The sequence below is a fragment of the Perca fluviatilis genome, chromosome 1, assembly GCF_010015445.1.
Source record: "Perca fluviatilis chromosome 1, GENO_Pfluv_1.0, whole genome shotgun sequence".
Lineage (NCBI taxonomy): Eukaryota > Metazoa > Chordata > Actinopteri > Perciformes > Percidae > Perca > Perca fluviatilis.
Window position 1 is genome coordinate 46,341,316 of NC_053112.1, and position 72,089 is coordinate 46,413,404.

Here is a 72,089-nt window from a genome sequence, read left to right on the forward strand (position 1 = left end):
ATGTGTCACTCTGTAGCTAAAACCGAGAGCTTGTGTTGAGCTCTCGGTGAAAAGAGGAGCTGCAGCAATGTGCAGTACAACAAAAATATGGTGTTTTTTGAAAATTAAACCACGTAAACCTATTCTGGTACAACCTCTAAATACAATTATGAACCTGAAAATGAGCATAATAAAATAACACTGGATGCAGAGTCTGTATGGTGCATGTTTGATGCTGAGCTGTGTCACCACTGTGTGAATTGTACTTGGATACCTGGGTAACTCTTCACACTGCAGTTTGTTTCTGGAATGACATTGTAACTGCTAATACATGATTTGTAATGGAAGATAACAGGACACAGGGCTCGGTTTTCTTCTTTTTCTTTTTTTTGTCTCTTGCCACCCTCTTGTCATGAAGTTTACAGTTGGACAGCTGGGACAACTGTTACATTGTGTTCAGTTTTGTGTATTTATTTACATAATTAAGAATCGTTATAGAGTGATTTATATAGGGCTGTGAAAAGGATTCTAAACCTCAGGAGTTAATGGACATTCTTGTGATTTTTGCAGATTTTTTTTCTTTTGTTATGTTTTCCTTCTGCTAACTAATGAATGTGTTAAGAATAAAGAACCTTATTTGCTGAATTGTTGCTTGAGAATTTTATTTATGCAGGTTTCAGCACACCAATTTTGACCAATGGTTGAATATTTTCCCAGTTCCAAAGAAAATGAAGCCCATTATGATGTCTCCTAATCATGTTTTTATATCCCCTAAATGGACTGCTTAAGTGCATATTAAGCATGGAAAGGATGCATACTCAAATGTGTTTTTATTTTTTTATTAGAGGTTCATTAACACTAGAAGTGCCAGAATTCCATAACTACTAAAACTGCCGTGAGCAGTCATTTTGACCGCCAGATTCCAAACTCTATAATCTCTCATGATAAATACCAAATTGCGATATTGTATTATGTATTGTGTTAGGATATGTTTAGAAAAACATAATAACAGCGAAATGTACATTTTAACGAGTTTAATTATACATTTGAGTAGTAATGCGTGTTTCAATAATTCATATCATGGCATAGTAAACCGTCATTATTTCATACGTTCATATCCCGAAAAATATGGTGTGGAAATTCATTCAACTTAACTCATAACAGCCAAATAACAATTAAAAGTATCTTATTTGAACATTTAGCTATAACCTAACCTGGCACTGCCTCCGTTTTGGCGTCTGCTGTGGTGCGCTGCTCGGACCATGCGCCGCTGCCCTTTTTTCCTCTATAAACTCCACTCTCAGCTCCTCTGCCAAGACAATTTTACTGCTGGTGCACTTCTTGGAGAGGATGTGTGCAATGATTCCAGCCAGTTCGAGGATGTATAAAGTTATATGAACATGTAAACAGCCATCTACATGTACCGCGCCTTTCACAGAGCGATCGCCCGGTGTTTGCCTTCTGATTCAGAACCGAGTCCATCCACGCCGTAGTAGCCTACGTTACCGACTCTGGCTTTGCCTTCGGCCCATCGGTGAAGCCCACACTTGTTACTCAAGACCGCTAGTTACGTTTCTCTGACAGAGACTATGATTATTACTAAGCAACCAAGATGCATCTTCAACCGCGCGAAACATTAAAAATAATACCGCGGAAATCCGAGCGGTCAATAGTGTATGGCCGAAATAGGTAAAAGTGATTGTATTTTCTTTGCCTTTCGTATATATATATATATATATATATATATATATATGTGTGTATATATATATATTATTTATTTATTTATTTATTTTTTTCTTCATGGATAATGTCAATCAATGAAGCTATCCATATATCTGCAATATTCATACTCAATGGATCGCTTCATGGATTTTACATTGTCAAAATCAAGTTGTGGGACAGCAGATTAAAACTTTCAACCATATGTTGATGATGTTAAAGGTCCCATGACATGGTGCTCTTTGGATGCTTTTATATAGACCTTAGTGGTCCCCTAATACTGTATCTGAAGTCTCTTTTATATAGACCTTAGTGGTCCCCTAATACTGTATCTGAAGTCTCTTTTATATAGACCTTAGTGGTCCCCTAATACTGTATCTGAAGCCTCTTTTATATAGACCTTAGTGGTCCCCTAATACTGTATCTGAAGCCTCTTTTATATAGACCTTAGTGGTCCCCTAATACTGTATCTGAAGTCTCTTTTATATAGACCTTAGTGGTCCCCTAATACTGTATCTGAAGCCTCTTTTATATAGACCTTAGTGGTCTCCTAATACTGTATCTGAAGTCTCTTTTATATAGACCTTAGTGGTCCCCTAATACTGTATCTGAAGCCTCTTTTATATAGACCTTAGTGGTCCCCTAATACTGTATCTGAAGTCTCTTTTATATAGGCCTTAGTGGTCCCCTAATACTGTATCTGAAGTCTCTTTTATATAGACCTTCGTGGTTCCCTAATACTGTATCTGAAGTCTCTTTTATATAGACCTTCGTGGTTCCCTAATACTGTATCTGAAGTCTTTTTTATATAGACCTTAGTGGTCCCTAATACTGTATCTGAAGTCTCTTTTATATAGACCTTAGTGGTCCCCTAATACTGTATCTGAAGTCTCTTTTATATAGACCTTAGTGGTCCCCTAATACTGTATCTGAAGTCTCTTTTATATAGGCCTTAGTGGTCCCCTAATACTGTATCTGAAGTCTCTTTTATATAGACCTTAGTGGTCCCCTAATACTGTATCTGAAGTCTCTTTTATATAGACCTTAGTGGTCCCTAATACTGTATCTGAAGTCTCTTTTATATAGACCTTAGTGGTCCCCTAATACTGTATCTGAAGTCTCTTTTATATAGACCTTAGTGGTCCCCTAATACTGTATCTGAAGTCTCTTTTATATAGACCTTAGTGGTCCCCTAATACTGTATCTGAAGTCTCTTTTATATAGACCTTAGTGGTCCCCTAATACTGTATCTGAAGTCTCTTTTATATAGGCCTTAGTGGTCCCCTAATACTGTATCTGAAGTCTCTTTTATATAGACCTTAGTGGTCCCCTAATACTGTATCTGAAGTCTCTTTTATATAGACCTTAGTGGTCCCCTAATACTGTATCTGAAGTCTCTTTTATATAGACCTTAGTGGTCCCCTAATACTGTATCTGAAGTCTCTTTTATATAGACCTTAGTGGTCCCCTAATACTGTATCTGAAGTCTCTTTTATATAGACCTTAGTGGTCCCCTAATACTGTATCTGAAGTCTCTTTTATATAGACCTTAGTGGTCCCTAATACTGTATCTGAAGTCTCTTTTATATAGACCTTAGTGGTCCCCTAATACTGTATCTGAAGTCTCTTTTATATAGGCCTTAGTGGTCCCCTAATACTGTATCTGAAGTCTCTTTTATATAGGCCTTAGTGGTCCCCTAATACTGTATCTTAAGTCTTTTATATAGACCTTAGTGGTCCCCTAATACTGTATCTGAAGTCTCTTTCCCATAATTCAGCCTTGGTGCAGAATTACAGCCACTAGAGCCAGTCCCACAATGAGCTTTCCTTAGGATGTGCCATTTCTGTGTCTGTAGCTATTGAGGAGGAGAGGGGGGGGGGGCTTGACCAACTGCCACTTTGCTCCTTTGAAAGCCATGATGTCTCTCTCTCATGGGTGGGCCAAATTCTCTGGCTGGGCAAATCAGAGAAAGGGGAGGTAACCATAGGCAGGCTGGGGGAACGCATATTAATGTTAAAAAACCTCAAAGTGAAATTTTTAAGACTCATAAATTGCTATTTTATCTACATCAAATACAGCAAATACGGTAAATACTACCAGGTGCACCTTTAAGGATAAGTGGCCTGACTTCACTTGTGACCTTCACTAACTGATTAGCAGCCCATTTATTTTCATTTTATCTACATCAAATACAGCAAATACTACCAGGTGCACCTTCAAGGATAAGTGGCAGCCCATTTATTTAATTTCCCAGCAACCAAAGTCAGCCGGTGCTACTTTAGGTCAATGACTTGCGTCATTGGTGCTCAAATATTAATTGCTGCTCATATTCACAAAAATAGTGCACACCAAACTCAAATCCAAGGCACTGGAAACTACTTGAACAAACATTGATAGATTGAGATCTGAATGCAGACGTGCTGATTAGTTTATCACATGCATGTTAAGTACACAGCAGACTGAAATGTGCTAACATGATGTGGGACTATAAAGCCCTGGATCACCCTGTGAAAGACCATCTCTCATTCACAGGAACCAGGTAAGCCTTTTTGCTGCTGTCTTCGCCTCATCATAACTATAAAAAAAGGGTGAAAGTGAATTTTAAGAGCTGAGAGAATAACTTTTTCTTTAATGGCAGGAGCGCTCCATTCATCACCATGAAGTCGTCTCTTGTCATATCAGTTCTCCTTGGTGTTGTTTTCTCTGTCAGGGCTGCATCAGGTATGTAAACTGGAAATCGCTGGTCATAATAAACATTCATAGTGATCCTGTGGATGAAATGGTAGATGCCTTCAACAAGGAATCGGCTAACACACGTGATAAAATTACTCCTATGTAAAAAAGAAAGAAGCTCTCACGTTAAAGCTAGGCCTTGGATGAACAGGTGTTTGCACTCTGAGCAATCTATTTTCCTAAGGTCATAACTGAGAATAGTGGAAACTCTAGAGTTCTTTTCTCAACCATCGATAGGCTGTTAAATCAGGTTCCCTTTCACTCCGAACAGGCTACTGGTCAGAGATGTGAGGAGTTCACTAACGTTCTTAAATACAGACTTACCTTGATTAGGTCAGACATTCAGTGGTGTAGTCTAATGTATTTTAGCGGGTCGACTGTTCTACATAAATATATGGACCAGAGTGGACATATCAAAGTGGGGCGTCTGGGTCTGCTCCCCCAAGGAAATGTTGAGCGTCAGAGACTTAATTTTCAGCATTTTGATACACTTGAATGCACCAATTTACAGTGGAAATACATTGATTCAGCCAATGTGAAGGAAAACACCAATGACAATTCTATCAGAAATATAATAGAAAGTATGTTGTTGTTTTGTGCAATTGCACATTTTTAGGTGGTTATATGGAAATCCTGGAGCTTTCTTAGTGGGTATACTGCGTATACCTGCGTATCACGTAGAATACACCACTGCAGACATTAGTAGAACAGCCATTTAGCTTGGGGACACACCCTAAAGCAGCCCTGCGACTAGGGACTGTTATTTAACACAATTACTCATTGACTTTTGGAAAGATGTTGCATTTATCAACTTAAAACAGTGAAAACACCTTGACCTGTGAAATTTCTCTTAATACATTTCCTGTTTTACCCTTTTTTTTCATTACGAACACAAGACAAAATGATAGTTAATTGCAAAACCTATTGTCTCACAGAATCATGAAAAACAATAATTGTTTTTCATGATTCTGTGAGACAATAGGAATGAAATGAGAGTCCCAATTTAGTCCCCAGTCTAGTCTTTCTTAGAGTGTAGTACACTGTGCAGCCTCCGCTAAAGCTCTTATTATTCCCTCAGGTTAGCCTAATATTAGCTTCATACTAATATTAATTGCATTTATGTTTTAAAACTGGCAAGACATGTTGACGTGTGACAGATGTGACTGTAAACATCTTGTATGAAGGTTCGACATGATCTTTTTAAATGAATACAGGCTTTAATTCTTTTCTTCACAGTGTATCCTTCTGTAGAGGCTGTCAATGTTACAGCCCCAGTCACTTACAATGACACTACTGCAAACACTGCAGTAGGCCCTATACCATACCGTACAGAACCTTTTTGTTGTCCCCCTACTACACTTACCTCTCCATCACCAGCAACAACACCAGGACCACCATTAACAGCAATAACACCAACAACAACACCAACAACACCATACCGTACCGAAACATTAACTTTTTGTTGTCCCCCTACTACACTTACATCTCCATCACCAACAACAACAACTACACCAACACCACACCCTGACACACCGAGCCAGATGATGTGTCCTGATGGATGGGAGGTGTTCCTGGGACGTTGCTACTACTTTGTGACAGAGGGCAGGACCTGGCCTCAGGCTCTGGTAAACACTCAACAACACTCTCTACAGGAAAACCCAATGTTAATTATCTGTTTATTGGATTCTGAGCATTTATTTCTTCTATGGCAAATACTACATCTTTTACATTACAATGTTGTATTTCCTTTACTCTGGTGACTCTCTTAACAGCCATGTGATAGCAGCAGGTGTCTGTTCCATTCTGCATCTCCAATTGGAGCGATGTTGCGCACGGTCAAACCACAGTTACCTCACATTTTTCATTTCAATGCAGGTTAGACGTGTGTGTTACAGAGGGATGACAATTTAGAACCCAAGTGCAGACACAGAACACAAAGCCAGGAGTGTAAAAAAGTGTATTTACAAAAACGTACGTGCGGGGTAGAGTGGCAGAGTATGGGTTTTCATTTGGAGAAGTCCGAGGGAGAGCTGGACTCTGTCCAGTGCTCCAGAGAATGACTTTTTGTGCGGCTAAATTGAATCCTTCTAGATCTGCGGTCCATGTGAGACAGTAGAGAGTAGAGCGGTGACAGCAGTTGGTTCCAGGCAGCAGACTGTAACAGCACAAGAGAGACAGGGTTTAGAGAGCAATTCTCAACAAAGCAAACAGAAGTACTAAATGGCTAGAACGTGACTGACAGCAGAGTAGAGTCTACGATTTGGGCTCCTGACTGCTGCACACCTGGCTCCATTCATGCATTTAAATAAATAAATACATTTTATTTAAAGGTGCCTTTCTGGGCACTCATACACAAGAGAGAGAGGGGGAGGGAGAGAGAAACACAGCAGCTCCCTGCTACACAGAGACAGTGGGCCTGACAGTGTGGCTGTGATGAGCAGCATGATGTGATTGGTACATTTTATAGTAGTCACATAGACTGTATAATATTATTGGACAAAGCATGCGGTTCGGCGAACTGCCTTAACCCTGCATTCTATCTGAATTCCTGCAGGGGGAGACTCCTAAAGCCCGAGACACACCAAGCTGATAATCGGCCGTTGGACAGTCTGGCGAGGTCAGTGACTCAAATCTGTTCGGTGTGTCCCGTGCCGTCGTCAGTCTGAGGGGCTGTCACCGTTAATTTTGGCCGACCTGACAGGCGGCAGGGCAGTCAGGACTCACCCGGAAATGACGAGCAGGATGAGGTGACTAGAGTCTCTCAAAATCTGATGAAAATCTTTTAAACTGACCTTTGTTGATCTGAAATGAAGACAGATTCAGCAACTGCACGGCCTATTTCTCTCTTCAGATGTTTTCAGAAACATGTTTCAGTGAACTATTTTAGTACAATATGAGATCGTATTCTGAACGAGCCGCCATGACAGTCTGGCTCAGAATTTCCGGAGAAAACAAACCCATGTGATGCGTTCGTCCAATCAGCTGCCGGTTTTCATTTTTTGGGCAACAATACAGAGTAGCGCCGCCTGCTGCTATGGAGACATATTACGTTTCTCAAGTCGGTGTCGCCTCAGTGTGTTCCGAGGCAGTTTTTTGGACCTCAGGGACCCGACTGATCATTTCCACTGGGTTTTCTGCCGACGGTCGGCCGTCTGGTTGGTGTGTCTCGGCTATTAGACCAGTTCATTCTATCTGAATTCCAGCAGGGGGAGACACGTGCGGTTGCAAAATGAGGTCTGTTTCTGTAGAAGTCTATGAGAAAGTGATCCACTTCTCACTTGATTTATTACCTCAGTAAACATTTTCATAATGAGTTGATGGTCTCAGTCGCTAGTTTTAAAGGGAAATTTCACCGCTGGAAAGCTGAATATATCTTTAAATTGGGTCACTAATGTAGTAGAAATGTGAAAAGAAAATTGAAATTGAAGCCAGAAAATGTGTTTTTGGCTCATATGGATGAAAGACACCGAATCCCAGAATGCACTTGCTTTGCTGCTGTATGAGGCCACTCCCAAGCCACGCCTACCCTTTACAGACAGACAGTGAGACGATCAACTCAACAAGTGTGTTTTATTGTCATTTCAACCATATACACGAAAAAGTGGCTCAAGTGGTGTTACACATTTAAAACATGCTTTGTTCACAGCTGATACATTATCCGGACTTCTTTCAGCGGATTGATTGATAACTCCAGAGGGAACAGAACTGTGTCCATGGCAACATTCTGCTATGCATGGCAACGGTGTGTTATCCTTAGCAACGGTCTGTTATCAAGAAATAACAGACCGCATTCTACATTAGAATTCAACCAAGCCATGTGATAAAAGCAAGGGGGTAAGCTTCGCTTCAGAACTCGAACCTCCGATGGCGCCATTTTGTTGCTACAAAGGTATCACCTCCTGTTAGCATTCCACTGACCGCCATTTTTTTTTTACATCACTTGACTGCGAATAACTTTACATCTGAAGCGTTTAAAGACTCTATTTGTCCATTGTTTATTTTTCTAAAGAAACACGACAATGTATAAAAGGCTCCATTACCTTGTACCTCACGTTATGGCTCCGTAGCAGACGCTTTTATAAAAATAGGCTAACGATTGTGTCATAACCAAGTGACTTACTGTCGCACAGTAGAGGAATTACCGTATAGTACAGGAGAAGCTTGCAGGCAGTTTCGACTTACATTAGCTGTTTAAGTTTGATTACTAATGTTAACTATCATGTCAGTTAGCAATAATTAGCCTGTGCTTATGTTATCTCCTTACATATACCTACACTCTCCGTCTCTGTAAGATTGGGAATGATTGAGATTTCTCTTGGCACAGCTACCAGAAGACTTCACACTTTCAGATACGTTGCTCACGTCACATTTACGTTGTCTCTGTCAGTTGGAGGCTGGGCAGTAAAGCAAGGTATCACCGGAAAAGTGCTTCTAATAGCCTTCACTGGTCTCCGTCCAGAGCAACGGGGTCTATTGGTCCATTATATACTGTCTATGGATAAAAGAAGGCTAACACATAGCTACTCGCACTAGCTCTTGGTGGGCTGTGGTATAAACATCGAGTATAAACACAGCCGTACATTTGCGTGGGATGTAGCTAGAATTATCGGCATTTTACAGTCACAAACTCCACCAGCAGTTAGCAGTTAGTTGGATACAAATCACCCCATTTCTGCAACAGGCAGTCTGGGGTAACACAGCCCACCTCCACTAGTAGTCTTACCCGGTGACAGCAGGCTGGATTGTCCACAGCAATATTTCCACAACAACAAAAACACAGCACAGCAGTCTCTGAACTCACGTTGGGAGTTTCGTTGAAGTTGGATGTAGTCCAGTTTGTTTAATGAGCGGACACTTGCAAGCAGGATTGGTGAACAGGTGGCTGGCTAGCGTTAGCTTTCCACCGGCACACTCGTTCAACGCTCCCCGCTGATGAGGTCACTTTACCGGCCAGAGGAATCGAGCACCACGCTGGTCTCCGTGCAGGCAAAGCTCGCGTATTGTGTGAAGTATTGCGTCTGTAATAACTAGGGGTGGTACGGTTCATGAAAAAACACCCGAACCGCTCGGTTCGCTAGTCTCGGTTCGCTAGTCTCGGTTCGGAGCGTGTGTGTACCGCACGGTTCGTCAGTACACTGTTAAGCTGCACTAACCTCTTACTGCCGTAGTGCCCACTTTCGACACCTATGTTAAAACACTAACTGGAAATGACGAGCGGGATGGGGTCGACAAACGCAACCCATGGCAGCTGATTGGACGATCGGCGTCATGTGGTCTGGCTGGGCCCCTAATTTCAAAATAGACTGTCATGGCGGCTCGTTCAGAATACGATCTCATATTGTACTAAAATAGTTCACCGAAACGTGTTTCTGAAAACATTTTAAGCGAGAAATAGGCCGTGCAGTTGCTGAATCTGTCTTCATTTCAGATCGACAAAGGTCAGTTTAAAAGATTTTCGTCAGATTTTGAGAGACACCGAGCCGACCGCTCCTCAAGTGGAGTGGGGCGCCGCTGCACGTCACGTCACGTCACCTGCAGAAATGTGAAGTGGGAGAGAGGCTGCCCAGAGCTGGAGGATGCGCCAGCGTCGTTTATAGTCTGGTGTGTGGGAACATTTTGGATTTCATGGTACCTATGATGAAATAAAACAATATATAGAACTGCCACTGTGTGCATATTTTGTGCAACATGCATTCAATATGCTAATTTTAGCTATATATCATATGCTGAAGTATATTCTGGAGTGTTAAAGATTAAAAGAAAAAATAACAAGAACCGAAAACCGTGACCCTAAAACCGTGATACAAACCGAACCGTGGGTTTTGTGAACCGTACCACCCCTAGTAATAACGTGTCCTGCATATTCTCCAATCTGTACCAATGTATCCCGGTGGTACAAGTGTGTGGTAGTTTGAATGCACATAATTGTTGTTCTAAAATTTCCGTCGGGATGAACAGTTTCTGCTCCTGCTGAGAAGCTAAGCGAGGATTCAAGATGGCTGACACTCGTTTTTTCCTCGGCAATCTCCGGAAAAAGCCGACAGTCCAACCCCCTTTGGGCTATGCGGAAGTGGCTCCTAATACAGGCTGTAGTCTTTTGCCTCTGGGCAAAAAAACCTCAGATGACGCAAAAATCGTCATTTTGCGTCATCTGAGGCTTTTTTCCAGACCCACAATACAGAGATCTCCCCTCTGAGGGGGACATGAGGGAGGAAAGCATGGTCATTCAAAAATACTACCAGGTTTCTACTGATACAAAGCTTAATGCTAATCGGTGAAGTTTCCCTTTAAGTCTCCTGCAACACAGAATGATGTTCATTTTTTAAATGATGGTCTTGTTGATTTTAAAATCGGCGATGAAGCAGGGGGTGTTTTAGGGCGTGGCTATGATGTGATTGCCGGTGAAAGGGTGTAGCGTAACGTAGAGTGTAAGCAGCGTTGCCAACTCTCAGCTAATGTCACAGTCAGATAGCGCCCAACAGTCTATGGCTCCTCCCTCACTCCTCCCTCTCGTCTAAAATCGTCACATCCTCAACCAGGATGGCTGCGCCCGTAACGGCAAACTCGATGACTTATAGCAGATCTCCAAACCAATGGGTGACGTCACACATGCTCAATCCATTAATATTATCCAGTCTATGAGTAGTCATGGGCGTACATTTCATCTAATAGACGGGGGGGACAATAAACATAAAATTGAAATTATTGAAGGGGAGACAAATAATACAGCCACAATTGTACTTGTATTGTATATGTGTTGTTGTGGAAGTCAAGTAAGTAGGCTGGCAAGCAAGCTAACTAACTAACTAGCTAGTCAGCCAGCCCGCCCGCTACTAAATTAGTAGAGTTTAACAACTTAATGTCTCATTAACACACTTTGGTCACAGCGTAGAAAAGCACAGATGAGTGACAACTTTGTTAGGATCGTTTTTTTTGTAACTAGTGAGAGCATGTTGGGTGGAATTAGCAAGCTAACACTAGCTAATTAACTGTCCATCAAGCTACCAAACAAGCTAAGTAACTTTATAAATGCTAACATCGTGGACTCATGGAAAAATACATGGTGGGTCCTACCCCACAGCTGTGATATTATGTGTCTGTTACAGATAGAGTAAAAGTTAGAAAAAGAGAGAGACATTTTATTTGAGTTTCGGATAATTCCATACCAGTCCCTCCAGAAAAATGTGATTATGCAATTGCATAATTCAATGCATAATCAGCCAAAGTCCGCATAAATTGCCGATTTCCATGCAAAATATGCGGGGCTTGCATGATTTCATAATCCCTGCATTTTTGTTGCAAAAAAGTCCCATATATCTTAGCAGAAAGTTGAAAAATGTTGCGTTTACTTCACACAAAAGCAGCCAATTTCCCGTTGCCATGGGAACGTTATGAAGTGACGTAATTACGCGACATGAACATCATCGAAAAGCAGGGTGTTGGGGAAATCGCTTTTTTTTTCATTAAACCGCAGTTTTTGCAAGTTCCTGCAATTTTTGCAAGTTCCTGCAATTTCATTGCATAAAATTGCATAAATATCCTGCCTATTCCATCGCATTTCATAAAATTTTAGTTTCAATTAGGAAAATATCCTCATTGCCTGTTTTAACCTCATGTAATTTCTATGCAGGATGTTCTGTCTTAATAAAGCAGGACCTTTACCATGTGCACTTCAGGAAGTTCGACTTTACCATGTCTCTTTTTGTCCGTATGTCATCTTCTCCTCCACCAGACGAACTGTGCCATGCGAGAGTCCACGTTGGTCTCCGTCCACAGCGCTGAGGAGTACGCTTTCCTCCAACAACTCACTATTAATAATGGAGCTCAAAGCGCTTGGCTGGGCGGTTTCTACCTACAGGTACACACCATATCATGATGTCATATTATTAACTATGGTGGTAGTGCAGCACCACAAAGAAATAAAGGCATGAGAGACAAGAGAGGAAGCTGAATTGTTTAAGGAATTTGGAATCTGGAATATCATCATGTTTTGAGATGGGGGTTCCAGACTGAGGTAGTGACATTTGGTAAGAGAGGATTTTTTTTGTATGGTCTCTTGTGCAGGAATCTATGTTTCTGTCTTTGTGTGGACACTTAATTTATCACAGTAGTCTCGCATTGCCAGACCTATCTCCACAGCGCTGTAAGGTAATGTCTGGCTACACCACACATACAGTACATTCTGGGATAGGAGGAAAAAACGCTCTGGGTTGCATTTCACACAACCCATTTCAAAATAGTCTCGGGAAGGAACTTGTTTTGGTGGAACATTTGCACCCAGCAAGAAAACACCACATACAATATTAAATAAAGTGAACTGGTTACACAATACAATATAAGGTGAGCTATTTAAATTAGCTGATACATGGTTAAACACAATTTGCTCGTACCAGTGTATCTCCGTGTGTACTTCGTCCACAGCAATCCCACCCATCGGCCCCAGAACGTCCCAGTTAGAGAGGAAATGACCTAAACATATTCTTTGTAAATCTTTACAATCATTCACTGAAAGAACCAAGCAGGCCTGCCTTCTGCACAATCAAAACAATGCTAGTGAGCCACATGCCGTATCAGGCTTTATCCTGGAAATGTACTTCCGTTGATCCAGACTATGATCACAATAACTACGATCAATACATGATAGAAACTTTACACTTGACCACTCGTTTCTAAGATGATCGGAGAGTTTGGAACACCTTGCTGTATAAATATGCATCAACGAGGATAGACTGATTTATTTGAAAGTGATATAACTCGTATTTGCATATGCCTTTGTGTTTTTGCTCAAAACGCTGTTGCTTTAATGTAATTTTTTTTTTTCAACTGCTCGTTTTACACGTTGCTATTTGATTTTTATTCCTCCATATTTTAGATTGTTATTTTAAATTAAATCTCCACTGTGCAACAAAGCACTGGTGATGGTCTTGTGCTTTCCCTCCAGGAGCAGTGGTTATGGATCGATGGTTCCTGGTTCTACAACAACAGCTGGAGCAGCGAATCCCAGGACAGCAGCAACCCCTGTCTAATGCTCAACTCTTATGGTAAGAAAACACACACATGAAGGTCCAGGGACCCGAATAATACAGTGTATAAGTGGGTTTTGTAGACTACAGCAGTAGGGGCACTCTGTCAGAAGTCAATCACTTACTGACCTCAACCCTTTTATTTTGAACAAACATTTTCCTACAGTCCAGAGTGTGGTTTGTGTTTTTTTTTTATTATTAACCAGAATTACCAACCATTTACGACACAGAAAGTTGACCCATATTGGACACCCACCCCATCTAAAGTTACGAGGTACAATTGATGTGGAGTCTTTGCCTTGTTAACTAGCTCTAGTTGCCAAACATTATATTGTTCCCCCAGTGCCATCACATGTTAAACTATGCTTGGTCTATACACACTTGTGGCAGGTATGGGATGGTAGCTCAGTCCGTAGGGAGTTGGGCTGGGTACCGGAGGCTCGCCAGTTCAGCACCCAACCCCCAACTGCTCGGGGCGCTCATCTCTTCACGTGTGTGTATTTTAGGCCTGTGTGTAAAAACTGTACCAACCAGGCAAAATCTTTGCACTCACATCTTTCGTTACTGTATTAGAGCTACACTTATGTCAACCACCAGTTAAGAAACTAATATGTTAACAAGTCAAAAGTGACATTTCTACTCTGTTCCTTCTGTCTTATCCTTTAAGATAAAACAAAACCCTAGGCAAATTTCATGACTTTGAAATGCAAATTGGTCACATGAAACAACATCCACAATGTCCAAAAACTGACAAACAGAGGCCAGACAGCTAATAGGTTGGTAAAGTTAAACAATTATGGCAAATAGCAGTACAAGAAAAAGAAAAAAATAGGCGTCACTGCATACTTTATTCATGTAAGATATTAATACAGATCCTATTTAAAGTGGCTACTGTCTAAATACAATAACCTGATGGAGGAAGGAATAAAATATTTGGAGTAATGATTACTGTATATACTGTATTTACTGTATGTAGGATTGCTTTCATTTTATTTTCACATGTGTATCTGTGGGCATGTGCTCTTTAGCCTAGCCTACATTTAGGCAACATCTACATATTTATTTAATTTATCACAGCCAATGAATGAAGAAAGTTAATTGGTTAGAATATAGCTAGCATATATAATAAATATAATAATTTAGTTTAGGCTATGCATAGTGCCTAGGCCTGCCAACAAATGCTTATTGTTACAAAACCATCCTCAGACCTAGAGACCACTACTGACCTCAATCACACCGGCTCCCTCAGGATCAACTGCTCTGCCAATCTCCTGCTTCTCTTTCTCTCTGCTGAACTATCTTCCAATATCCATCTCATCTGCTCAATGAATTGAAGGATACACAACAGTATGTTTGTTTGCTTTCGAGGCTGAGATGACGCTAAACATTAGCAGTAGGCTAACTTACCTCAAGCGGTTAAACACTGACAAAAATAAACGCAAGTCCGACCCAAATCGTCCACGATCCGTCTAGTGGCTGCCGCTGGAGAATTGAGATGTGTAGAATCGACAGCGCATTCATTTTAAAATCCTCAGCGGAGGAGCATCAACAACTGCCCGAAAGCACGGTAGCGTTATATGGTGGAGTGAGATAGAGACTGGAGAGAGGGAGCGCCCAGTGGCAGGGTTCGAAATGAGGGGTGTCTGGGGGGGTCCCGGACCCCCCATAAGTCATTAGGGACCCCCTATAAGAATTTATTTTTAGATTTTGGGGGGTCCCCGACAAATATTTTTAACATTAAAAATGATTGTGAAAATTATAGGTCTTTAGTGACGTTTTATATTTATAACAATAATTTATTTATTTCCTAGCGCAATTGGGCAACAATCAGGGCAGCTAATAGCATCACAGATTGTTGTTGTGGTCCTCCGGCGCATACAGTACAGTCTATGGCGCGAACACGTATGTTATTGTTGAACGGCAAAAACGAAGCCTCACAAAGAGTGAAATCCCTAATGAAAATCCTGTAAGGTCCGCTCGATTATGTTTACATCTCCATAATAATTGCTTATTATAGTAAAATATTTGGAGTTGGTGTTCCTATATCAAAAGTTGCATTAACTAACTTAGATACCCAGTGTAACGTAATGATTAGAAGAGTGCGTTTGTCAACGTTTCTTGCTAGCTGTATGTGTGTGAAGCATAGGTATGAAGCCAAATAATCTGCCAGCTAACAGCAGACATATAGCAGTTATCCACTTTGTCATGTCAGGGATTTATATAAGGTGCTGTAACTTTGCTGCTCCAGAATTAGAGGGTTACCTGTTAGATTATAGCCAATCCACTTCTCCAGACACCACTACAATACTGGGACTAGCCCAAACCATGAAAAACATCCCAAGACCATTATCCCACCTTCAAAATATGTCAATATAATTTTGCCTGCAGTATATAGTGTAGCAAGGTAGTCTTCAGTATTTTTTATAATTACATTTTAGGGGACCCCCCAAGAGTCCTAAGTCATTTCGAACCCTGCCCAGCGGCGTTAGAAGAAAGCACGGTAGCGTTATATGGTGGAGCGAGATAGAGAGTGAGTGAAGAGAGGGAGCGCCCAGCGGCGTTAGAACAAAGCTGTGGCTCATTGAAATAAAAACGTGTTTTTGCCGATCCATCTCTAGAAATGCGACTGTAGCGAGCATGTCACTATCACTAATGTTATCCACATTTATATTTACACGCAACAAATGATATATCCAGCTTCAAAAAAGTCTAAAAGTCGGAAGTTAGAACGAATGCATTGTGCAAAGAGTGGTTGCTATGGAGACGATACACAGTGTTGAGTTCTGTTGACAGTTGAGTTGAGTTCCGTTGCTCTGATTGGTTGGAGGTCTATCCAATGAATGCAGAGGCATTTTTTTTCCTGGTTCGGTTGGAACCAAGGGGGTAAGCTTCGCTTCAGAACTCGAGCCATCTATGGCGCCATTTTGTTGCTACCTGGCCATCACCTCCTGTTAGCATTCCGCTGACCGCCATTTTTTTTTTACGTCACTTGACTGCGAATAACTTTACATCTGAAGCGTTTAAAGACTCTATTTGTCCGTTGTTTATTTCTAAAGAAACTCGACAATGTATAAAAGGCTCCATTACCTTGTACCTCACGTTATGGCTCCGTAGCAGACGCTTTTGTAAAAATAGGCTAACGATTGTGTCACATGGTAGAGGAATTACCGTATAGTACAGGATAAGCTTGCAGGCAGTTTGGCTTATATGAGCTGTTTAGGATTAATTACTAATGTTAACTAGCATTTTCGTTAGCAATAATTAGCCTGTGCCTATGTTATCTCCTTACATATACCTACACTCTCTGTCTCTGTAAGATTGGGAATGATTGAGATTTCTCTTGGCACAGCTACCAGAAGACTTCACACTTTCAGACAGGTTGCTCACGTCACATTCTCTCAGTTGGAGGCTGCGCAGTAAAGCTGGCCATCACCGGAAAAGTGCTTCTAATATCCTTCACTGGTCTCTGCAACGTGGGTCTGTTGGTCCATTATATACTGTCTATGGTTGGAACACGCCCCTTAATCACAGCCCAATGGAGCGGTTTCAGACTCCCATTCTGACTAGAATCTGAGTAGGACCACGTCAGGCTAGTTCTAAACCGTTCTACAGAGAAGAATGGCGTAACTGTTTTAAGATTTGGCATACATTTGGGCCTTTTTTGAAGAAATGTAAATAGTTTGTCCTTTATATGAATTATAATGCTCATTATGTTTATTTTTGCACTGGATGACTCCAAATATGTAGGAGAACTGTTTGATAGACAACACACATGCTTGTGTAGCATTGCTGTGGGTGTAATATAAATAAATATGACATTATTATTTTGATTATTGGCAAAAGTGTCTGGACTTTTTTTGAAAAAATGTATGTATTTTGTCAACTGTTTTATCCAGTATCAATTCTAAATACTATCGGTCGATTAACCTTGCTATCGGTATCGGTAAAATCCACTATCGGTCGACCTCTAATTATTTAGGGGGGCTTAGGAACATTTTGGGGTAGCTTCAGCCCCCCTAAAATAAATATTTTTGTTCACATTAGACAGAAAAATAATGTAATTAGCCTTTAAGTATTTATGTGTTGGACTGACCTACCCATATACTCAGAAGTCACCCCCAAGAAGTCAGCTGTTGCTCAACCTATTCATTACATTTGTTGCAAATTAAGATTTATGGATACACCTTATTCAGACCTGCCAACCTTGAAGAAATTTTATAAGTACAAGCCCCAGGGTTATTTTGAGCGTCAAAGACTCCATTTCCTGCATTCTGACACACTTCTATGCACCAATTTATGGTGGAAATACCTTTATTCATCCTATGAGAAGGAAAACACAGATGACATTCAAAACATATCAAACATATAATGGAATATAAAGCAGTAAGGGGGGTTTCACATCAGGGACCTGAGCCTGGATCACAAAAGTTGACCCCAAAGCAACGAGGGCAAAATAAAATAGACTACTTATATTTGTCTTAAATGTGTGGTGAAGGGAGGATGCTGGTGGTAGTGTAGGCGGAGCATTTGGGAGCGGTCGCTACGCGCACACTACGCACTGCGCTCAGCGAGGAGCGGGTCGATGAAAGATGAGAAAGGTCTCTCTGCATGTTCTGCAGTGTGAGTTTAGTTTGCTGTCACATTACTCGACCCTGTATTTGTGAATACAAACATCTGAAGTGAAAGTTCTGTCACAAAACTGTTGTTGCGTATCATTGCACGTTTTTAAAGCCCCAGTGTGTAACGTTTGTAGTTGTTCATTATCAAAATCTGTGTTGCCCGATCACAAACTTGTCCTTTTTCATGAATATTGACCTCCACCATCAATTCCAAGTATTCCTATCAGCTTGGAATTTTACATTTGCGCTCGCATGAACTGGGGTAGACGCTCCATAATGATGCGCCATCCTGAAATACGTTAGCCGGTAAGGGACATACAGGCTATACTGCTCCGCCTTTCGCGTTTTTGACTCACAGCTGCTGCTAATGGGTGTCGTCGCTTCCCGGCCCCAGCAAGTTTGAAGAAGGAAAAATGGAGGACTACAAATTTCAGGAACAGGAGTCTTCTTCTTCGCCCAGAAAAAGAAAAAGGATATTGAAAAGAGCAAGAAACCGGAAAAAGAGTGAATATTGGAGCTGCTTTGGAGGCCCACACCAAATCCCAACTAGTTAATTATCCCCCGGACCGCTGCAGTCTCCTTTTCTTTCTCACCTTTCCGTCGGGTGGCCGCTCGTGGTGTCCGCGCCGCTCTCCGCCATGACCTCATGGATGTATTAAGAATGTAGAACGTATGAACTCCAACAATGACGGCCAATAGACGGCCTTTTGTACACCTTCGCTTTTTGAAGCGTGAAGGCTACCGTAGCTGCAATACTGCGTGGCGAGAGAGAGTTGATTGCGATATATGATCTCAACGCTAGATGGGAGTAAATCTTACACAACGTAGCTTTAAGTGGGCATATGGAAAATCTTGGAGATTTCTTAGTGGGTATGCTGTGTCCTGGGGTGGGGAGTATTTGTGTGTGGGACTGTGTTCGTTACCTGTTGCCCCTTGGTGACTGATGTCTGTCTTGCACACGGTGCAGAACACGTGATGAGGTAGCGTGGACATGTGGAGGCAAGGCCGTCTCTCCCGATAGCTGTCAGAACAATCGCTGTGGTATCCGAACCTTTTTTTGAGGCGGTCCAGCCATGGCATGCAAGCCTGCGGTTATCCGTCCAGCCTGGCTTGCTTGAGGCACTGAATTGAATTAAACGCGCAAAGCATTTGGCTAGGAGGGGCAGGTGGGCGGAGGGTTAAAATGCAGCGCTCTGATTGGCCGAAAGCTTTTCACTCCACTTAAACGCTGTGGCTCAGCGGCAGAATCAACGTCATAGATTGCAAAGAAACTGAAACTGGCGAGATGCAGCAAAATGCGTACCTAGAGAGCAGTGAATCGTACACGCGTACTTAAGGGTCAAAATGCGTGCCGAGTACAAAAAATGCTTACATGTTGGCAGGTCTGCTAATTTGCACATTTATTTATTTTGGTCAAAACAGCAACAAAGAGCAGTTAAAACTATTTTAAACATCTGTTAAAGATAATAAACAGCTAAAATAGAATAAGACAGGTATGAAATACAAGAATAAATGTTACAGTGCAGTATAAGAAATTAAAAATGATTTGAAGAAAGGCAGCATCAAAAAGAAAGGTCTTCAACCTTGACGTAAAAGAACTGAGAGTTGCAGCGGACCTGCAATTTTCTGGGAGTTTGTTCCAGATATGTGGAGCATAAAAACTGAACGCTCCTTCTCCCTGTTTAGTTCTGACTCTGGGGACAACAAGCAGACCTGTCCCAGACCACCTGAGAGGTCTGGATGGGTGATAGTGTAGCAGCAGATCAGAAATGTATTTTGGCCCTAAACCATTCTGGGTTTTAAAAACCAACAGAAGTATTTTGAAATCAATTATTTGAGGCACTGGAAGCCAGTGTAAAGACTTCAGAACTGGAGTGATGTGATCCACTTTCTTGGTCTTAGTGAGGACTCGAGCAGCAGCGTTCTGAATCAGCTGCAGCTGTCTGATTGATTTTTTAGGGAGACCTGTAAAGACACCGTTACAGTAGTCAAGTCTACTGAAGATAAAAGCATGGACAAGCCCGTATAGATTAACATGTAGAAAAAAATGTTTGTTTAAAGGGGCGCTATGCAGTTTTGGCCATTTCTTTCTCGCTTTTGCTGGCAGGTTTCTCTCTAGAGCCCCCCCTATAGCTTCAGACTAGATATTTGGCAGCTCCTATGTTTACTCGTGTCTGACTCCTCGCTCGGTCAGTCTGCCATTTTCTCTTTCTCTGTTCCTCCGACAATGCTTTCCTAACTTTCTGCTTCTTTTTTGCCGGCTCAGCCATGACGATAGTGTGAAAAACTCCATCGCTACCTTGTTAGCCGGTTCCTGAATGGGCGTACGTGTGCAGTGCCGTGAAACAATTCGTTACATGGCGAGACCTGATATCACGCCATACTTCCTGACGCTGAGGCCGGCGGCTCGCCGGGCCGAAAGATGCAAGGGTGGTTTTTCTCGAAAAAAGTCATATAACCATTCCAATGACTCTGAAGCTGTTCAGTTAAGGTTAATTAAGCTAAAAAAAAAACGGCATAGTTCCCCTTCAAATCGAAAAAGGGGTGTTTTCAGAAAGTGACTGATCTCTGACAGAATGCCCTAATAGTGACTCTGAGAAAGATTTAGCTTATCACACACATTGGCATTTCAGAATGAAAAATCTAAGCTTTCAGACACTTCAGGCACTTTTCTCTGTTACATAACGCTCTTATTCTCGTGGCCTTTTTCTAATCTTCTCTTTCCACAGAGGCATGGAGCAATTCCCCATGCAACGCTGGCAGCTATTCCTCCATCTGTGTGAGGAACTCCAACGTTTGTAAGTCAATTTATGTCTTTGCACGACAGAAAAAACACATAAGGGAGTTTCATAGTGAAGTTACAACGTAAAAAAAGATACATTCAGAATGAGAAATATTATTACAACAGCTTATTAGGGCCATTGTAGGAAAAAATATATATTGTGGTGGGGGGGGCATAAAAGTAGCGGCATCTATGGTGATCCTGAAGTGATGTGCTTCCTTGAAAAAAGAAAACACAATTTTCTGACTTTTTTTCTCATATATTTACCACTTTCATCTCCGAGAATATCCAAGATTTTTTTCTGGTAAATTGAAATTCTCTGAATATTACCCCCTCCTCCCCCAGCTCCGTAATTAGTTTTTCCTTCAATGGCCCTAATACACCATTGTAGATTATCCTTTATGTTACATTAGTTTTTAAAGAAACAAATCATTATGTACACTTTTGTCCTTACTTTGCCAAGGCATTCATCTCCCTTGTCACCTTGTTGAGATCATGACACTGACATGATTGAAGGCCCTACAAGTTCTGTTAGTTATTAGAACAGCCTGAAACTGTTTAAGAAAATCTAGTAGTAGAAAATGAAAATGAAGTCAGACTATAAAGGATTAAAATGAGGATTTGAACTGACAGGATTCTTGGAAATTGTACAACATGTATTCTTTTCTTTTTGTTTGAAATTCCCAGCACAATCCGTGGTGTGTCCTGTTGGCTGGACGGGGTTCCAGGGCCGCTGTTACTACCACAACTCCAATTTTCTGACCTGGCATGAAGCTGATGTAAATACACATAACTGCCATTATAGTGTGTCATAGTCTTTACAAATAGATAAACACGCAGTCACAGATTAGAGAAATACAACTTTCATCAACCTCAATTACAAACAGGTACATTTCCACATCATTTGCTTTTGTAATATTTACAATTTTTATTTACAAGTAGTACAGTGACTTTTTTATTGTTGTTTTGACTTTGTAGTCCTGAGAGAGTTATTGCAGCTTGTCTAGACACACCCACACAGTCCTGGGAAGAGGTCCAATCAGCCAGATGAACTGAAAGGACCTGTGTGAGAGTTTAGAGCCTTTAAATTAAATTACTTTAACTGTAGGGTATATACATCCACCTGAAATGAGCTAATTAGGAATTGTAGTCCTTTTAGTTTCCTCTGCCCTGTGTCAAAAATCAGTTATTGCAGGTTTGCCAGTGTCTCTATGGTTTCGATGGCACTATACTTATGCTGCGTTCCAGGCAACCCGTAACTCGTGTTTTCACAACCTTCTACCCATGAAAGTGCCCTGGAACGGCATTCAAACCCAAAAATTACTACTCGTGAACTCGTACCAGATCGTTGTACTCCCAGTTACAGTTTTTGATGTCACACACAGAAACAACAATGGCGACCCCTGTTGATGCTGTACAGACGCCGGTGATTAATAGAGTGAGAATAGAGAATAGAAATAAATATACTGTACATAAAGAGAAGTCTAAGTCTATAAATAGGCAATAAAAATAATTCCACACATTGTAATCAAAATAATACACATACAAGTGTGTAATACTACAGGTTATGTTTATTAAATGAAGCCCAAAATATGTTGCCGACTAGAAATTGCTAGTATCAGCTAGCGATAGTTAACGTCAACGTTAACAAAGGGTTTGTGGTGACTTTGCCTGGAACGCTATCAAGTCGTGAGTTGTGACTTGAAGTCGTAACTTACGGGCTAAAAATTGTGTCTGGAACGCAGCATAAGATCAACGCTAAAGAGGGAAAGTCGCCCGTTTTCAACCCTTCTGAAGCGAGTCATCCAGGCGAGATTTTCCTTGCAGTTAAACACGGACCTCCGAATACTCAAGTCGTGCCGTTCATCTGCATGTATGGCATTACAGAAAATTGGCAAACTCTCCCTTAAGTTACCAGCTAACGCTAGCATTGGCTAGCTAGCTTTGGTTGACAAGGTGCTACCGAACACTGACCAAGACACTTTTAGGCGACCAAACTTTGATGAAGTGAAGAGGGTCAAAGTTTAAGACAAAAACATGGACAACATCCAAAAACAAGTTCACAGCTATTTCCTTTACACAGTGCCATGGTTAGCATTGCTAAGCCTCTGTCCTGATTGATGGGTCGGCGTTTAGCCACGGCCAGCGCCGGCGCCAGACAATTGTCAGTAACGGGGAACATGTTTTTTTAAAATAAGTTATTGCCGCGATGAGCTGCGTTATCTTTAAAACAGAAGCGGGATCGCACCGTGTAGATGGGTATGTGTACGATGCCATATTGGGGACTAGGACTACTCTGTGACATCACTATAGTACTACAAAAGTTATCTCTGACAATTAACTCCAGCTCTGAAACAAAAATAAGACGCTAACGTCCAGCCAATGCAACGAGCAAACCGCACGGAGGGAGAGGTGCAAGACATGCGTATCTCAGTAGGATATACCTGAACACTAACACCAACGGCAAAATAAATTCATTCACCTTTATCTCAACAACACAGGATTTACTGCGCATATACTTAAAGCCAACAGCTCATTAAAAAATATACACCAGATTCACTACTCTGAACCACGAATAAGAGAAATGTTTAGGCACTGTTCGTTAGTTATTTCAGGATCCACCAGAGGAGTTTGGGGATCTTTAATCAAAATAGACCTGACCCTCCCTTCACCAGCAATACATTTTGGATGACCCTCCAAAATGATACGGAAACATTTTATTGATTCCTTGTGTACTGGTTTGCACTTGGCAAAGACATACAGATAGCCATTGTTTTTTTTTACAGCCTTTACTTAGGTAACTAAACCTCTGCTTTCTTACACATCCCACTCCCCTGTTATGGTGTGGTGGCCATTTCAGTAGATTTACTCACTAACATTGTTGTGGAAACAATAAGCATGGGGACTAAATGCACACTTCCTGCATTACTTCAAATACTAAGTTACTCCTCTAGTAAACTAGTTTTCACATGAAATAAAACAATAAAACATTGATACCATTCAACAAAGGACACTGGGTAATAACAAATTCACAAGTGGTTGCTATACCGCTCAGTCATTGGCTATATTTTCGCAGTAATTTATATTTAGCTAAAGCAAGCTCAAGCGCTCATTGTTTCAAAACTCCGTTCTTGGTAGCTTGCCCATTTTGCCTGCACACTATCCTTCTCCAATAAAGCTGTTGTTATATATATATATATAAACGACAGCCGAAAGGATATTTGAGTCAGGTATGGCTGCAGCCTGGGGACCTCCCATCTCATGCCCTCTCGGCTTGGTGCAGTCCGCAAGCTTCGACTTTTCAAAATAAATGCTTGCGTCTGGTCCGCTATGTTTTCATACGGTGTTTTTGATGTTTTCAAACTAAACAGTATGGCAATCATGCTAATGAATACAATTATTTTTTCATCAGATGTCTTAGTTACAACACTATGGAGCTAGCAAAGCAGTTTTGTGTTTATATGTGCGAGCAGGATTTATTCAGTTTGGGAAATCCCACGGTCTCTAAAGCTACAGCTCAAATTGTCTGGCTGACTAAACAGGGAGGGACCCATCTGCTAGCGATAGGGGCCGAGACTGAGAGAGCTACATGGATAAATATGCACCAAACAAGCCACTTTGAAATGTTGCTGTTCTCATGAAAACAAAAGTTGGGTGACCATCCCCCCTAGACTAAAAAAACATTGGATGACCCTCCCCTCAACAAAGAATAAAAAGACATGACCCTCCCCTATTTTACTCCGGTGGTCCATTCCATAAATACCGAACGGTCCCTTATGCGTCATTTAATATTAGCATCCCCAAAACCAGTTGACAGCAAGGCAAGCTGGTGCCACATGTAACAAACACAAGTAGGCTACACTTTATAAACCCAAATTAACCATAAAGTGGTCTTACCTTATGTAATGCAGTTCCGCGACTGCGAAATAATCCATGATGACTTTTGCTGAAATCCATGATATCAGCAAAAGTCCATTGAATTTCTCAGTTTAATTCAGGCATGAGAGAAAGTCTGTTATCTCACATTAGTCAACAATTCCTTTCTAATTCTGGCATTCTGCCAAAAACGAATAATCCATATAGCCCAGTTTACAATGTGGTACAGTACCACCACCCCCTACCGTAACTAACCACTTAGCAGTGTGGCTAATGTTAGCAGCGCAGCCTCCTGCATAACCAGTCAGTCAAATTTGATTTAGCAAAGGGTGGCATACCTGATTCTGGCCTGACCATCATTTTATTAAATGTAATTTTTAACTTATGAATTAGTTTACATGTTTTAGTTATTTATCAATTTGTGTGTAACAATTTTAATGTATTTTAATATAATGAATTTTAAGAATTTTGGCACCGGCCACGGCCCTAAGCATCCCCTGTTTTATCGTCTATTTCAAATAAATGGGACCATAATTTAGAAAACAAACTTAAAACTTAAAACTAGATAGCATGCAGATTGGCTTCACTTTTCAGACCCAGAAGTTGTCACTGGGTTTGAAGTCATCACAGTTAAAAAGAGGGCCTTCAAGTCTTATACAACACACACACACACAGACACACAGTCAAAACAAGTTAACTATCCCTCCGTTCCTCTTTTCCTCCCACAATCACTTGCTTTCCTTCTAATTTCGCATCTCTCTCTCTCTCTCTCTCCTTCATTTATCCTTGCCTTCATATGCCACTTCTGTCCCTCTTTGTTGTTACTACCCTTTCCTTGGCATTGGTTTCCCCTCTTTGTGTCCATTTCCTGCTCTATTCCACGCTTCATCCTTGTGTGTCTTCTTCCTCTCCATCAGGCTTACTGTGCTGGTTTCGAGGCCAGCCTGGTCCCCGTCCACAGCCCTGAGGAGTATTTCTTCCTCTATCAGCAGACAGCTGGTAATGGATTCTCTCCAGCCTGGCTGGGTGGATTCTACCTGCAGGTGAGTTGACTAAGCATTAGGATTTTCTGGGTTGTAGCCTACTAGTGATTTACAGTTTACATGATGTTAAATGCTTCTCCGTGAACCATCACCTTATCGTGGTGGAGAGGTTTGTGTGTCTCTGTGAACCTGAGGGCTGTGTTGTCTGGAGCTTTGTGCTCCTGGTAGGGTCTCCCAAGGCAAAGTGGTCTCAGGTGAGGGGCCAGACAAAGAATGGTTCAAAAACCCCAATGGAAAAACAAGGTAGAAATGGAGTGACCCTGCCCGGAGGAAGCCCGGGGCCCCGTCTGGAGCCAGGCCCAGACGGGCTGCGTCGGCGCAGCCTGGTGGCGGGTTTGCCACGGAGCCCGGCCGGGCACAGCCCGAACAAGCTACGTGGCTCCCATCTCTCCAGCCCATGGGCCCACCACCTGTGGGAGGAACCGCTGGGGTCGGGTGGCGCTGCCACATGGGTGGCAGTGAAGGTCAGGGGCCTCGACGGACCAGACCCGGGCAGCAGACGCTGGCTCTGGGGACGTGGAACGTCACCTCTCTGTGGGGAAGGAGCCGGAACTGGTGCGGGAGGTGGGCCGCTACCGTTTTAGATCTGGTGGGGCTTACCTCTACGCACAGTCTCGGTTCTGGAACTGTACTCCTGGATAGGGTTGGACTTTTCTTCTCCGGAGTTGCTCAGGGTGTGCGGGCCCGGGCGGGGTGTGGGGATACTAACAAGCCCCCGGCTGGGAGCGTGCGCTTGGAGTTTACCCCGGTGGACGAGAGGTCGCCTCCCTACGCCTGCGGGTTGTGGGGGAAAAACTCTGACTGTTGTTTGTGCATATGCACCAAACAGGAGTTCGGAGTTTTCGGCCTTCTTGGAGACCTTGAGTGGAGTCCTGCATGGGGCGCCAGTGGGGGACTCCATTGTTCTGCTGGGGGACTTCAACGCAACGTGGGCAATGATGGAGACACCTGGAGAGGCGTGATTGGGAGGAACGGCCTCCCTGATCTAAACCAGAGTGGTTGTTTGTTGTTGGACTTCTGTGCTAGTCATGGATTGTCTATACGAACACCATGTTCGGAAATAGGGATGCTCATAAGTGTACCTGGTACCAGAGCACCCTAGGCCGAAGGTCAATGATCGATTTTATAATCGTTTCATCTGATCTGAGGCCGTATGTTTGGACACTTCGGGTGAAGAGAGGGGAAGAGCTGTCAACCGATCACCATCTGGTGGTGAGTTGGGTCAGGGGTGGGGAAGACTCTGGACAGACCTGGTAAGCCCAAACGTGTAGTGCGGTTAAATTGGGAACGTCTGGAGGAGGCCCCTGTCCAACGGACTTTCAACTCGCCACCTCGGGCGGAGCTTTTCTGCATCCCTGTGGAGGCTGGGGGCATTGAACCAGAGTGGACAATGTTCAAAGTTTCCATTGCTGAAGCTGCGCGCAGGAGCTGTGGTCTTAGGGTCTTAGGTGCCTCAAGGGCGGTAACCCACGAACACCATGGTGGACACCGGTTGGTCAGGGAAGCCGGCCGACTGAAGAAGGAGTCTTTCCGGGATATGTTATCCCAGAGGACTCGGAGGCAGTTGCAGGGTACCGGAGGGCCGAAAGGCTGCAGCCTCTGCCGTGAAAGAGGCAAAGCAGCGGGTGTGGGAGAAGTTTGGAGAAGACATGGAGAAGGACTTTCGGTCGGCACCAAAGTGCTTCTGGAAAACTGTTCGCCACCTCAGGAGGGGAAGCGGGGAACCCTCAAGCTGTGTACAGTAAGGATGGGACACTGTTGACCTCAACTGAGGAGGTAATAGGGCGGTGGAAGGAGCATTTTGAGGAACTCCTGAATCCGACTATACGCCCTCTATGTTAGAGGCAGAGCTGGAGGATGACGGGGATTGGCGTCGATTTCCGGGCGGAAGTCACTGATGTAGTCAAACAACTCCACAGTGGCAAAGCCCCGGGGATTGATGAGATCCGTCCAGAAATGCTCAAGGCTCTGGGTGTGGAGGGGCTGTCCTGGTTGACACGTCTCTTCAACATTGCGTGGAAGTCTGGAACAGTGCCAAAGGAGTGGCAGACTGGGGTGGTGGTTCCCCCTTTTTAAAAGGGGACCAGAGGGTGTGTGCCAATTACAGGGGTATCACACTTCTCAGCCTCCCTGGTAAAGTCTACTCCAAGGTGCTGGAAAGGAGGGTTGGGCCGATGAGTCGAACCTCAGGTTGAGGAGGAACAATGCGGATTCCGTCCTGGTCGTGGAACAACGGACCAGCTCTTCACTCTGCAAGGATCCTGGAGGGGGCCTGGGAGTATGCCCAACCGGTCTACATGTGTTTTGTGGATTTGGAAAGCTATGACCGGGTCCCCCGGGAAGTTACTGTGGGAGGTGCGCGGGAGTATGGGGTGAGGGGTTTCTACTCAGGGCCATCCAATCTCTGTACGACCAAAGTGAGAGCTGTGTCCGGGTTCTCGGCAGTAAGTCGGACTCGTTTCAGGTGAGGGTTGGCCTCCGCCAGGGCTGCGCTTTGTCACCAATCCTGTTTGTGATATTTATGGACAGGATATCGAGGCGTAGTCGGGGTGGGGAGGTGTTGCAGTTCGGTGGGCTGGGGATCTCATCGCTGCGTTTTGCAGATGATGTGGTCCTGATGACATCATCGGCCTGCGACCTTCAGCACTCACTGGATCGGTTCCGCCGAGTGTGAAGCGGTTGGGATGAGGATCAGCACCTCTAAATCGGAGGCCATGGTTCTCAGCAGGAAACCGATGGAATGCCTTCTCCGGTAGGGATTGAGTCCTTACCCCAAGTGAAGGAGTTCAAGTACCTTGGGGTTTTGTTCGAAGTGAGGGGACAATGGAGCGGGAGATGTGGGATCGGTGCGGCCGAGGTGCGGTATTACATTCCATCTATCGCACCGTTGTGGCGAAAAAAGAGCTGAGCCAGAAGGCAAAGCTCTCGATCTACCGGTCGGTTTTCGTTCCTACCTCACCTATGGTCATGAAGGCTGGGTCATGACCGAAGAAAACGAGATCCAGGGTGCAAGCGGCGAAATGGGTTTCCTCAGGAGGGTGGCTGGCGTCTCCCTTAGAGATAGGGTGAGAAGCTCAGTCATCCGTGAGGAGCTCGGAGTAGAGCCGCTGCTCCTCTGCGTCGAAAGGAGCCAGTTGAGGTGGTTCGGGCATCTGGTGAGGATGCCCCTGGCGCTCCCCTAGGGAGGTGTTCCAGGCACGTCCAGCTGGGAGGAGGCCTGGGGAAGGACCCAGGACTAGGTGGAGGGATTATATCTCCAACCTGGCCTGGGAACGCCTCGGGATCCCCCAGTCGGAGCTGGTTAATGTTGCTCGGGAAAGGGAAGTTTGGGGTCCCCTGCTGGAGCTGCTCCCCCCGCGACCCGACACCGGATAAGCGGACGAAGATGGATGGATGGATGGATGGATGATGTTAAATGTACTCTGTAAATCAACTGTTTATAGAGCGCATAATATACTTAACATTGTATTCTTCACTTTGGTATTAGTATTGACTTTTAAAAACCAAAATCAGTTGACCCGTACTGCAAACACATTAATTATTCAACATTGTAGCATAACTGAAACATTATACAGAAGGGAAGCCTTTTTTGAGTGAATACATTATATGAACAGTCACATTATTATACTATCAACTGAATCTGGTTCCAGTCTGTAGTTTTTTGTCTTTTTTTTGTGTTTTCTGTGAAAAATCTGTGTCCCGAAAGGACAAGGCAATGTCACCTCACAGAGCATGGGCAAACGCTCCAGCAGTACCTCTGCTCCTCTTGCGCATGTGCAAAATACCATGGGAGCATTGTGGCTCTTTCCAAAAAGGTCCTGACATGTCTGAATACAGCCATTACAGAACATGTACGTAACAGACATCGGAGTACCAAAAAAAACATCACTTTAACCTGTAACCGACCTAGTATGGAAGACTAATATGGGTCTTAAAGCATACAATGGATTGAAAATACAAACAAGAGGAGAGTACAGACTGCAGGTGAGAAACAAAGACATCCAGAGAACATTCCCATTTGTATTTGTGCCACATGGTATAGAGTCAATTGTTGGGGATGAAGCTCGTGCAAAATTGGGGCTGGTGAAGCGTATCCAAGCAGCCTCAAAGTGTAGAGAAAGCTCAGTCTAAGGGATAACAATGCCAGCAACACCCTCTAAAGGAGCATGAGGACATATCTAAGGCTGAATATTGGGAGAAGCACCATCCAAACTTTAAGCATTAAACTCAAAGACACAGCCAAGCCAGTAGTGCGTCCTCCTAGATGGGTACCAATACCACTCAGACAGGAGCTGCACAAGGAGCTGAACAGGATGGCTGATTTAGGAGTTATCCAATCAACTCAGGGGCCAACAGAATGAGTGAACTCTATGGTCAGTGTAAAAAAACAAAACAGCTGGCCAGTTATGGGTCTGCATGGACCCCAAAGAACTAAATAAGGCTATCATGATAGAACATTATCAAATACCAACATGGGAGGAAATACTTAGCGAAATGGCTGGGGCACAGTGGTTTGCAAAACTTGATGCATCCCATGGATTTTGGCAGCTACAGCTAGATGAGAAGAGTGCAGAGCTGAGCACTTTCAATACACCATTTGGACATTAAAGGTGCCCTGCCACACGTATTTCATGACTTTGTGGTGATGTCTGAAGTTCTACCATGGACTCTGTAACATTTTTTGTGGAAAAAATGCCTTGGTTACCTTGTTTCAAGCCATTCTAGCGTGGTATAGAAAGCCTACAGGAATACTTGATTTCTGCCAGTTGTCATTAATATTCAACAAGCTAAGCTGTTTGAATCAAACAACTAGCCAATGAGAGCCTGGCTGTAAGCATCCTTTACCCAGCCCAACTGGGCGAGCTAATGAATAGTAATGAGCTCAGGCAACATGATGTCAGACTGAACCAGCTGTTGTAATTTGTCTGATTTCTCTGCTTATTTCTTTTCAGTGGCTAGAGCTGACAGAGGAGGTAGCAGTTCATTTTCATATTCACGACATAACACAAGCACATATGGACTTAACATATTTCAAAAAATGCAAGTAAAAACGGTTTTGTATGGCAGGGCACCTTTAAAACTATCAGCGACTTCCATTTGGGATCCCAAGATCTTTCACAGCGCCATGAAAAACAAAAATTTGAAGGACTAGAAGGTATCAGAGTATACATTGATGATGTAATCATTTGGGCGGAGTCAAAGCAGCAGCTACATATACAACTGCATAAAGCACTAGAAAGAGTGCACAGATATGGTCTCACAGATATGGTCTCAAACTCAAATAGAGAGAAATGTCAGTTCACCGAATCAGAGGTCACGTTTCTGGGAAACAGATTGACATCTGCAGGAGTGCACTCCGATGAGAACAAAATCAACCTGCCAACTGACAAGAAAGGAGTCCAACGAGGTGTAGGCATGGTGAACTTATGTGGGCAGCTTCATACCAAATCTGGCTTCTAACACAGCAGCACTGAGAGAGCTTTTCAACTCCCAAAAATTAGTGGACATGGTAAAAAGGGCATGAGGATGAATGGAGGAGTCTGAAAGACATTCTAGTCAAAGCTCCAGTGTCCACAGATGCTTCACGAGATGGTTTAGGTGCAGTCCTACTCCAGAATCACGACGGAGTCTGGAAACCCGTAGCTTATGAAGTAGCAGTGCTTCACCTTTCTGAGAATATAGTTCCCAGTATGTATACGGTTAGAAGATGGCTGTGTCTCATGTGACCTTGTTATTTGTACACGCTGTGACTATACAAATCACAACATGTAAATAGGAACATGTTGACATTATTTTGTCACTTATTGGGAGCAGTAGGCTAGTTGGAGCAGGTTACCTCCAGGATCTGTGCTAAGCTAGGCTAGCAGTGGGGGCGTCAGACAGAGTTACAACACACACGGAGATGAGAAGGGTATGTATGGACTTATCTAACTCTGGGGGATACCGTGAATGAGACAAAGTCTCAATAAGTTGGCGTGTTCCTTTAAACCCTGTAATGAAGGCCCAGACATGAGAGTGGTACTAATCTTCTCATCAAACTCTCAGCAAGAAAACAAATAGGCGTATTTCCAAAAATGTCAAATAATTCCTTTTAGTATTATATGAGAAATCAGATAAATCCACCAAAACCTTTCATTAAAGAATTTCACTGTCTCACTGCAGGACCAGTGGATGTGGCTCGATGCTTCCTGGTTTTATCAGGGATTTTTTACTGCCTTGTCTCCAGACAGTACCTACCCATGCCTTTCCACATTCAACACTGGTAAGAAATACACTTACACACTCAAAACAACAGATACTTAAAACAATCTCGGTTTCATCCAACCCAAAAAATCTAACTTTAGCTTAAATGCTACAAATGTGGTGGTTGGTTTATGGTGTTGAGAGAGAAAATAAAGACTTGTTTTGTATGATCCACTACCAGCTTGTAAAAAGTAGATCTATGTATTATATATTTTCTTTTTTCAACCCACACAGTATGGCTTTTGCCATTTTTGCAAAAAACCCTGATACTTTTCTGTATTGGTCATGTTCAGATTTTGCAACTGCTCGCTCTCTCTTTCTGTCGTTGCAGATGGTTGGAGCAATTACAACTGTGATCAAAGCTTTCCTTCGTTTTGTGTGAAGAATGCGGTTGTTTGAAGGATGCAAAATCTGCAAATAACACAGGACAGTCTATTTCAGTCAAGTACACATTTAACCCAAATGTGTGTGAAAAGTAACTGTCTTAGGAACGTTTCCAAACAAATTAAAGAGGCATTTATCATCCCAGTTTCAGGTGGTTATTTTACATTATATCATGTAGTATGTATACATTTTTTTTACACAATAAACAAAAGGTTCTTCTCTGTTACCAACTCTGCTCTGCAGTAATACAACCAGTAAATCCAGTTATCATTTCCAAGCTGTCTATTTGAATCATGGACTGTATAAAATATGGACGTAGTCTCTGTGACATCACCCATAGGTTTCTAAAGAGCCTAAATGAAGCTGAAAGTGGGTGGCTCTTACCGTCGCCATCTGCCAGTGCCCAGGCCGCAAAATTATGAATCCCACTATGGCCACGCCAAGACCCGCCCTACGAAGCAGCTCGATTGGTTGGGGTTAGGCACTTGACCTCGAGTGGTCAAGGTTAGGATAGCTGATTGGCCAGGGGATAGGACCTGTACAAATGGGGTTATGTTACCTTGCGTAAGCATGGACACCAGGCCAATAAATGCTATTGAATGGCGGGTCTTGGCGTGGCCATAGTGGGATTCGTAATATCGCCCAGGCCCCCAGGAAGTGCGCTCAACCTTGCAGCCAATTTTGTCCAGTGGCCACTCGCGGTATTGCAACGAAAAATCCCTCTGCGACCCAGAAAGGTTTTCCCCATAGGCCACCATTGTAAAAGAGACGTCTGTAAAACACCTCGAACTGCAAACGATGTTGATTATGACTCTTTCTACTCTGAGTTTTTTATCTAAGGACTTTTTACATTTGAAAAAAAACTTCCCTCTAGCCGGGAAAAGCTATTTCCAAACCTGTGACGTCACCACAATGTAAAGTCTATGGGTCGAGCGAGACAAACACTACTGAGCATATTCAGTGGGCCGCGTATCACGCAAGTAAACCCGGAAGCGTAGCAACTTTTTTTGGCGTATGTGCCCGGCGAGCAACTCCGTTGAACTGAATAGGTGCCATTTTGGGATCCGTTATCCATATCCATCCATAGCAGTGACTGATAATACCTGCTGCCGGCTAATCCAAAAATATCGATAAACTGCAGTTTTGGCACTTCAGCATTGGCTTCATTTTTCTTGGTTTGACTAGAACTGCTCAATGTCTGTCATTCCTGCTCACCTAGCATTAGCATTAGCATTGCCACAGCTACAGCACCTGTGCTCTCCACTGTGGAGCAGCTGATCATTCAGATATAGATTCACTCACTTTGTTCACTGTCAGGATTTAACTAGCTCACACATTGAATACCGTGGGGTTATTTTTGAAGCAAACATTGAAAGGAAGATTAAGATGGTGTACCATCGGCACATTTTGCTTGTGACATCTCATATGTGGCTTTACAACTTACAACTGAACATTTAACCCACTTTGTAGAAAACACACACACACACACACACACACAGATATGATTTTTAGTCCATATGGCACAGCCCTATTGTTCATATTCTGAGGTTCAGTAATTGTTCGTGTGAGTTTTGAGACTTATTTGCTTATGCTTCTACACAAACAAACAATCACAAATAAAGTCATTTTTGATTGTTTGCACTCTGAATGATTTAATAAAACAAACAAGAGGAGAGCAAATATATTTGTTCTCAAACAACAGTATACGCCAGTTTCCAAATATTGTGTATAAACCAGTTTTGAAATAATTTTACTTTGAAGTAAAAGACGAAGACGTCTGTCTGTCTGTCTGCCTGCCTGCCTGTCTGTCTTTTTACTTTTCTCTTGCCATTATCTCTCCATTCTTTCCCAATTGTCAAACATTCCTTTTCTTTTTCTTGTGCCTACCTTTCTCTCTGTTAAGTGTTAAAGCTTTAGTGCGTAACTTTTTGATATTAGTTTTTTTCCGATTGCTAAACGACAGTGGGCACAACTGAAGCCACATGTGCAAACCTCAAACTCCAGTCTGCACTACCACCAGTCACCTGAACTAAACAGTTCACATCTCCTGCAGAACTCATTCACAGCAACACAACTCTTCACACACATCTCAGAACAGGCTCAGTGCAGCCAAACACTCCTTATCTAGATAACACACACACACTCACTCAGAACACACTGAGACACACACACTGTCACTCAGAACACACTGAGAGTAAAAACACTAGCATCAAACACCAATACACAAATTACTAACTTTCTCATCTTTACAGTTTGAACAATTTGAGTGACTTGACACTACTCAATAGTTTATTTAAAGGTCCCATGGCATGAACATTTCACTTTATGAGGTTGTTTAACATTAATATGCGTTCCCCCAGCCTGCCTATGGTCCCCCAGTGGCTAGAAATGGTGATAGGTGTAAACCGAGCCCTGGGTATCCTGCTCTGCCTTTGAGAAAATGAAAGCTCAGATGGGCCAATCAGGAATCTTTTCCTTATGAGGTCATAAGGAGCAAGGTTACCTCCCCTTTCTCTGCTTTGCCTACCCAGAGAATTTGGCCCACCCATGAGAGAGAGAGAGACATCATGGCTTTAAAACGAGCAAAGTGGCAGTTGGTCAAGGCCACACCCCCACCTTGCCCCCCCTTCTCTCAGAAATGGCACATCCTAAGGAAAGCTCATTGTGGGACTGGCTCTAGTGGCTGTAGTGGCACCAAGGCTGAATTTTGGGAAAGAGACTTCAGATAGGGGACCACTAAGGCCTATATAAAAGAGACTTCAGATACAGTATTAGGGGACCACTAAGGTCTATATAAAAGAGTCTTCAGATACAGTATTAGGGGACCACTAAGGTCTATATAAAAGAGACTTCAGATACAGTATTAGGGGACCACTAAGGTCTATATAAAAGAGACTTCAGATACAGTATTAGGGGACCACTAAGGCCTATATAAAAGAGACTTCAGATACAGTATTAGGGGACCAATAAGGTCTATATAAAAGAGACTTCAGATACAGTATTAGGGGACCACTAAGGTCTATATAAAAGAGACTTCAGATACAGTATTAGGGGACCAATAAGGTCTATATAAAAGAGACTTCAGATACAGTATTAGGGGACCACTAAGGTCTATATAAAGAGACTTCAGATACAGTATTAGGGGACCACTAAGGCCTATATAAAAGAGACTTCAGATACAGTATTAGGGGACCAATAAGGCCTATATAAAAGAGACTTCAGATACAGTATTAGGGGACCAATAAGGTCTATATAAAAGAGACTTCAGATACAGTATTAGGGGACCACTAAGGTCTATATAAAGAGACTTCAGATACAGTATTAGGGGACCACTAAGGCCTATATAAAAGAGACTTCAGATACAGTATTAGGGGACCAATAAGGCCTATATAAAAGAGACTTCAGATACAGTATTAGGGGACCAATAAGGCCTATATAAAAGAGACTTCAGATACAGTATTAGGGGACCACTAAGGTCTATATAAAGAGACTTCAGATACAGTATTAGGGGACCACTAAGGCCTATATAAAAGAGACTTCAGATACAGTATTAGGGGACCACTAAGGTCTATATAAAAGAGTCTTCAGATACAGTATTAGGGGACCACTAAGGTCTATATAAAAGAGTCTTCAGATACAGTATTAGGGGACCACTAAGGTCTATATAAAAGAGACTTCAGATACAGTATTAGGGGACCACTAAGGTCTATATAAAAGAGACTTCAGATACAGTATTAGGGGACCACTAAGGCCTATATAAAAGAGACTTCAGATACAGTATTAGGGGACCAATAAGGTCTATATAAAAGAGACTTCAGATACAGTATTAGGGGACCACTAAGGTCTATATAAAAGAGACTTCAGATACAGTATTAGGGGACCAATAAGGTCTATATAAAAGAGACTTCAGATACAGTATTAGGGGACCACTAAGGTCTATATAAAGAGACTTCAGATACAGTATTAGGGGACCACTAAGGCCTATATAAAAGAGACTTCAGATACAGTATTAGGGGACCAATAAGGCCTATATAAAAGAGACTTCAGATACAGTATTAGGGGACCAATAAGGTCTATATAAAAGAGACTTCAGATACAGTATTAGGGGACCACTAAGGTCTATATAAAGAGACTTCAGATACAGTATTAGGGGACCACTAAGGCCTATATAAAAGAGACTTCAGATACAGTATTAGGGGACCAATAAGGCCTATATAAAAGAGACTTCAGATACAGTATTAGGGGACCAATAAGGCCTATATAAAAGAGACTTCAGATACAGTATTAGGGGACCACTAAGGTCTATATAAAGAGACTTCAGATACAGTATTAGGGGACCACTAAGGCCTATATAAAAGAGACTTCAGATACAGTATTAGGGGACCACTAAGGTCTATATAAAAGAGACTTCAGATACAGTATTAGGGGACCACTAAGGCCTATATAAAAGAGACTTCAGATACAGTATTAGGGGACCACTAAGGCCTATATAAAAGAGACTTCAGATACAGTATTAGGGGACCACTAAGGTCTATATAAAAGCATCCAAAGAGCACCATGTCATGGGACCTTTAAGGAAAAGATATAGATTTTATAATATACCAATTTTTACGCAAGGTAAACAAGAAGGAATGAAAATCAGCAGTTTGCTTCAATATAGTATTTTGTCTCTAGTAATTTATGGAATTACTGGGGGAAAAAACTAAAGGTAGGCTACATACGTAACAGAATTCTCAGTAGGACTATGTTCAGAAGATTGTGGCGTCCGGTGACATTTCCGCACAGAAACTGGAGTGAAGATAATGACCTCTTCTGAAGAGTCCATCATGTTTTTTTAATCCTCCGTGTCCTCCTTGGCTAATAGCAACTGCATGGACTGCACTGCACCATGTCCACGATGCTGCTGTAGTCCCCCCTCCGTCAGGAAAAAACCCTACTGCAGCTACTCTGCATGACCTTTAATTTGCAGCACTATAACTTTTCAAATACAGTACAACTGGTTAGTCACCTTCATTCATACATTTGATTTAGATTTTTATTTCCTCATTTATTTCACTCTAGCAGGGAATTTTTGACTTCAAATCCAATTTCCCTGTCGAAAGTAGTTCACTAGTAGTTAAACCCGTCTGTCCCTGGGGAAATAAAGTAAATTCAAGTGAATTTGACATTGGTCATGAGAAGAGTGGTGAGAACATCCTTTATTCGCTAACATCTGTGCTTCTCTCTCCCTCTGTGATTGGGTAATTACACTCAGGACATACCGTTAACATACACTGTTAATGAGATGCCTCTGCATCGAGGCATAAACCTCTCAGTACATGTGCGCCCGCTCTACCCACTGAGCCAACCCGGCCACACACTGTTAATGAGGTTTAAGGGATAATGGGTAAAACACCCTTAAAGCTGATCAAATAGCAAAAGCCATAAATTCTTTTAAAACAGAGACTTCATTTTTTTAATTAAATCCCCCAAAACACTTACTTACTACACTCATTTCTCTCGTTTCACATTAAAACATACATACATAAAATGTTTATTTGTCTACAGCAATGAAATGCACTGTTGTAAAATTTGACTGTGTCCTAGTAACTAAGCTGATCCTAACTAAACAATAAATGGTTAAAATTTTGCCGTATGTAAGTTGCTCAGTAACATGACAGAAGTCCAGCATGGCAGACCGTTTCAATGTGAAGAACAAAAGATTATTTATTTTTTCAAAATTGAATGTGCATCCCAAAGGAGAAAAGGGGATTTGTTTGCTTTTTACAAATAGTGATTTTATATGATTTCAAATGATTATTCAAGTGTTTAAGTAATGTCTATATTTCACATACAGTAGAGGTAATTAGTGTATAGGCCAATCATGTAATTAATTATAATTCTAATCATGCTGTACAGTATTTGAGATGCATCCAGCCCAAGTCACTTAACCCGTGAGCCCTTTAGAGTATTATGGTATGTTACATGCCAACTGACGTGTTTGACCTGATGACAGGCTGACATAGAGACTCTGCTTGGAAGGCTTTAAAACGGCTTTATAATGAAATACAAAAAAAACCAAAGTGACTTCTCTAAAAGATTTTATTTTTTTAAATGAAACCAATAACACATTGTAAGCCTATTCATGTGTTAAGTCATTTGTAGTGGACACGACAAATGTAATGATGGGGTGTTACAGTTTTTTCCGATTGCTAAACGACAGTGGGCACAACTGAAGCCACATGTGCAAACCTCAAACTCCAGTCTGCACTACCACCAGTCACCTGAACTAAACAGTTCACATCTCCTGCAGAACTCATTCACAGCAACACAACTCTTCACACACATCTCAGAACAGGCTCAGTGCAGCCAAACACTCAGAACAATCCTTATCTAGATAACACACACACACACACTCTCACTCAGAACACACTGAGACACACACACTGTCACTCAGAACACACTGAGACAACACACACTGTCACTCAGAACAATCCATATCTAGATAACACACACACTGTCACTCAGAACACACTGAGGGTAAAAACACTAGCATCAAACACCAATACAGAAATTACAAACTTTTTCATCTTTACAGTTTGAACAATTTGAGTGACTTCACACTACTCAATATTTTCTTTAAAGAAAATATATAGATTTTACAATATACCAATGTTTATGTAAGGTAAACAAGACGGAATGAAAATCAGCAGTTTGCGTCAATATAGTATTTTGTCTCTAGTAATTTATGGATTTACTGAAAAAAAACAACTAAAGGTACATAACAGTACCAAAGAAAAGTGTGACTAATCCTGCCTCTCTCCAGAAGTTTTCTTCATCACATTGGATGTCTGCATCATCTCTAAATACTAATGAATGTGGTGTTTCTATTGCTTTCACCTCCATTACTTTCTGAAAAAGTCCACAGTTGTACTATAGTGTTTTTCACTTTTTTTATAGCTGTGTATATAACCTCAGACATCTTCCCTGGACATATTGGTATCTTTGCTCTTTTACCTGTTTCTCTCAAACGGTACAGTGTATAATTGTTTCATTCTCATTTGGTGTTTGTATACAAAGAAAGTCTTTCTGAGCTTTCTCTACTGTATATAAATACCGTATATGTTCACTAACTAGTCTAAAACCAGACACCTGCTTAGGCTTTCAGCTAAAATTGCAATCAGCAGTGTTTGATAGGCGCCAGACTGAAATCTATTCTGTTTTGAATGTGTGGTTAACAGTGTAGGGACAGCAGTGTGTTAGCATCTGAAGAAAAAAGGAAAAAAAAAGGGGTTTGGGGGGGGGGGGGGGGGGGGGGGGGGAGTGTTGGTGTGTTTTAAAAATGGGGTGGAGGGGGAAAAAAATGATCTAGAGTTTGGTCCACATGAACTGCTGCTGTGCAGACTGGAGTTAGAGTTTTGCACATGTGACTCCAGTTGTGCCCGGAGTCGTTTAGCAATCGAAAAAAAACTGATCATGTTGATTTAGCCTCATTTTTATATGGGAAAAGTGGAAGAAAAAAAATAGCCTATCAAATCAAGAAGCCTTTAATTGAAAACATTAAGAGAACAGTTTGACATTTTTTGAAAAAAGGGCTTATTTTCTATTCTTGTTAAGCATTAGATAAGAAGTGTAATACTGCTCTCATCTGCCCCGTAGATATAAAGCCAGCAACTGGTTAGCTTAGCTTTGCAGTTAGACTGGAAACACAGTCCAAAGTAGACAAAATCCATCTATCAGCTCACTTATTAACACATTATATTTTGTTTATTTCTTTTGTCCACAACAGGAGAATAAAAATGACTTGTAATTTTAAGGGCCACAAAGACCAGATTTAGCCTAGTGCAATATAAGAGATGTAATGCTTATATAACTTTTGGTAAGAATTTCCTCAAAATATTGAACTTTTTTAAAAGTTTTTTTATGTCAATCTGAAATATAGCCTACTGCTGCTGTCAACAATTATGTTATCCATCTAATTTAAGAAAACAGCTGATAGTTCCATCTGATTCATTAGTTTTGTGGCGAAGGAACATTAAATTAAATCATCAACGTCGAAGTTTACCTACCTACCTACCTAACTAACTTAGTGGAAAAAAACCAACCAGATTAGCCAGGTCATCAGGCGGTCAAGCGTTAGATCAGGTGACATGGTGCAATTAGCTCGTCTCAGTCCTCCTTAATGCCTGCAGCACCTGAGCCTCGCAGTCTATTCTTAATCACGGCAGCATCTATTTCCAGCTCTGGTCTTAATCTCAGGGTTATGTTGGGCTGTGTTGACTAAGAAATGTGCTTCAAATAGTACATTTGCATGCAAGCTTAGTGTACACCGTGATATAGTTAGCTGTGTGTCTCTGAGGTCGGCTCTCAGTGGATTTGTCTGAGGTAACAGTCTTAGTGAGGAAAGAGTGCTGCAGGCATAAAGACCAGTGTTAATGCAAATTTCTCCCATTTATTTTCATGGAAACTTAACTGTGTCCAGATAAAAATCACATTTTAATGAGGACTTGTTGCCATATTTACAGTTTTTCCCAATCAATTTGGCACATTCACTAAAACAAACTTTTGTCTTTTGACAATTGTTAACTGGAATAAACAATTATCAAAACTCAGTTGTACAATCCTCACAGCACGTGGTCCATTCGGCACGCCACTCTGTGTGACCTGCAAAAGGTTCAATGTTCAAATGTAAATGAATAAATCATTGTCATCAAAACAAAAGGTTCCTTTATCATTGTTTAGACCAAGATGGTCAAACCATCTTGTCAAATGAGAAAGAAAGTGTGATAGTTACCCACAATGTGATATTGTCCAGTTGCTTACATATATATTTATGCAGCTGAATAGTATTGATGTCAACCATGACACACACTATACTTTCTCATTGTATGTACACACCAGCCGACCGCAAATACATAAAGAAAGCTGTACAGTAAAAACAGATATGCAACAAGAAAATGATCAGGAACTGCTGTACAATATGTGTAAGAAAAAAAGAAAATAGGCTGCACTCTCTCCCAGTCTCTGTCTTACTTAGGCCGTTGTTGATTACATGGTCTATAATTGTTGCCTGTATCTCATTTGTTATTTCTCTGTGCCCTGGCCTTTCTCTGGATCTTCTTTGTGTCCCCTATCTAGGAAAAGTGCAGCTGGCTCAGAACAGAGCAGCTCATCTTGCCCTTCGATGCACACGTAGGTCTAATGTAAACAACGTGCATGTCGATCTCTCCTGGTTGAAAGTTGAGGGGAGGGTCTCAGCATCACTCCTGGTTTTTCTTAGAAACAGTAAAGGTACCATGGCATGAAAATTTCACTTTACTTTTTTTTTTTAACATTAATATACACAGTATTAGGGGACCACTGAGGCCTATATAAAAGATACTTCAGATACAGTATTAGGGGACCACTAAGGTCTATATAAAAGAGACTTCAGATACAGTATTAGGGGACCACTAAGGTCTATATAAAAGAGACTTCAGATACAGTATTAGGGGACCACTAAGGTCTATATAAAAGATACTTCAGATACAGTATTAGGGGACCACTAAGGCCTATATAAAAGAGACTTCAGATACAGTATTAGGGGACCACTAAGGTCTATATAAAAGAGTCTTCAGATACAGTATTAGGGGACCACTAAGGTCTATATAAAAGAGACTTCAGATACAGTATTAGGGGACCACTAAGGTCTATTTAAAAGCATCCAAAGAGCACCATGTCATGGGACCTTTAATGTATTGAAAAGTCCTAATTGTTTGTATAGTTAACTCACATTCAGCTCTAACACACATACCTACCCCACCAGACTACTAGAGGTCTTTACACCGTTCCTCAATACATAACACAATCAAAGCAACATACAGTTTTGTACCGAGGTATGGTTACATGGAACTCACTTCCAGCTGAGATTGCTAAAGTGCACAATAAAGCAAGCTTTAAAAACAAGTAAAGCAACATCTAATGGCCCTACGTCTGTAACCATATTTTGTAATTACATTATGTACTTTGTATGTATAGGAATATTTACATTTATACAAATATGTTTATTTTTCATATTCAGGAATATGTATAGTTATGTTTGCGAGAAAGAATATTGCTAGTTATACTTTTCTTATTTTTATTATTATTTCATGTGGTTGTTTTGTCTGAAAATGTCTTATCTGTTGTCATGTTTTATGTTTTGTGTGGACCCCAGGAAGAGTAGGTGATGTTCTGCATCCCTCTCACCATACCACCCCACAATCTAATTAAATGCCCCTTCCTCTCTCACAGGCAGCTGTACAATTCAGCCTTATCCCTGCAGTATGAACGTGTTTGAGAACTGACTGGTTACAGTATGAGTTCAACCTGTCATAAGTTGGACAGCATTTGCGTTTAGTTGCTCTAAATTGTGAGGAAATTTAATTGTTCCCCATCTAGCCTAAGTCTATCCATCTGAAAACTTTTACCATAATAGCACACAACTATTAATTATGTTTTACATGTGTGACAGGTTATTGTGATTGTTGGTTGCTCTATTGAGCATGTAGGGATTTACACAATGAACATGTGAATAGTTTCATTTGAGATTATGATTTAATAGCAAATGAATGGAAACTATTTTGATGTGCAAGGCTTACTCAGTGCATTTTGTGCCAAAGCAAATATAAATGACTCTAGTCATGTGAACAACTGACCTAATGTTCATATACATAGTCAAAGTTTGACAAAGTTTAATAGTCATTCAACGATTGTGCCAAAGTGATTGAGAAACACTGTAACATATTACCATTATCTAACTATAAATTAAGGAATCTGTGTGTGTGTGTGTGTGTGTGTGTGTGTGTGTGTGTGTGTGTGTGTGTGTGTGTGTGTGTGTGTGTGTGTGTGTGTGTGTGTGGTCCATACCTGTCAAGTATCCCGTTTTGGCCGGGAAAGTCCCGTATTTTACCCTTCTTTCCCGCCGTCCTCCCGTATTAGTATTTTTCCGTAAAACTCCCGTATTTTAACCTGCGTTATTAAAAAATAATAATACCCCGGGCCCGAGCGGAGTAAAAAAACAAAAACATTCCCAATCTGAGCTCTGTCACTAGCCTCGCGATAACTGCCACGTGCAGTAGCCTACTACAGGTGCTGTAGGTGGCAGTTGCTGCGAGGTTAGTGTGTGAGGTCAGATGATGAGTGACAACGCGGGGAAAAAAAAGAAAAAAAACAGAGACAGATGATGGACGCTACGACAGAGATGGTGCGCTGCCAAAACTTCTGAAGGCTTTACTATGTATTCCCCATAGCAATGCACGTTGAGAAAGGGTGTTTAGCATGGTACGAAAGATTGTTCCAGAGAACAGGAGGACGTTAGACAACAGAACTGTCTGCGCTCTACTCTCATGTAACATGAACCACTCTGGCCCAGCCCACTAATACACTCCTTCCAAAACAGTCTTAAAGAATGCAAAGTCTGCAACAAATGTGTACAATAACTCACTAAAGAAAAGTTATGTGAAATTAAAAGAATGTGTGGAATGAAAATAAAATGTAAATGTAAAGACAAGCAATGTTATAAATTGTAAATGTTTTCAGCATTCTGCATCAAGTGGTGATTTTAGCTTTCTTGTACACCTGTCTTAAAATGTAAGGGATACTGGAGATTGGTTGGGGTGGTGGGACTGCTCGATTATTTTCAAATCCAAAACAGGTATGGTGTGGTCTGTCTGTCTCATGTCTTTCATATCATTCGAATATCTCGAGAACTGTTCATCCGATCTACTGCACACTTGCCTGGTGTATTGCTGGGTACCCGAAGATGTGCCGTGTCAAATTTGGTGCAGTTTGGGCATGCTACACGTTCAATATTAATAAACTTTCAGTAGACCATAAGGACTGTTCTGTGCAGCTGCAGCTTCAGGGCTCTGCGGTTTTAATAGATAGGTAGGTAGGATGGTAGGTATGTAGGTAGGTAGGTAGATAGGTAGATAGATAGCTAGGTAGGTAGATAGGTAGGATGGTAGGTAGGTAGGTAGGTAGGATGGTAGGTATGTAGGTAGGTAGGTAGAGATAGATAGATAGATAGATAGATAGATAGATAGATAGATAGATAGATAGATAGATAGATAGATAGATAGATAGATAGATAGATGGAATGTAACAAAGTACATTTACTCAAGTACTGTACTAAAGTACAATTTTGGGGTACTTGTACTTAAGTAGAGTATTTCCATTTAATGCTTCTTTATAGTTCTACTATACCACATGTTTTGACAACTTAAGTTACTAACGACTTTGCAAACTTATTATTCTAAAATCAAATCAGTTAATACATGATGGTGTATTATTATAGGTTAAGCTAGCAGTATATAAACGTCGTTCTTTCTTTTTAACTAGCTGCAATGTTACATTATTACACACAGTAATATAATACATATGATTCTGAAATTAGCCATTCTGCTAAATTAATACTTTTAGTATATTTTGAGGCTGAAGCTGGTTTTGAATGTAGTACTTTTACCTGTAAAGTAAGAGTATTTCTACACTGTGGTATTGTATTTAAAGTGATGGTTCGGAGTAATTTACCCTAGGGTCCTTTGCACCATGACCTCGAGCCAAACACCCCCCCAGAAGCTTTTTTCACCTGGGTCTATCACTGGGCGAGTTACGCATGCGTAGTTGCGAGTTAGCTGCTGGTAATGGACCCACGTTTGTATCTCTTAAATGACCCCACTAATAATGCCCGAAATGATACCAAAGGTCTACACTGTACATATATGGGTTTCTCATAAAACGAAGTTGGATTGGAAAAAGTTTGTAAGTACACCAGAAGTTTTTGACACTTCGCTCTCTTCTGCTCTCTGTTGCTGCTGCTACTACGCGAGTTAGACGAGTGCTTAGGGCGTCTATAAATTACATACACCGAAAAGAGATACAACCAAAATATGTATTAATTTAATGATTAAATAAGGTAATGTCTCCAAACTTACCTCAATTATTACTTGTCTCCTGCTAGTTATATTACAGCACTTACTTTAAAAAATAAGTTAAATTAAAAATATTTTTGTTGCATCTCTTTTCGGTGTTGTAATTTGTAGATGTCCCTAAGCACTCGTCTCACAGCAGCAACAACAACAGCAGAGAGCAGAAGCCAGCAGGCAAGTGTTATTTACATAAACTTCTGGCGTACTTTACAAACTTTCCAATCCATCGTTTTATGAGAGCATAACCTATATATACTAGTGTAGACCTTTGGTATCATTTCGCGTATTATTAGTGGGGTCATTTAAGAGATACAAACGGGGTCCATTAGCCCCGCGCTAAGCTATTCAGCGGCTAATGCTACTCTACGCTAACTCGCCCAATGTTCGACCCAGGTGAAAAAAGCTTCTGGGGGGGTGTTTGGCTCGAGGTCATGGTGCAAAGGACCCTAGGGTGAATTACTCCGAACCATCACTTTAACAACTATGCATTTCATAGTCACATGGTGAAATTAAAGCCACAGCAAGGCTGATGGCGGGTGTCTGGCTGATGGAAATGTATGCTCACACTTCATTTTCAACATTGTAAGTTCCCCTTGTGGGATTAATAAAGTATAAATGATAAATTATTATTAGAATTATATTTAGTGCAGTGTTGAAACTCAGCTTCCCATCCAGTTATCACTAACAATTCCAATGAAATTCCTCAGTGACTGATGTATATTTTTCCTGGAACTGTAACAGAAAAGTAAGACATGGATGAAATGTTTAAACCGCGGAGGAGTTGTGAAGGCTGTTTGTACTCTATCATTTGAGTGGTATTCCTATCGAGAGTGACTTACACTGAGCGCTAGCAGACAGCCTCAGTCAGATGGTGCCGAAAACTAATTCGTTCATAATTTCCCTGGTGTCTGATTCAGCGTTGGCTGGCATTTATTACTGTAACAACTGTTGTTTTCAAACTCAGTCCTTCTTCTTGTGAAGCGATGACTATGCTGGTCAGACATGGAGGTCAGTCTTCTTGTGAAAGATCTTTTTATTATCTTTTTGTTCGTGAATGTCCTTGTTTCAGATTACTAGTGGTTAAAATCTGTGATTTTAAATTTAGGTTTAACAAATTATGGTGCAATTTTAATAAAGACACAGCCAAACACATTCAGCTAGATTTCTTTATTCAGAGGGTATATAAAAGGCTGCTTATAGAATTTTTGTAAGGAGCCTTTATAATTATACATATTTCAGAAAATAATGCTACTTTGTCTGCTAATACTGTCAGATTGAAACATGTGCTTTAAGTATTGCGACATCTTGTTTTCACACCTTAAAATCCTTTTTTTTAAATAGATAGATTTTTATTGATCCCAAAAATGGGAAATTACAGTGTTACAGCAGCAAAATATCAGACACACAGCACACATACAGAATATACATAAAATGATAGGATACAATGTACATGAAATAATAAATAAGATGGAATACAAGAACAAGAATGTGTTTTCATTACTGTGATTTGTGTTCATTCATTGAGTTGTTACAGCTAGGAGCTGGATGGGACTGTGCGTGTGCGTGTGTGTGTAAATTCTCCGGTGTGTGATTGAAGCCTTTGCTTATCTGGGTGGCAGTAGCTTAGTGTGAAGGGACTTGGCTTGGGAACTGGAGGGTGGCAAGTTCACACATGAAGGTCCGACTATGTGGCAGCCCCATCACTCTGGCATCTCTCCAATGCACGCGTATGTGTGTGTATTTCCCAACGAATCCTCCAAACCATACGACGATACAGGTCGTTTATTCCTTCCCTCTAATACGTCCCCCAGGAGCCTTTCATAAATTAGCGCCCCTAGCTGTAGCAGGAAATACGGCCTTATATCTAAACCAGAGAACGCTGTACACGTCGTTAACTTTGTGAAACAGGGGGCGACCCCTAACGCCCCCAGTAAGGTGTGCGCCCCATGTAGGCTGAGTCCTTGGCAGAGGCTCAGGTTCGAATACGACCCGCGGCCCTTTGCTCATGTCGTCCCCCCATTCTCTCCCCTTTCCTGTCTTTAAACTGTCCTGTCAATTAAAAGTCATAAACAGCCCCAAAAAATAATCTTAAAAAAATAAAAATAATAATCTTCTGGTAAAGTTGGCGTTCTTATACTTCGTCACCTTACTTCCTGCTTTGCTCCCGTCATAACTGCCTACACCACTAGAGGGCGCCACCACTAGAAACGTAAATATAGATTGTAATTGCTGCTTGATCAAAAGACTTATGTGGGCATTTTTTGGGGGAGGACAGTCTCATATTTATGTGTGTGTATGTGTGTGTGTGTGTGTGTATGTGTGTGTGTGTGTGTTTTTATAAAGTATTTCTTTCTAATATTCACCTATCAGTCCCTCCAGAAAAACGCGATTATGCGATCGCATAATTCAATGCATAATCAGCCAAAGTCCGCATATATATGCGGGGGCTGCATTTTTTTCAAATACGCCGCACTTTCACTGCATAAATTACCGATTTCCATGCAAAATATGCGGGGCTTTCATGATTTCATAATCCCTGCATTGTCGTTGCAAAAAAGTCAAATATATCTTAGCAGAAAGTTGAAAAATGTTGCATTTACTTCACAAAATCGCAGCCATTTTCCCCTGTTGCCATGGGAACGTTATGAAGTGATGTAATTACGCGACGTGAACATCATCAAAAAGCAGGGTGTTGGGGGATCACTCTTTCTCATCAAACCGCAGTTTTTGCAAGTTCCCACAGTTTTTGCAAGTTCTTTTTTTAAGAAAACGTGCCACATAATCAAAGATTTTTGCCCGCAACAATCACAAAAAAAACTCTGCATTTTTCTGGAAGGACTGACCTATCTTTATCAACCTGAAAAAGAGTGGTGTGCAGCTGATGCATGTTGGTCTTGTCTTTTCTAGTGGACAGTAAAAAACATTAACAATTTAAAAACAAGAGTGACTTTCACTGAGAGAACATCCGATGGCTTCAGTTCCTAGACGGTGACTAAAATGGATTTACTGTAACAGCTGTCGTTTCCTGCCACCATCACACTTTCTGAGAACAGTGTGAGACTATGACTATGTTGGCAGGCTGGACAGTGTTCTTAGTCAGTAGATCTAAATCTATATAGATCTATAGAGATTAGTTCAGGGAGACAAAGCATTCCCAAAGGGCTGGTGCGTGATGTCCTCCAAAACATAGATTCTCAAACTCTCTGAAGCTACTGGAGACATAAACAGCAGTCTTTTAAAAGACGTCTCCTCGTTTGGTGTTTTGATGATGGTGTTGAGATTTACATGTAGTGACTGTGAAGTTAAATTACATTCATTATGTTAGAGGCTGTCGTGGAATTTATCTAAAAGCACTCAAACAAGCATAAAATAATGCAAAACAACAATGCTGATGAACTGATGGTTAAATTTATTATTATTGTACAATAATAAGAGAAAATCAAACCTCGTCACAACACCCAGAAGTTAGGAAGAGAATGTCTTTCTGACTGGGGAAACAGAAAATGCATCAAATATAGTTTCCTCAGAACAAGACAATGGTTGTCTTAAGAAGTAGGATATCATCAGGATATAATATGGTAATTTGTACATCATCTGACAACTCAATCTAGAATATACATTATGTAGGAAGAACACATGACATCTGTCCGACCTATTTCTCAAGTCTTTAGCATACACCATGTCATTTCATGCAATGGAGCTAAGTGAACAGAGTATCAGTTATCAAAACTTGAATAAATGGTAAAAAACAATGTTTCATGCACGTTTACTTTTACAAGGCCTAATTCATTCAAAACATTTTGGAGACTGTCCTTCCATGACAAATGCCCACATAAGTCATTAGTAGTTATGACAGGAGCAAAGCAGGAAGTAAGGTAGTCTCGCTTTACCAGACCTTCCTCCACAGCGCTGCGGAGGAGGGTCTGGCTAGTCTACACAGCATTCTGGGATGGGAGCAGAGGTGTCAATTCCAGGTCCAGAAAGTAAAAGTCCTGCCATGTGTTCATTCCACCAATGAACTCAGCCAGCTGATTTCACTAATTAGTAGTGAAATCAGCAGGCTGAGTAGTGAAATCAGCTGGCTGAGTTCATTGGTGGAATAAACACATGGCAGGACTTTTACTTTCTGGACCTGGAATTGACACCTCTGGATGGGAGGAAAACGTGCTCTGGTTTATTGGCATTTCTTTAAACCAATCCCAATCGTCATGAGTGACGCTAAGCTCTGCACGGTGCCTCTGCCAAATAGCCTCTGGAAGGAACTTGTTTTGGTGGAACATGTGTACGTTTAAAAGTAGTTTTAGTCGTGCAACAGAAAACTCAGATTGGACAGATAGTCTAGCTAGCTGTCTGGATTTACCCTGCAGAGATCTGAGGAGCAGTTAACCATAGTCCTCACAAATCCACCGGAGGTTAGAACGCCAACACAAAGAAAGAGGAAGGGGACGGACATCGGCAATGCGGAATTTCCTTCTGCACCCAAGCAATCCTGGGAGGGTAACGTCAAGGATACTTACTAGACTAGAAGTAAGGTGACGAAGTATAACTGGGGATTTCCACCAACTGCAGAATGGCTGTGGACCGGCTCCGCTGCGTGTCTGCTGTGTGCTCCGCTGTCCGTCAATACCCACCAGGTCCGGATTTGTTGCGTAACGGCTGCGGTCATGACTGACAGCTGTAGTCAGGAGGACCCACGAGATCTCGCAAATTCAGGTAGAATAGAACCACAAAACCAACAACAGTTAGTTTCCATCCAGAGGAGTAGAGGGGAAACAGCTCTGAGCTGTGTTTTCAAGGTGTAGTTCGGGGAAATATGAGCCGCCGTGAGCACGGTGTATTTTATTTTGAAAATTAACCGGATGTTTTATTTTGTTTCTGTGCTCGACTTCCTATCCCGCACTATCTGAATTGTGCTGAGGATCGCCGGAGCTGTGCCGGAGTTGGAACATAGCCATTCTGCAGTCATAAAGTAGGCATAAAGTAGTTTTTGTGCCTAAAGCTAACCAAACTGTGACGTGACGTGACGTGTTTAAAACATTAAGTTCCAACAGATTCTCACTCCCATTTTGTAAAATACAGAGACTTGGTCAGGTGTCTTTGTCGTTGTTAAATGACGCTAAAAGTCTCCTTTAGCGTCATATAACGCGCTTTATGTAAATTGGTCGGGACTATTGCCGTCCCTTTTGACGCAGTTATGTTAAGGAAAAGGTCGTGGGTGGGCTTAGGTTTCCGTGACACGCGCGAGTAACGGGACGGTTGGGTTTAGGAAAAGAAGAAAGCGCCCTGTGTAGTTTAGATATAAGGTCGTATTTCCTGCCACTGCTAGGAGCGCTAATTTATGAAACGCTCCTGTGGGTCGTATTAGAGGGTAGGAATAAACGACCGCCCCCCCCGAAATAGGAGTGTGTCCCCGCCCAATCCATTGGGCTAAAATGCTGTCAATCTGACAATTATGATTTCCATTGGATCAGAGTACTGTCACTTGGCTGTCTGTTCTGCCAATCTTCCCAGCCCTTGTCACATGACCAATTAATGTTTCCAAATTGTGATCCTATGGAATCAGCACTGAAAAGGAGTTTTTTTTAAAGGCAGACTGAGCCTATAGAAAATGTTTTTTATTATATAACAAGTTCAATTAATAATGAATGTAATGTGTTTTATTTAGCAGATTTACATTTTGTTCTATCCTATTGAATATTTCCTAGATTTCTAAGCAGATGTTCAATGCTGTATTCCCACAAAATGCCCCCCACCCCCCGGGCGACCTGCTTGTCGTATGGTTTGAAGGACATTTTGCATTCAATAGCATTTATGAAAAAAATCTCATGTTTTTTATGACAATAAATCTTGACCCAGAACATGCTGCGGTGAAGTCCCTACACTTTGATGAGAAGAGGCAGAACAGTTTACGAGGAAATTCATAGATTGATGACAACCTCAGCCAATCAATAAAGTTGAGTTCCAGCCGTAGCTTGTGCAGCCACGAGCTGTCTGGATGGGAGAGAAGGACATTTCCCCATCGATAAGCCACTCACTGATCACCTCGGTGCCCCCTGACCACTCTGTTCCCCTCGTGTTGTACAACCCATCCCAACCCACATCCACCATTACAGCCTGACTCTCTCTCTGGGCTCTGACGGCTATAATTGGCTTTGTTGGCCTAGTCTGGCTAATGCATTAGGAAAGCTCCCCTGGCCTGGCTTATCCTCCGACAGCGCTCGCAGATTCACACCTCTGTGTCGCCGTAACATGTTCTGTACATGCTGAGAGCCTTAGCAAAAGCCCAGTTGACATCCACAGACTGCTGGAGAGAGAGGAGAACAAGGGAGCAAGGGAGCAGTGGCAGAAAGAGAGGTAGAAAGACATAGATAGGAATTGCTGTCACAAGACTAACTGTCATCAGGAAGAATCACAGAGACATTTCTAGGTAAGTCTGTGTTTGGATGGACATTTGTATACATGGTTCTTTTTTTAATACTCCTAAAGTGTGACACCATAGAGGATGCTGAGGTCATGTTCGTTGTATTTACGTATTTATTTTTGGTATTTGCGAGTTTTAACAACCTAAGGGCAGTTTACATCAGAGCTACAACAATTATTCAATTAGTTGTCAACTGATAAATTAGAGGCCAACTATTTTGATAATTGATAAATTGGTTTGAGTAATTTTTTAGAAATTCTCTGATTCCAGCTCCTTAAAGGTACAATATGTAACATTTCTGCTTTAAAATGTCTAAAAATGACCATACCTATGTTATATATTTTTATGAGTTGTGTTCTTACACTATCCCAAATGTTTCCACCAAATGTCAAACCCAGAGAAATCTGTTATTTTATTTTCAGACACGGCACGTTTCCTTTAGTCGCCCGTCAGTGGCGTCATACAACCTTTCACCCTCCAGTTACTCTAACTTCCGTCAGAACACTGGCACCAAGATGATACGTTCAGGAGTAATTGTAAATCATACAATGTCACAGAAAAAAAATACTTGTAACCGTAATACTGCTTTTTTTTGGCCATAAAGCCTCATTTTGTGATTAATTACATCCCACTTTTTAATCACAGTAATACAACAGATACCTTATTTATTTTGAAAGTTAAATATCGACAAGTAGCTAACATTGATGCTAATGCTTTGTGGGTAACATTATGAGGTTACAACATCATCAACACGCTTTAGTATGACTGTTTCGACCACAGTTAACAGGACTGGGCTAACCCACGAATAACTTCACTAGCAACGTTAACTGTATAGATAGACGATTAATCTAATGCTAATTTAGCCAGCTAGCACACCCCGGTCTGTCTGCCTCACTCCCCCGGCGCAGAGAGAGGGATGACAGCTGACAACAGCCCCGGGACATATAGCTAGCTAGCTATCGTTAGTCCCCAGTCAGCTATCAGCCAGCTACTTTTATTACAGCAACCCCCCGGCCAGAACTTATCTCCAGTGCCTGGTGCTTACGACGCTAACGGCAGTTTAATTAAAACGGACCATATCAGACCAGGCACCGAGTCACAACAGCGGCCATCCATAGAGTTAGCTACATCTCCGTAGCGCTACCGGTGTATGTGCTGAAAATCTCCTCCCTGCCGAATTTCTCCCCTCTTCGCGTTAAGCTGTCTTTACGGTTAGCTAAATTAACCTGACAAAAGGTGAGTTAAGCACCAAAACGAAAAGTTAAGATTACTGAAAAGTGAAGGGGAGATAATTCCGGGCAGCTGGGAGATGTTCTGCTGCTGCACAACCGGCATCGAACGTCCTGGCTCGCGGTCGCGGAGATTCCCCCGACAATCCCCCCCCACACCGTCTCTCAGCCTCGTTTAGCAGCTAGCTAGCGTTACAACAAACCCCGTCCGCCCCGGTGTTGAAACCATCCAAAAGGTGACATTGATATGTGAAATATTTTGTGTTTTAGCTGCTGGCTACTGTTAGCTTGCTGGTTCACGAGCTAACTGGTCAGCTACAAATAAAAATCTAATCAAGAAAAACGTAATTATGTTGGGGAAACTGCAGCTATTTTATTAGAATGAATAAACGTAACGTGAATAAACTTGAACGGGTAAACTCGTCCGTGAACTGATGCATTCTAACTGGCAGCGAAGGTGTTTAACACTTAAAACTCCCATAATTCCACGCAACTTCCCAACGTCATCAAAAGTCCAGTTTTACCGTCCATTGTTTTGGTTGAGAGACCCCTAGTGGCAGAAAGTTACATATTGTACGTTTAAATGTGAATATATTCTAGTTTCTTCTCTCCTCTGTGACAGTAAAATGAATATTTTTGAGTTGTGGACAAAACAAGACATTTGAGGACGTCATATTGGGCTTTGGGATATTTTTCACCATTTTCTGACATTTTATAGACCAAACAACTAATCCATTCATCAAGAAAATAATCAATAGATGAAAATAAGCATAAGTTGCAGCTCTAGTTCACATTCCACAACTCTGAAGGTAATTCTATTTCTTTCAGATTCAATATTTCTCAACCAGGATTCTGTTTGTGCACCAAAATTTTATTCCTGACAACATGAATAGGGCTCTGAAAACACATTGAGATCCTCATTTGGGGAGAAAAAAATTGCAATGCTTTATTTGTCAGGTCTGTATTAATATTATATTGAGATGGTTTCTGCAAAGTAAAACGTTACAAATAGAAAAACATAGCTAGGGGAGACCGGGGATAGTTGTAACACGGGTCAGGTTGTAACACGTCCAATTTCTCCAATCAGGAACAAGTTGCTCTGTTTAGAGCAAATATGGCTTGACCCCAAAAAAAACAAAAGATTTCTCAGTAGTTTACAATAGTATCAGATGTACTTAAAAACATACTAAAAGTTTACCAAAAGTTTGACTCCAAGAAAGGCCCCATTTTCAAAATGGCGGCCGTCAGGTCCTTAAAATGACCATTACTCCTTTGTATTCATCCTAGACCAGGAATACTGGTGTCTGTTTTGGCCATGTAATATTCTAATTAGCATATTTGCATGATAGATAAGTGATTACGAGTACAATTATATATTAAAGCAATTGGTTACAAGCATATTTAATGCGAAAAATAAGGGTGAATACAATTACTTACAATTTAATAATACAATTTCCCTTAAGAAATTGCATATTTCTCCTTTCTCATATCGTTTAGCCTAGTGTTGGTGGTTTCTGTGGTTCATAACTATTCTTTTGATTCCAATAAAGAACAAATTCATTAGAACTGTGTGGTACTGTAAAATTAGTCAAAACAGGGCTGTCACGTGAAGCCTCAGTACCGCTAACCCCTTTTATTTTTTAAAATATTTTTTCATATTTTTTATAATGCTTTTTTTTTGCCTTTTGTTTGTTTATGTTTTTTTTAATACTTTTCTTATTTATACATATCTTTTTCTATTTTCTTCAATTGTTTCCTCTTATTCTGGTTTATTTTTTATACTTTTTTGCACTGTGACCTTCACTAGATTTACCATTTATCGTCACACTCTTCCTCCCATAGAGGTTGATTATAGTGATTCTCACAATTCCCAACTTGACATGGTCCACAAGCAGGTATGCATGGTAGTCCACGTGCCCTGTAACTGCACCGTTGTGTTCGGCAGGCAGTTGTGCAATTACAGTGGATCATCTGCAGGCGGCTTTCTGGGGCAGCAGCCTTACTGGTCATAACTGGCAGGAACCGGTTGTCCACCAGTTTCCATCCCCAATCCACTGTGTTCATGTCACCTTCCTTTCCAATCCACACCATGATCTGGAAGTAAACTCTTTGGCAGTGGTATTTGGTTAAGGAGGCTGACGTTCTGGGGTAACAAATGATTTGGCAGTAATGATTTTCTTGCTAAAAAGGTTGTAGCGCAAAGAGGCAAGTGAATCAGTACTCTTTCCGCCAAACAACACTGCCATTGCCTTGGTCCCATGGTCCTCTATGACATTCCTTGCTTGAGGTGGGAGCAGAAACACATTTGCACAGGACTGGATGGTTGATTCACCATTCACAAGTTTCTGGAATGCTTTCTGTTTGCCAACACTAAAAATGCGTGAAGTTGTATCACATTCACACAGCAACTGGGAACACAAGTCACTACCCAGGACTGATGTTGTACACTTTAGTAGCTTTGGACTTGTCTGAACGAAAATAGAGGCCTCAATTGTTCGTCCCAGCATAGAGGAGAAGAATGAGTAAGTCTGTATTCTCCCCTATCAAGGTTTTGATCTGATGTTCTGAGGCCTTGACTGCAGCTTTGACAATGTCCATGTCTGCATCACCTGATGCATTGATAACAGTGCAGCCCTTCTTCTCCTTTCTTCCCACAAACTCAGTCTCTGCATTGAAGTTAACGATGGGGTGAGTGTTTTCACCACCTCTCTGATGCGTATTGTCTTTGATGGAAGGACCTTCGCTATAACCATCAAAAACAACCGTTGCTTTACCATAATGGCGTATGGTAAAGTCTGCATATGGTGCAGTGCAATGGCACTGTAACTGTCACCCTTTTTCCATGCCAAGCAGTGAACCAGGGAGCCACCGTCTAGGACATTATGCTCAGTTGGTGGGATGGAATCCAGGACAGTTTCATTAGATTTCTTGCTTGAGAACTCAGTGACTGCCTGCGCTAGTTGGGGCTTGTTGGTGTTACGGAATATTTCCTTGCCTTCGAACAGGGCTGCAGAAAATGAGCAGAGCTCATAGCTCATTACATCTTCCATTTAAAACTTTCCAGTTCAGACATGACATCACCTTTATACTCAAAAACATCTATAGAGGATGCATTACATATGTATTACCTTATTCAAATTGAAATGCGTGACCATTTCAGAGGGTTCACGAACAGGCCTCTGTTGGGGCTAATTCAGAGTTGTTTATGATCAATTATTATTATACAACTCCAATTTAAGTTACTTTTGGGTGCAATAACTTTTACATTGAATGTCAAGTCTGTGTTTTAGCAAAAAAAGGGTATGTGTCCAAAAACACGTACTGAGTAGGAGTTACATCGTTACAATCTTTTACATCTCTGGTTCACCCCAAACAAAGATAAAACCCTACAGTAATCTCACAAAATCATGTATTCCATAAGTATGTAATCATATCAGTGCAATTTAGACAAGTCCAATGGATTCATAGACCCAAAAAACATGGGGTTAGACACCAAGATTACTTAGCTAGGTCAAATAATGAAGGAGTTAGGATATTTTAAGGGCTTCCTGCCTATCTTGGACGCCATCTTGAAAATTACACCTTTCTAGTGGTCAAACTTTGGTAAACTTTTAGTATGTTATTACAGTTTTTTCCAATTGCTAAGACACAATTTTGCAAACTAGGCTGGTTTTATCAACATACTTAACACAGTTCACAAAACCACACACCCAAACTGCAAAATACCTCATATATCCTGCAAAATGAATCACTGCAACCAAAACTACATATAGCATTATCAAAATCACACTTTTGCACCACATGGTGCACACTTCATTCATGTTACCAGATTTTTGTCTAACCAACTACACACTGTTGGGCATAATGAAATAATGAAAAGCACTCTCATCTTTAGTGTGCTTTGTCATAATACTAAAATTGTTCAAATTGTAGAAAATTCTTCAGATTGTTCACATGCACAGAAATATTTGCAGATACACACACATGCTGTTGAAAATTTTATTTTTTATTTTTCACCAAACAAGTCAGTGCAACATATGCACAGCAGATATATTGACAATGGACTGCACAAAAATATGCTCACAAAAAACAGTAAACTGAAAAAGAAAATTGCAGAAAAAATGTGCAGAAAAAATATATAGAAAAAAAGAGGCATCATAGTGCTTACTTCCTGACTGAAGTGGTCACCATTAACCATTGAGGTGATTGGCCAGGTGGCACATATATTGGCCACTTAGCTCATGTAGTGTCATTTTGAATGGCAGTATTTTGAAATGGCAAATATGTGACTTTATGTCAGATTGTTGTGTCTTATGCAGAGAACCGTGTTCAGTGCATTTAAAAAGTGCCACTTTGAATTGCAAAATGTGTATAAAGCAGAAAATGTGTTTAGACTTTTGGAGACTTGAGAAGAGGTTTTGCTCTCTGTGTGTCAGTTTAAATAATTGTGCTATGCATGTTATTTTAGTGTGTTAGCAATTGGAAAAAACTGTAAGGACACCTAATATTACAAAAAACAGCTGCGAAATCTTTTGTTAGAATATTTTTAGAGTATATGCAGCTGCCTAAAGCAGCACCCTGTGACTGACCCATTTTCTGTTTGGGTTGCAGAGATAACAGCTACACCATTTAATAGCAGACACATGGAACTAGTTTGTATCACATTTTGAACCCACTGGTTTAAAAGAGCTCCAAGATACAGACAGAAATGTGAAAAATGTTACACACTATCCCGTGTCTCCCCTACAATGTTTTGAGGAAGTTACTTTATTTAGTGAGCTGAGTTTATAAGCAGCTGTTGATTTTTTTAGATGAATTTTCCTTGAAAGAACTGGTCCATTTATATTTATATTTATATAAATTATAGTAAAAAGTCAAAAAGCTAACTAAAAAACTCCAAATAATAATAACACTTTTAAAAGAGACTTTCTTTTGATGTGAGGATGGCGGCAGGGTGTAGGGTTGGGAGTGAATGCTGCAGCCATCAAATAATATTCCAACTACATGTCACTATTTGGGAGGATCTTTACGTTACAGACTACTCAGTTTAAAATTTTGACTATTGTCCTTTCAGGTTCTTCCCATTGATTAAATCCATTGACTCTGCCATTACTGCTATAGCAGAGATTTGTGTAATTGGCAAACTGGTTTATTTCTGTTGTCATTTTCAGCCGTAACTGTAATGTTTAAAGATATATAGTTAAACACGGAGGTCTGACCTGTCTGATGTTTCTGCTCTGCTTATTTTCTGTCCTGTGTTGCTTTGCCAGCATCTTTGATAAACCAAATCTAGGGTTAGGAACAGCGACATCTCACCGCCGGTCGGACTGACTGCTAGTTGAATTGAATAAAGTATCTATCTATCTATCTATCTATCTATCTATCTATCTATCTATCTATCTATCTATCTATCTAATTTGGGGGTGTCATTTTCTTTAGTCTGTGACCCAACAGGTAAATAAGGGCTCCAACTTAATGTTAGTGAAAGCGTTGACATATAAAAGCATCAAACATGACATGAGTGTTCATCCGTTTGTACGGGACGCAGGAGTTTTTTTACCCGGAAGTTATTGTCAACAAACAATGTGATTGGTTCTATAGTCTCAATGAGGGAATGGCTCACAGGAGCGCAGGATATCCGTTTTTGATAAAAAGATGGAATCACCTTTGATGTTCACATCACAGTATCACAATAGCAACATTAAAAGACATGCATTCCTCCGCAGGATGAAGCCCAGGTGCCTCCTCTCCACGGTGGACAGACTTCCCACCATCAACGAGAGGCAGGAGAGCGACGCAGAGGACGAAGAAGAACAGGATGATTCCCCACACACCATGGAGGAGTACGTGGACTCCATCAGAGAGCTCTCCCAGCCGGCTCCCTACCCTCTCCACGGGCCCCTCAGGGGTCACCGCCGCTGGATGGTGCGCACATGCCCCGGGGTAACACCTGTGGCTCCATCTACCTACGCACCCTGGATTCCAGTTGAACTCTCAGATATATCGCTTACTTTAACGGACCAAACAAACTGCGACTCACCACTGCGTTTTAACCAGAACCTGATGGACAGGTTGGTTGCACAATCCCTGTTTGCAGGCCTGGTGTGAGCCAAAGGAAGGATTAATGGGGGGGAGGGACAGACTGGATTTATTCAGCTACCCCTGCAGCATGCATGCTTTGACATCAGCTCCACGTTGCATGATTAATTTATGTGTAAGAAGTAATTGAGTACAGCCACTTTCCAAAAGTGATATGTATTTCCTTTGAAGTGCTAAAAGAGTGCAACACATGAAACAAAAGATGAAAAGGGAAAAATATCAAGGGCAGAACAAACAAATGAGGAGCCTGAGGTGTGAGCAAACTAAGTGGTTGCGCAGGGGCCCTCAGCCGCCAGGGGGGCCCCAAACAAACAGAAAATGTCAACTCTCTTTGGGTTTTGGGTCCCGACGATTTCAATATATTTAAGGATACGCTCCCTGATTTTTGCTATGAGACTCATCTGAGGGCCCAAATACGGAAGATGTAAAATTACATTATAAAAGTTGGGTGGAGCCCCCATAATGGACTGAAGATGTGAAATCTCTTTGGGATCTGGATCTTTTTTTTAAATATTCAAAGATACTTTGCTTTCAGATGCTGCTGAGAGACCAACACTGAGGCAGATCTAAAATGACTAAATTAAATTAAATAAAAAAGGTGAAATCACATCGGTATATGTAAATCCTTTTTATGTCTGCAGTGTCATAAGGAATATATATATATATATATTTTTTAAATAAATAGTTTTTTATTATGACATGACTTTTCCATGCTGTAATACCTATAACAATGTGTATTGTATTTCACTTTCTTTCCTTTGTTGATTTGTTTTAATTTAGGCATTTTAAACATCTTGGGCTGGCCCTGGAGATGAGATGAATGAGGCAATAAAGCACCTTCATGATCCCTGCACTGTACAAGTGTGCAGTACTTTGCTGTACAAAAGTTTCAGTTATATTCTGTGTCTTTAAAAAAACATTTTGTTCAATTTTAAATAAAACAATTGTGAGAAAAACATGACTCACACTTCAACGGTGACTTTGTTCCTTGACTTGTAAACATCCCAGCGGCCTCTAAACACTGCTGTCCTTCGTTGTCTTTTGAGGCTGTGCTTCATGTTCAAACATCTACTTTTAGTTTCTTTTCCCCTGAAGTTTTGTGACCATGTGGAAATGGTCTCCAGCTGGATCTTGGCAGGAATAGCCGGAATTACGTTCAACAAGCATGTGGTGAGGGAGGGCGGGAGGGAGCCGAGCGGCCTCCCTGGAGACGCTTCCACAGAACAAGCCTGCAAGTCTTATACTGACTGACCCTAAATTGCTTGTACACGTTGTGCAACACTGCATGTGTCAGGCACACAGAATGGAAAAAAACGGATGTATAACTCAGAAAGATAAATGTCGTGCAATAACATTAAGGAGCATCATGGTAATACATTGACTCAAGTAGTTGGTGGATAGTGTGCAGATAAGAAAATATTTATGTGCCGTAAATTATCTACACCCAATGTTGCACAACATTTACAGAAAAGTGCAACTTCAGCAATGCGTCTGTTGACAACATTGGATTTGCTTTTAATTGAATCCACAGTGATGTTGAGGTGAAGATATCATCTATTCTCCAAAACTCATTAAATTACAAAAGGAATGGGTTACCGTGATCGGTGCTCTGCAATAAGATACACAGCAGCGTGCCAGAAGAGTGATACAATACAGATTTGCTGTAGTTGATTCAAAGTTTGGTTGTAATATCCCAAAGACCTGTGTGATGTGAAAACACTCACAAATGTGGCTTTAAAGGTCCCATGACATGGTGCTCTTTGGATGCTTTTATATAGACCTTAGTGGTCCCCTAATACTGTATCTGAAGTCTCTTTTATATTGGCCTTAGTGGTCCCCTAATACTGTATCTGAAGTCTCTTTTATATAGACCTTAGTGGTCCCCTAATACTGTATCTGAAGTCTCTTTTATATAGGCCTCAGTGGTCCCCTAATACTGTATCTGAAGTCTCTCTTATATAGGCCTCAGTGGTCCCCTAATACTGTATCTGAAGTCTCTTTTATATAGACCTTAGTGTTCCCCTAATACTGTATCTGAAGTCTCTTTTATATTGGCCTTAGTGGTCCCCTAATACTGTATCTGAAGTCTCTTTTATATTGGCCTTAGTGGTCCCCTAATACTGTATCTGAAGTCTCTTTTATATTGGCCTTAGTGGTCCCCTAATACTGTATCTGAAGTCTCTTTTATATTGGCCTTAGTGGTCCCCTAATACTGTATCTGAAGTCTCTTTTATATAGACCTTAGTGGTCCCCTAATACTGTATCTGAAGTCTCTTTTATATAGACCTTAGTGGTCCCCTAATACTGTATCTGAAGTCTCTTTTATATTGGCCTTAGTGGTCCCCTAATACTGTATCTGAAGTCTCTTTTATATAGACCTTAGTGGTCCCCTAATACTGTATCTGAAGTCTCTTTTATATAGGCCTTAGTGGTCCCCTAATACTGTATCTGAAGTCTCTTTTATATAGACCTTAGTGGTCCCCTAATACTGTATCTGAAGTCTCTTTTATATAGACCTTAGTGGTCCCCTAATACTGTATCTGAAGTCTCTTTTATATTGGCCTCAGTGGTCCCATAATACTGTATCTGAAGTCAGCAGAGAAAGGGGAGGTAACCTTGCTCCTTATGACCTCATAAGGAGAAGATTCCTGATTGGCCCATCTGAGCTTTCATTTTCTCAAAGGCAGAGCAGGATACCCAGGGCTCAGTTTACACCTATCACCATTTCTAGCCACTGGGGGACTATAGGCAGGCTGGGGGAATGCCGCCTTGTTAAAAAACCTCATAAAGTGACATTTTCATGCCATGAGACCTTTAAATATGAAATACTACGGTGGCCAAAAGGGGCCAACGAACTGCAACTTTATGAAACACGCAAATAGACAAAACACAAGCACAGAAAACATCTTCATTTATTTGGCAACAAATGCGCAGCATTTAGCCAATGCGCTGCAAATACACACAACACAACCAAATAAACAAACACGCTGCAAATATAGAAACAATGCAAAAAGAAAAGCACACAAATGCATCCCAATTACACAACGGAAGTTCTCCAGGCCTCTAGGGGAAGCGCTAAGTGGAACAGCTTGATTCGACCCCACAGGGAGAGAGAGCACTCTGTCTTTTTATTACCACGAGTTTACAGACACGTCTCTGCTGATTGGCTATCACCTGTGACCTGAGCCAATAAACTAGAGACACACCCACTAAAGGAGAGAAAACATATCTCAAACACAGACTTAATATTTACAGTCTATGATCTCAGAGCAGTTGCACCGTTTCAAAACGGTGCACACCGTTCTGAGATTGAACGTGCCTCGGCTCTCTCTCTCTCTCTCTCTCTCTCTGTCTCTCTGCCAGTGGGGTCAAAAATCAAGCTGTTCCACTTAGAACCTGGAAAACGTCCATTGTGTAATCTCGATGCAGCGTTTTTTTTAGTTGCATTTGTTTTTGGAGTTTGTGTGCTCTTCTTTTTGCCTCGTTTCTATATTTGCAGTGTGTTTGTGTAATTAATTGTGTTGTGTGTATTTGCAGTGTGTTTGTGTAATTAATAGTGTTGTGTGTATTTGCAGTGTGTTTGTGTAATTAATTGTGTTGTGTGTATTTGCAGTGTGTTTGTGTAATTAATAGTGTTGTGTGTATTTGCAGCCCGTTTGCTAAATGCTGTGAATGTGTTGCCAAATTAATGAAGATGCTTTCTTAATTTCCTTGTGTTTTGTCTATTTGCGTGTGTTTGCCCCTGTCGGCCACCGTAAAATACAGCTGAAGAAAGCAGAAAGATAAAACGAGCTTTGTGTCAGAAAATACTGCAACATCTCAGCATTCATCAAGAGAATCCGTCTCACAAACTACTAATAATCTGCATGAAATACAACATCTAAACATTCAGACAAATTTGAGCATGAAGACAACATTGGAATCATATCTGCAGGTTCCAGTCCAGACATGAACTGCTGTCATGGAAGAGAAACAGGTTTTTGTGTGGGTGACTTAACATGTTTCCTGACAATCTAACAAAAACAGTCACAGAACGTTTACTTTGCATCTTGTTATTTCACAAGACAGAGTGCTGCACTGTTCAGGTTAATCGGAGCATAAAACATCTCTAGAGTTCTTATTTAGCTCTATCGTTTTGGCCCCTGATTCTGAAAGATGTTGAATTTTGATCAGCAGCTCTATAGCTTGCTCTGTGGGTTGGTAGTTCCAAAAAAGTTTTCCCAGCCTTTGGCATTTGGCATGGAGGTCAAGTGTTTGTTGTGCGTGTGAAGGCATGAACATGTAGCTGCATGGGCGTACTAAGTCACAGCTATTGCTAATTTGCGCTTTAAAAACAAATACTGTTAGCATCACAAATCAAATTCCAACAATCTACTAACCTACAAAACCTACAGCCAAAAACTTTGGATGGGAAGATACCCAGTCCTGGCGCAACACATTCTAAAGAACAGGTCCGTATGATTTCGTACGAAAATGTATGCGCACCAAAACGTAAGCTATCGTACGAAACTAGGAGACCGATGGCTGGTCACATGACGCCAGCTACAGTGGCCGGTTACGAGCTCCATGACACAGAGCGCCGGTTGTTAGTTATTTAAAGGTGCCCTGCCACACGTATTTCATTACTTTGTGGTAATGTCTGTCTAAGTTCTACCATGGACTCTGTAACATTGTTTGTGGAAACAATGCCTTGGTTACCTTGTTTCAAGCCATTCTAGCGTGGCATAGAAAGCCTGCAGGAAGACTTAGCTCGATTTGTGCCAGTTCTCATTAATATTCGATGAGGTAAGCTGCTTGACTCTGATTGGCTAACAGCTAGCCAATGAGAGCCTGGCATCCTTTACCCAGCGCAACTGGGCGAGCTAATGAATAGTAATGATCTCAGGCAACATGATGTCAGACTGACCAGCTTTTGTAATTGGTCTGATTTCTCTGCTTATTTCTTTTCAGTGGCTAGAGCTGACAGAGAAGTAGCAGTTCATTTTCACATTCACCACATAACACAAACACATATAGACCTAACATATTTCAAAAAAATACAAGTAAAAACGGTGTTGTGTGGCAGGGCACCTTTAAGTCGCTACAGAGCTTCATGACGCCGGCGACAGACCTTGGTCACAGCTCGGCTGTATCAGTGACAGTTAGTAGTATGTGTTTAGCTGCTACAGAGCTCTGCGATGACGGCTACGGTGCTCCGCATGGTGCTCCGCATGGTGCTCTGCATGGTGCTCCACAAGGTGCTCCTTCGTTCCCGCTACAGAGGTTAGGCTGTTTATGACATGTTTACCTGTATCCTTCTGCTGGTTCACAATCGCGTCCACATCTTGGCAGAACCCACTGACCTGCTTAATATATTAACTGACATTGACTTCAGATCAGTGGAAATTCAGCCCAGCATATGACTTTGCATGACATGCATATTCTACATACAGTATAGATAGGGAGGATGTGCTTATAATTGTATATCAGCCTGATCAATACACTCACGTGCCGGCACTGCCTATTATGTTTACAATGGGCCCGCCAACGGATTTATGTCTGCTACTGGGTCTGTAGATACCAGAAGGTGAAGTAGAAGTTATTAAGAAAATAGTAATTGTATTAGTAATTGGAGTAAACTGACCATTGAAATAGCCTGGGAAGAGAGGCTGCTGTGTTTTTGAGTGGGGAAAAGCTCATGTCCAGGAAGCATGAAGTCCCACAATACAATACAGTAATACCCCAAATATGCTGTAAGTGTTGTTGAATAATTTTATTAGTTGAATTTATGATTTTTTTTAAACACTACAAAATCCTTTCCAGTTGTAATGGTGGTTTATCTAACTACCATAACGTATGGTACAGTACAATAAAAGGAGTTCCCATTGTTACTTTGTGTTGCCATATTTTGTTATTTAATAAAATGATTAAAGGTTGCATTCTGTGTGTGGGAACACATCCATTTGCATGATAATGCCACTACTGGAAATACTGGGAGAAAAAAATCCCCGTAATAATAAAGTTGCCATGAATATTGAATATTGAATATTTGGGCAAAACCTATAAGTGACATAATTGGTGAGCCTCATTAATCTAACCTGTTACAGACTCAGTCTTAATTGCATAAGTTGTATTTTTAGAATGTGAAATGTGAACGAGGCAAAAGTCAGTATACATGTAACGTGTTTTGTGATTTTGGAGAGAACTGTGTGAGTGTCTCCGCCTGCTTAATCCACGCATATTGTGTCTTTTGTACTCTGTAATGTTTATGGGCCAACCTTGGAGCTGAAATGTAAAAACAAGCCGAATGTTTAAACTGTCCTGTGTGCAAAGAAAGCGTATTAGCGCCTTAGCCAACTTCATTCCAACTTATTACCACTAGTTTTACACTCTTTTTAATTTTTTTATTCATGGTCACCTGATTTATATGAAATTATACCTAATTTAAGTTTAAAAAAAGAGAAGCAAATTGTGAATTAACTGACTAGTTAAGATTCACAGAACATATGTTGATGGATTATCACAGACTGCTATATGTGGGTGGTGATGGTGCAGTTGATATGACACATGCCTTTGGTGTGGGAGATCTGGGTTCAATTCCCCCTGCGATAAATCAACCAATGTGTCCCTGAGCAAGACACTTAACCCCTAGTTGCTCCAGAGGCGTCTGACATAGCAATTGTAAGTCGCTTTGGATAAAAGCATCAGCTAAATGAAATGTAACGATATCAAAGTTTAGTCAGGTAGTACTGTTTTCAAATCATTTCAGTTTGTTAATGGCAGTTGAATAAAACACCCAGAATTCAATGAAAGTAGTGAACTGATCCTTCATCTTACTTGTAAAGAGTTTTGTATGGAACCATTCATGTTATATGGGCAATTTGGTTGAAAGAAACCCATATTTCTGATATAGAAACTTTGAAAATGAGTTAAATTTGACCCAAGGACAACATTAAGGTTATTATTTGCCAAGTTAAACCTTGTGTTGTCTTCCCGTCCACAATGAAAAAAACCCTTTTGTGGTTTAAGTTCTTTTGGGCTTTTTTCAACATTTTTATGGCTTTTTCCCGACGTTTTTGGCGTTTTTGGCGTTTTTTTTTACATTTTCCGCGCTTATTTCGACGTCCCATATTTTCTGTTACAAAAAAACTTTGAAAACGGGTCAAATTTGACCCGAGGACAACATGAGGGTTAAGGGACAGCAGTCATTTTGACTTGTCATGGCAAGAGAAAGCACTAAAGCTAACGATGGCTCAAGCCAGCATGTACAAAAGCAGGGCCTGAAACTGACTGCAGCCATTTTTAACAATATTAATTACACCTGTGCTTTTTATCCAAGCAAGTCAAAAAGTCTGCTGTGCCTGTAAGGCACAACTGACCCAGGACCACACACCCAGGGACCGCATACACTGACTTTCATCTTTTTAAAGGAAAAAAGGAGAATATATGCAACACTGGATTAAAGCTCCCAAAACGTTATTAGAAAAAAAGGTAAATGTTTCAAGCCTGTAAGATAGAGGCATGGAATTGACTTAATCTTGCTGATGTCACAGTCATGTGATGAGACAAAAAACGTACACTTACAACACAACCCTCGTAATACACCTTTTTCACGGCAGACATGTTGACATGTCATCATGTCAGATCACAAGAAGTAATTAGGTTTTGTTTTTATTGTTGTTGGGTCACTTTTACTCATGACATGCTACAACAAAGGATTCCATTCATTACGCTACGCTAAGGTAAAAATGCATTTGCCCACCTATATAAATATAGAGGTGAATAACCCTATTTCAACAAATGGTGGCGTATTCCTTTAAGGTTATCAATTTCAGCTGAGCTTTTGCTACTATGACAAGTAAAAATGTCTGCTGTGTCTGCTCAAAAATCACAATAGTTGCAAAATGTTTGCAAAAATCCCAACAATAATGCATACCCAATATCTGAATATATATGCACATAAAAAGAGTTGTACAGGATAACATGACAACACTACACAATGTTCAATAGACCCAATGGACCAGTAGTGTCTAGCAGTGTCTAGGACATTTCATAGTCGAAAATCCGAGGTAAGGGGGCGTTTCCGACTTTGACCTTGAAATATCCGACTTCCAAGTACAAATGGAACACACAATTAAATGAAACCACTGGCTAGTTAGCTTATGCTAATTCAACTATGTTTTCATGTTACACTGGTTACAGAAAATGTGCTGAAGAGTGAGTGCGCTGGTGGGTATGGGGTGCCGCTTTACAAACGGCACCCCATTGGTGGGTGTCCCTCCGCCTCTCTCCTCTACTACCGCCAGCCCTGGCTGAATTCAAGTTTCTAAATGTGGAATAACTGAGGCATCAAGTACTAGCCAATCACAGCACAGTTGGCACTGCGTCAAGGCTTTTTTTCATCTAAACTGGGTTGGAAAAACGATAGACATGACCTGTACAATTTTTGGGGAAACTGCTTTAAAAGTCTTATGAGGTTAAAATAAAGTTATGATTTGTTGCTCTATAAATAAAATGTACTTGACTTGAATTAACAATGTAGTTGTTTTCTTTCAAAAGTACAGCTGCAGCAAAACAATGATGAAATATAGATAATAAAATCTGGTGCACATTATTGAGTAATGAGAAACATGTTTTTGTGGGCTGGTGTGTGTTCAGTTATGTCCATGTTGGTTATTGTTGGTGTATTTTATAAGAGTGAGAAATCTGCTGGACTGAGTGTGTTGCAGATTACCGTGTGGATCACTTGACAGCATTTAGCATGATATTTCCTTACAGCAAAAGTGGCCTCAAGGCCTAGTTGTGGACATTTTTTTTGTTTAATGACTTGGATTGGAAAATGTTTAAGGTCAAACAGGAAGCATGCAGGGCAGACATGTGCCTATTTGCCTTCAGGCTTGCCTATGTGTTGACTGAATAAGTCTCTTATTGTAAATAACACTGGACATATAAATCACTGAGGAGGTCACATATCAAAGTCTTGATTTAATGTTACTCTATAAAGTGTTTGAATAATAAAATACAGAGTTACAACTACAGTATCTCATCTTTGTGTTCAGGTTTACAAGCTCAGAGTCTGATGACTTTACAGTTCTTGCCACGGGGAGTTTGGGATGTTTTTATAGACACATAAAATTGAAATGTGATGATCTGAGACCTGTAATGTGCCGTACAATCACATCGGCTTTGAAGTAAAGCTGTAAAAAGGAGCCTCAAGTAAATTAAAGTATGACTTGTAATTGTATTCTATCAAGGACTAAGAAAGTGCATCAACAATAGAGATGAGGGAGAAACACCTAATAATATGTCACAGTGAAAAATCATTGCTTTGTCATTTCTTTTTTGGCTGCATTTACAGACTGTGCTGGACTGCAGGACCCACTCTGAATCATTTTGACTTTGGCTCAGGTTGGTAGGGCAGAGGATTTGCCATGCCAGTGACCTTTTGTTTTGGTTAGAGAGTTTCTGTGCTCAGGGTGCAGGCTACAAAAGTCTCCTTATGCCAATGTGATTTTATAATAGGGATGCATCGAATCCCAATTTTGTGTTTCGGCCAAATCCCGAATCCACTGGTTAAGATTCTGCCGAATCCAAAACCGAATACCGAATCCTACTCCCATCCTCAGTCCATTAACACAGTAAACACATTAATGAAGTAAACAGCGCAAAGCTGGTAATGGTCGTCTTGTTATCACCAGTTGTTAGCTGTGACTGTCCTTCCTTTGCCGTACCTGAAGTTGCTGCATTTTGGCTGCTGTCTGGAGATCACTTCATGCACAACTTGTATTCTTTCGGATGTTTCATGTTTCATTTTAACAGCGGCCATGTTGTGTATTGTTTAGGGTCCTTTCCACCATGAGACAAATCGGCATTGCAAATTGAACATGTAGCTGGACTTGAACGGCCTTCTTTTGACTGAAAGTACTGCCAAACAACACGTTTTCTGCTCACCAGCATAGCGCGTGTAGTGCAAGCGTAGGGTTCGGTGGAAAAAAATTCTAAGGTTCGGCAGAAATCGAACCCCGTCAAAAAGCCCAATATTCTGCTGAATCTGAAGCCCTATCCTGGATTTGGTGCATCCCTGTTTTAGAAACACGAGGAATTTGCTGTCCTCAGATGACTCTCCGGGCCAACAATTAGGTGACCCATCTCTTTTTGTTTAGAGCTGAAACCCCAACCACAGAAGCTTGTATCAGCTCATGTTCTCCTATCCCTAGACAAATGCTGCTGACCATGCCACCAAATGGTTTTGTCCCATGAAGCAATTCTCGTCGTTTTAATCCTAATCAGGCAAAGCCAGGCTTTATGTCCTGCTACACTAAGAATATCATTTACATTACAATGTTGGTAAAGGAACCAGAGCACATTAACCTGGTGTTTTCTCTGTATTAAAACTACTGACCTCCCGTGAAGGGGCGATAGAGAGTCCTGACCATAGACTGTAAAACGAATGCATGTGGCAGCAGTGACGTCACCCATTGGTTTGCGGACTGCCGTTTTGAAGCCTCGAGTTTGACTATTTGGTCATTGCCATCTTGGTTTCTTGAAACTTGATGTGACGATTGTTGACGAGAGGCGGGGGCTGGTTGCGCTAAGCTAAACGCTAAAGAGGGAAAGTTGCCGATTTTCAGCCCTTGCAACCCTGCGAGTCATCCAGCAGAGATTTACCGGCAGGTAAAGGCGGTCCTCCGGATACTGGACTTCCAATCAACTTTGATGAAGTGAAAACACACAGTGAGAGGTCAAAGTGTGAGACGAAAACATGGACAACACCCAAAAATAAGTTCACTGCTATTTTAATATCCACAGTGCCGTGGTTAGCATAGACCTCAACAGTCCCACCCACAGCCGACTCCGGTAAGTAAAAATTCCGTTGATTTTCTCCATAAGGATTTAGATTATCAGCCATGATGTCTAAACCATCCGAGGTAGACTGACCCCGAGCTACGTGGTTGTGTGTCGGACGTTTCTGTTCCTGTAGAAGCTAGAAGTCAGTATGAAATCAACCTTGCTTTAAGAAAAACATGTTTTATCCACAATCTTATTGAGAAAAACTACACTACCCACAATCCTAAGCGTAACAGCAACGTCTCTGATTGTTCCAACTCGCTTGTTACTCGTTACCATAGAAACGTTTACCGTACCCGTGAAACCACGAACGGCTAGAGCGAGCGTCCATTGAAGTCTCTGATCGTTTCTGTACATGGTGTTGTACCTTTTCCTTTTTTGCCGTTTTCAAAATGTTTTTTTTTGCGCTGAATCAAATGTTTTATGCTCACTATTCATCTCATAGCTGATTGGCTTGGTTCCAGACTTAAAACTCGTTATATAAGCAATTTTCGAAACGTCAATGAAACAATTGAATGTGGAAAAACACTTACGGAACCAGAGCTGTTAAAAAATGGGCGGTCACTGTTGAGCTCTATTGCTAAGCTTCTATCATGATGGACAGGTCGGCATGTAGCCCTGCCCCTAAAACATCCCCTGCTTTAAAAATATAAATTTAAAATAAATGTGACCATCATTTACAAAATGAACATTATGCTGTGTTGAAGGAGACTTGAAACTAGTGATTGAGACCATAAACTCATCATGAAAATGTTTACTGTGCTAATAAATCAACTGAGAAGTAGGCTCATTTTCTCATAGACTTTTATAGAAATTGACCTTTTTTTTGCAACCAGTGGAGTCGCCCCCTGCTGGAAATGAGATAGTATGCAGCTTTAAGGCACTTCCACATTTGCTTCACTTTTTAGACCCCGAAGCTTTGTCCATTATTTTTTACAGTCTATGATCCTGACGCCTCTTTCAGACCACCTGCTCTCACTCTGGCTTCATGCAATCTTTAATTAAGTCATTGTTTAAAAAAAAATGTGTTCCTGGACTTAATCCATATTTTAAGATCAATGAGCCCTTTAACCCCTTTTTGATTTTAAATTGAGCTACTGCGTCAGTTCTGGCAGGCCAAGTAGTCTCTCCCAGTCCTCTGCTGTCCCCTGACTCTCTGCTTTTTCATGGTGCTCATGAAAGGTCAGGGGACTCCTCTGAACAGAGCTATACCGCCAAATTTAATTCGTAATAAAGCATTTTTATTGTATGTGTAGTTCTTGACTTTAGTGGACCTGGCAGAACAAATGATTTGTTTGCATAACAACTCCAGGTCAACAGATTCCATGAAGTTTTACCAGAATGGCTTAATCATCACCATCAGTGTATGAGTTTCTTTTTTTATTATTATTATTATTAAATAAACAACGAATTGAACAGACCTTTTTAGACTTGTGGAGTGAACCGCACAAGTTTGCTTGGAACAGTGGGAAATGTCCCAAACTGTCTCCCAATTAATTACGTTCCCCTCCAAGCTCAACTCTCGCTCCCATTTCTTTAGTATTGGGAGTTCTCCTACGGATACTTGCTAGCCTGGATGCCAGCCGAACTTAGCCCCGCCCACAAAATTCGAGGTCGGGAAGTTCGGTCTGGAATCGCTCCGTTGAGAAGCAATTATTGCCCGAACAGGATCTGTTCGGACCAATCAGATTGTCGGACAGATGATCAACAGTAACAGAATCAACCACGTCACCAAAGAACGCTTGGGTTGAATTTGTTTACATCAGGTGGCTGCCGCTGGAGAACTGAGATGTGTAGATTCCACCATCGCGTCTGTTACAGAAGATATCAACAGTGCATTCATTTTAAAATCCTCAGCGGAGGAGCCTCAACAACTGCCCGAAAGCACGGTAGCATTATATGGTGGAGCGAGATAGAGAGAGACTGGAGAGAGAGAGCGTTATATGGTGGAGAGAGATAGAGAGAGACTGGAGAGAGAGAGCGTTATATGGTGGCGCGAGATAGAGAGAGACTGGAGAGAGAGAGCGTTATATGGTGGAGCGAGATAGAGAGAGACTGGAGAGAGAGAGCGTTATATGGTGGAGCGAGATAGAGAGAGACTGGAGAGAGAGAGCGTTATATGGTGGAGCGAGATAGAGAGAGACTGGAGAGAGAGAGAGCGTTATATGGTGGAGAGAGATAGAGA

At 41.3% G+C, this 72,089-nt stretch overlaps 2 protein-coding genes across 2 annotated transcripts; both read left to right on the plus strand.

Moving 5' to 3' along the window:
• Window positions 1-5,654: 5,654 nt before the first annotated feature.
• Window positions 5,655-32,525, plus strand: LOC120562127 (ladderlectin-like). The gene is made up of 8 exons (XM_039805647.1): window positions 5,655-6,057; window positions 12,165-12,290; window positions 13,374-13,473; window positions 20,804-20,872; window positions 21,544-21,635; window positions 25,650-25,775; window positions 31,938-32,037; window positions 32,350-32,525. Exons 1-8 carry the CDS (start codon window positions 5,974-5,976, stop codon window positions 32,415-32,417), a joined length of 765 nt encoding a protein of 254 aa, XP_039661581.1. The 5' UTR covers window positions 5,655-5,973; the 3' UTR covers window positions 32,418-32,525.
• Window positions 32,526-51,530: 19,005 nt separating this feature from the next.
• On the plus strand, window positions 51,531-60,050 carry si:ch73-6k14.2. The gene is made up of 2 exons (XM_039815239.1): window positions 51,531-51,755; window positions 58,705-60,050. The coding sequence occupies exon 2, from the start codon at window positions 58,706-58,708 to the stop codon at window positions 59,084-59,086; it is 381 nt and encodes a 126-aa protein (XP_039671173.1). The 5' UTR covers window positions 51,531-51,755; window position 58,705; the 3' UTR covers window positions 59,087-60,050.
• The last annotated feature ends 12,039 nt before the right edge of the window (window positions 60,051-72,089 follow it).

Excerpts from the sequence above, each read along its gene's own strand:
- LOC120562127 (XM_039805647.1), top strand. The coding sequence starts at position 5,974 with ATGATGTGTCCTGATGGATGGGAGGTGTTCCTGGGACGTTGCTACTAC. Across the intron at positions 6,058-12,164 it reads GGACCTGGCCTCAGGCTCTG|ACGAACTGTGCCATGCGAGA; the intron begins GTAAACACTCAA and ends CTCCTCCACCAG. Across the intron at positions 21,636-25,649 it reads TGACCTGGCATGAAGCTGAT|GCTTACTGTGCTGGTTTCGA; the intron begins GTAAATACACAT and ends CCTCTCCATCAG.
- si:ch73-6k14.2 (XM_039815239.1), top strand. The coding sequence starts at position 58,706 with ATGAAGCCCAGGTGCCTCCTCTCCACGGTGGACAGACTTCCCACCATC.